Source organism: Lacerta agilis, chromosome 10 (genome assembly GCF_009819535.1).
Source record: "Lacerta agilis isolate rLacAgi1 chromosome 10, rLacAgi1.pri, whole genome shotgun sequence".
Lineage (NCBI taxonomy): Eukaryota > Metazoa > Chordata > Lepidosauria > Squamata > Lacertidae > Lacerta > Lacerta agilis.
This window is the reverse complement of record NC_046321.1, coordinates 69,096,574-69,147,649: the sequence shown is the minus strand read 5'-3', so window position 1 is coordinate 69,147,649 and position 51,076 is coordinate 69,096,574. Positions and strand designations below refer to the sequence as shown.

The window sequence follows — 51,076 nt, the reverse complement described above, 5'->3', positions numbered from 1 at the left end:
TGCTAAATTTATAGGTCGCAGGGGAGTTTACAGCATAAAAATACAAAATTACTGTAACACTAGCGGGCACCCTAGTTCTGTCTCGGGAGACAATGCAGGATGCGCCTCTTCTCGAGGGGGAAGTCCTGCCTCCCGGGCTGTCTTTTCTGCGCCAGCAGCACCCAAGTGACCTCTCTGGGGCGTAAGCCCCAGCAGTGGGTCTGGGGGTCCTGGGCTGGCCAGATGGCAAGACTTGGCCCCTCTGATGGGGTCCAAAGGAAAGCAGAGCAAGACGTCTGGCACCAGCTTGGCTGCAGGAGTTGCCAAAAGGAGGCGCACAAGGCGCCATCCAACCGCCTTAGGGAATACACTCCGGATTTGCATAGGGTTTTCTTCTCTCCAAGGCATCTAGGTATCAAGGCATCCGCCTGACCACAAACACATGCAAAAGGCCACAGATTGCTTCATCAGCCATTAATTTCATTATTTATATTATTAATATCATGTGACAGCAAATTTGCATTCAAACTTGCTTACAGTACTGATGATGGGTCTCTGAAACACAAGACATGCACTGTAACGTTCTGGAATAAGGAGCAGGCTTTATTCAAGGCCAGTGGACAAAATTACATTGCTCAGTTTACTGGCATATTCTGCTTGCGGGTTAAGAGGGATGGGGAACTGGTGACCCTTCAGATGTTGGTGAACTACAGCGCCCATCATCCCAGGCCACTGGCTATGCTGGAGCCCAACCAATTTTGGGAGGGCCACAGGCTCCCCGGCATTAGAACATTTCTAGCCTAAGGTTACCAGTTTTTTCAATGAATCCAGGGACACTTTTCAACTTCAGTTGATGGGGACGGATTTTGTCAGGGGAATGATTTGTAAATTCGGGGACTGTCCCCGGGAAATGGGGACATCTGGTAACCTTTTTCTAGCCTTCCTCTTAGCCAAAAACACAGATTTGGGACCAAATCACCTTGAACTCAGTGGGATTTCCTTTTTCCGTAACCAGAAAATGAACACAGGTAGAGCACATGCCATTCCTTCTTATGGGGGAAAGTAAACCAACACACTTGGGCAGCATTTCTCAAACAGTGGCCCTCAAGGCTACAGCTTGCCCAGTGGCCTCCTCCATTGCCTGACCTTCCCCTTAGCAATCCATGGCACAGATAGACCAATGCCAGCACCAGTAACCAGTCTTGCAGGAGACAGAGGGGTTGTTAAAGGAAATTAGAAAATGAAAGGTTAGTGGAATTATTAAAAAACAAATGAAAACTGGGAATTGAAAGGGGTAATAAGAGTGGAAAGCTGTTAGAGGAGGAAGTGAGTTTAAAGGAACTCAGTTGAGGGAGATAAGCTACAGGTTGGGCATTGAAGAAGCTACAGGAGATGGGTAAACATACTTTTGGGGGGCACAAAGGAGTGGGAACTAGAAACTGCAAAAGAAAAAGCTTCCACTTAGAGCAGGCATGTCCAAAGCCCAAAGCTCAGTAACTTCAATCGTAAAAAAAGGTCAACATCTCTGGTTGACCCTCACACGTTTGCTTCATCAAATCTGGCCCTCTTTGAACAATGTTTGGGCACTCGACTTCATAGCTGTCAACTTTCGGATTTGAAAATAAGGGATCAGCAGCCTCACCTATCCCGGGGACAGTCACATAGCAGTGATGGGCGGAGCCAGAAGCAAAAGTGGGCGGAGCAGCAATGTAAACTGTAGTTTACTCCGCACAGAGCTACCACCACCAGCATCCTGATCAAACTACAGTTCCCATGATTCTCATTCCACCTGTGTGTGAATGTGCTCTGCGTATATGCACCAATGGATACCGTCCAAGAGGCTGGTGGCTGGGTCAGGCCCTGCCAGAGATCAGAAGGCTGGAGGAAGTGGCTGCTGGCAAGGCCTAGTAGGGGATCCGTGTAAAGCAGCTTGGATCCCACTGCATGATCTCCCTGCTGGTTTTGCACCCACGGGGGTGCATAGCATATGGTTACCAGATTTTTTTCAATGAATCCAGGGACACTTAAAAAATATTCATGCTTTATTATCCATAATTACATGGTTTTCATGGGGATCCAGACTGTACACTCCTGTGCTCCTGGCAAAAAAATCAAATCTGGCCAAACTGCGGGAGGCAGTGAAAGATAGGCGTGCCTGGCATGCTCTGATCCATGGGGTCACGAAGAGTTGGACACGACTGAATGACAACAGAGCAGAAAATGTCAGTATTTGCCAGCTGATTATTGCAAACCCTGCCACTATCTGCTGCCATTTTGTGACTGGTGGGCCTCAAGTTTTGGCCATTCACAGTGCCCTGGGGGTATAAAGGTTAAGAACCTCTGGACTTTTGAGACAAATATCTGATATGACGGGCCCAAACTTCAGTGACAGGGATCCTGAAAAGGGGTGCACACTCACCCCATGTTCTTGCAATATACAAGGTTTCTCCATCTCAATGCTTATGCATATATGAACAGTTGCCCAACATGCTGCAGTTACGGCATATGAATTTATGTTTAATTTTCCTCAATGAGGTAAGTACAGTAACACTTTGGTGGCTGTGGTTAGGAAAGGGGAGCAGAATAAAGTTTCACATTTTGCAAATGTTTTCATGAAAAGCTGATGTGGCTAACAAACTAGGACCTTTGCAACCTAATTCACTAAAGCCAGCTGCAATACATGAGTGACCTTTGGATAGGCTATCTTGGAAATAAAAATCATGCAACTGTATGATGGGGGAGAGTGCTAGAGTACAGGAAAAACAATTTAAATTAAAGCCTCCACTGGGACTGAGGAAATACTTTCCAACACCATTTTGTAGCTTTTCTTTTAGCTGTTCTGTATATGGTATTTAATATAGAGTATTTTTAAAACATTGGTTACTTACCTGTCTGGACAAGAGCTGCATGCCAGTAGTGAGTGGGATAAACCACACATGCATTTTCACATAGGCACCAATCACCCTCAGACTTACCTCTCCTTCGAAATCAGTTTATTTTTCCAACCATAAGCTATAGAACTTACTGTCCATCCTCCTTCTTTATAATGGCAGGCTGTAATTTATCCAACTCGCCCATAACAACTGTATGCAGCCCTATGGCTTCCACATTCATTCTCTTGAAAAGAAATGAACCCCCTTAGATACTGCATTCCAGAATTTATAATCCAATGTATGTCTATTTCTGAATAGAAGTCCCATTGAGCTCACTGGAGCTCTCAGGTAAACGAGTATAGGATTGCACTTTTACAGGTAATTTAACCCCAAAATAGCCATTGGATATAACTGCTTTCACTTCTCACGGATTATAAATGTCCATACCATAATTCTAAATGGCATAGTAACCTACTTGCAACCTTTCACCCACAGTAAGCTTAGGCATAAAATTTAAAAAGTCATCCATTTGCACAAGAGCAATAAAAAAATTAAATATTTATTCAAATAATAAGCTTAAGTTCAGGCTGAAATGTTGGCAATGCAGATATTAAACACATCACAAAAGCGTGCACAAAATTTTTTTGAGCAGAAAACAAAAATTCTAGGCATTATACTAGACAGCTGATTTAAGAAAACAAAAAGGCTTATAATAATCACTATACAAAATATAAAATGTATTAAACACTACCATCCACAAAACAGTTTTTTAAATTGGTTATATTTAAAAATTATTTGTGTAGTTAATCATATAGAGAATTGTAAATGATTATACAATAACCTGTTTGGCTGGCAATATCTTGTTGCTCTATAGCACACCCAATCACATTGCAAAACTGAGCATCATCATTTATGCTATCAATAAAGGAAACAATTATTGATAATACAAGTAAATATTGTCTGATCTACAAAGAAGAAAATTATTTTTTCCCTTCAACTCTGAAGTGCTTCCATGCAAAGTCAGCACTTGCTTGTTTTTTGCTGAATGTATTACCAAGCAATGTCCAGGGTTTTAGATGCTCACGGATAAGACTTTTACAAATCAAAGATTGACTGTAGACATGCAACCCTCTTGGCTAATGGATAAAAGCATTGTGCATCACTTTTATCAAATTTATTGCCTTCCTGGAATTTCATTCAAGGCATCTGAAATTAGACCTAATGATAAATATACACATAGTGAAAAAGGACATAAACTGCTATTTGATACCACTACTGGTAATGTCTGTGCTATGTGAAAGCACCTTTTTAAAAAAGAGCCTATGCGGCGAGAGATAAGTGTCTAAAGATTCAAAATGAATCAACAGTATTGGATAACAATATAATTCTCAACTCAGAAGCTGCCTCAAGATTAGGTGCATCTTCAGTTAATGTAACAGGAAAAAAGGCAATGGGTTTTTTTCATTAAACGCATCCACTCAAACTGACCTAAGGCCACCAGATTTGCAGACACAATGTGTTTCTTTTTCTCTTTTTACAGTTCTTTAGGCTGTAAAATGATAAAGGAATAGATCTATTTTTTTAAAAAAAGCTATTTCATCTAGATTAAGAAGTTGCTCCAGGCGTTGGGTTCACGTTCTGAGTAGCCACTTGTGGTGCTACCTCAATGATTCGAGGTTTGTCTATAATCCTGGCAGTGCGGTTGCCCTTTTCTACAATCCCAATAATCCATGCTTGGTGACCTTCACCATATTTCGGAGACTTGATTTCAGCACAGAAACGTGCTGCCTGTTCACGTGGTAAACAAATAAGGAGTCCTCCTGAAAGAAAGAAGAGTTGACAGTTCAGATCAGAAGTCATTAAAAACCTTCTCAATTACTCCAATCTGAATCCCATCATTCCTAAAATGGAAGTTGGTAAAAGTTATTTCAGCTACAAAGGATGCAAGTCTGGGCATCCTTGTTGACTGATGATGCTGAGGTACAATTGAAAAGGCTTGTATTTTCCAAGAGATTTTGCTTCCCTCCATCTATGTCTTGTGGATCTTTAAACACTCTTCCATGTGATTCTGATTGTTTCCTTTTATTTGAGTATGCCTTCTAATAGACCTAAGCCACCAGCAATTTTTCTCTAGGAGAAGCTCAGCATTTTATCTTATTTTTATTTGGGGAGGCTCACTGTGTAAACCATTTGAGAACTCCTGCTCTTAAACAATCCTGATGTAACTGTTTTTCAACTAAGTTTTCATCAGACATAATTACATAGATCCACCAGTGACTTTATATATTTTTAAAAATTCATAAATGAACAAAGGACACACAATGGCATCAAAAGATGCTGGTCCTTACACTGTATCATTAATACCAGAACGAAAAACAGCTTCTTTGGAGTGAGTAGCATGGCAAATCAACAGACATTGCTATATCATACATGGTTAACGGTAAAGGTAAAGGGACCCCTGACCAATTAGGTCCAGTCATGTCCGACTCTGGGGTTGAGTGCTCATCTCGCGTTACTGGCCAAGGGAGCCGGCATACAGCTTCCGGGTTATATGGCCAGCATGACTAAGCCACTTCTGGTGAACCAGAGCAGCGCACAGAAACACTATTTACCTTCCCGCTGGAGCAGTACCTATTTATCTACGTGCACTTTGACGTGCTTTCAAACTGCTAGTTGGGCAGGAGCTGGGACCGAGCAACGGGAGCTCACCCCATTGCAGGGATTCAAACCGCCAACCTTCTGGTCAGCAAGCCCTAGGCTTAACCTACAGCGCCACCCGCATCCCATACACACTACATAGAGATGTACAAAACATGAGCCAAAAGAATTCCAGGTAAACGGGTAAGTTTAATATTGATGAATATGTAGACAAATAGTACCTAGTTGTACATGCTACCCTTTATTAACTTATCCTGATGTGTGAATTATGTTACATGTTACATACTTAAAATAAACTATGGTTTAATGTGGATGCCCAGTGTACCTTTGCACACTGCTGAAATTCTGGCCACTTTGTTTCTTCCCGGCTGCCAAGAAGGCAAGTCGGGCTTGTTGTGTTGTCTGAACGGTCCAGCCTTACGAGGAAAGAAACCAGGAGCCCATGCTCAGCCCACACAACAAGCCTGAGTATGGCTTCTTTCCCGGAAGTGCAACAGCAACAGGGGAACAGTGAAGCACAATTTCGGCAGTGCGCACCAGCACGCTGCTTGTTGACATTAGTGTTCAAGTGTGCTTTCTTTAAGGATGTTTAATGTGACCATGTGAACCAGGCCAACATGAGAAACCAACTCTTAGGAATGCGTACTCAGAAATGTTACCCTATTAAGATTTTTTCTCCCTTCATAATAATGCTTTCTTACCCTTCTGTGAAATTTGCAAAAACACACATCTGGTCTAGAGCCACAACGTTGTGGACATTGGGAGACTATTCCAGATTAAAACTTGCACTAAACACACACAGCAGCAGTGGCTAATTGAGCACTCTGGGAAAAGAGCACCATCTACTGACCTCTGGAAGAAGTTCTTTAAGCAATGCTTGTGCAAAATGCAGTTTGCATGCCAATAGGGTAATGCCATATTGTGCTGCCCAGTACTGCCAGGTGTGCTCTTCTCAACGGTTCTTTGCTGCAGAATTAAACCTTGGAGGACTTGTGCAAAATGCAGTTTGCATGCCAATGGGGTAATGCCATATTGTGCTGCCCAGTACTGCCAGGTGTGCTCTTCTCAACGGTTCTTTGCTGCAGAATTAAACCTTGGGGGACTGGGCATCTTGCGGTCTGAAGTCAGGACTTCCAGGCACCATGCCCAGGCCAGCCATGCGGCATGCAGGGGTGTTCTCCATAGGGAAGTTGCTCCCACACCCGATCCAGCGTGCCTCGGCTCTATTGCCCATCAGCCTATGGGCAATAGAGCCAAAGCTGCTTTCACTTGCCATTGCATGACCAGGAGTGCCCCACTGGGCCCGAGGCTCCACCTGATGTCACATATGATGGCAGGTGGGCAGAGTTTGAAGAAAACAGCCTCGCAGGCCAAGTTTCACCCACCTCTGGAACAACAGTATCACCAAACTGCAAACACGATCCTTTGGGAGGGTCTAACTCAAGTCTAGAGCAGACTGAACATCATGTCCTTGAGCAACTAAAGTACTGACAGAACCTCATTTGTCAGGAGTTTGATTCAGTTTATTGGCCTGCATCTGGCTCAGTACCAATTCTGGAAACTGGTTCTGCACTTCCACTACCTCAACCCACTGAGGTGAGACAGAGAGAGAAAGTTGAGTGTAAATCACTGTATTCATGGCAGCCACTCTAAATTCCCAGGTGACTTCTCTCAGCATTTTTGTGCAGGTGGCAAGATGCACAGGAGACAAGCTTGGATGACTGCAATGCACTGTGTGGGACTGCTCAAGGCTGACCCAGAAGCTGCAGCTGGTGCAAAATGCAGCAGCTGGACAGCTCCTGGGGCAGAATATTACCATCCTAATATGCCGCTTAAAGAATGGCACTTGCTGCTGGTTTCCTACCGAATGCTGGTATTGGTGTACATTACCAGCGATCAGTAGCAAACCGATAGCTAATGCAATTTTTAAGCAGCGGCGTATTAGGATGGTGTTTTCTTCTTGATACTGGTCATTGATCCTAAGAAAATGATTGGACTTGCTGTACAAAGCCCCAAAAAGCTTGGAATCAGAATCCTGTCTTTTCCCCTACATAAGAAGAAGAAGAGAAGAAGAGTTTGGATTTCATATCCCGCTTTTCACTACCCGAAGGAGTCTCAAAGCGGCTAACATTCTCCTTTCCCTTCCTCCCCCCACAACAAACACTCTGTGAGGTGAGTGGGGCTGAGAGACTTCAAAGAAGTGTGACTAGCCCAAGGTCACAAAGCAGCTGCATGTGGAGGAGCAGAGATACAAACCCGGTTCCCCAGATTACGAGTCTTCCACTCTTAACCACTACACAACACTGGCTGCGTAATCAAAGATGACCAAACAGATTAGACAAATTAATATACGTTTTTGTGCCACTGCAGCCCCACAAAACAGTGGATGTGTGTTTCTTTGGTGCAGGCTGTAACCATGGACATGCTATGTGAGCTGATGGTGAATTTGGGGTGACCCAATGCAAAAATCTTGAGGATCCATGTGCTTTTACCTCCCCCCTCCCAGGCAGCCTCCTTTATTGTTAGCATCTCTTATCTCCCTCCGTTCTCTTGCAATCAGTTGCTGAGCGGCTTCCTTTCAACACCCCCTTCTTTCTATTAAAAAAAAAAAAGCACGATCTGCCAGCCCCATGCGCGAACATAGCCCAGAGGCACTCTCTCTCCGCTCAGGCGGCTCTGGTGTCTTATTGCCAGCTGCACCACAGCAGCAGCAGCAGCAGTGAGGAAGGCACGTAGGGTGGAAAGGGCAAGCGGGAGCCACGCTTGCTCCTCTCCACAGCTCCCCCCCCCCGCTGCTTCTTCTGCTTCTCCACCTCAGCTGCTCAGTCTCCGTGCACAGCACCCCTCCCAACCACGGCTCCAATTCATGCCCTTGCGAGAGAGGCAGGCGGCGGTGGGATCAGCGGCCCGAAACGGGCTGCTCCTCCCTCCGCCGCCACCCGCCTTACTCGAGTATAAGCCGAGGGTGGCTTTTTTCAGCACAAAAAAAATGTGCTGAAAAACTCTGCTTATACTTGAGTATATACGGTAATTATATAAAGATAAATCTCAGCAATATGCATCCTGCTCTCCATGAAATGATTCAAATATTTTTAAAAATGCAGTGCACAAAGTTTGGAAATTTGCCCAGTCACATTAAGTAAGCATTTGCCTGGCCAAGACACTGCTGACACAAATTCATATTAAATTTCCTGCTATAGATATGGTATGTTATGGCATTCTTAGGAGAAAAACCCTTATTTTAAAAAGGGGAGATTTACCTGAAGTCTCAGGACACGTCCCATGCATAAGGCCAAACATGTTGCCACACGCCTTGCTGACTGCAGCCATTTTGGCAAGAACAGGAAGATTGTGTATAACAAAAGAAACCTCATTGCGTTGCTGCTTGGCTAAATTTTGTGCATGCCCCAGGATTCCAAAGCCTGTGATGTCTGTGGCTGCATGTGCATTGAATGTGTGCATCAGTCCTGCAGCTGGAAATGGAAAACAGGAGAAAACATTACGATGAATTCTGGAGTTTCTTTTCCACCACTATGTGAACCAGTTTAGAGTTATGTACTGTGAAGTTTCAAGACTCATCACTTTACTCTGAACTTTGACACAAGATATGTGGTTTCAGGACACACCCTATTCCTGTGACTGTAATTTATTTGAATTGTTTTCCATATTGAATTTGAAACCTCAATAAACATGGAATGCTCTGGCAGATTACAACAAGCATTAGTTCATTTATGTATTTGCAAAGAATGCAGAAATTCTACAACCAAAGTTTTATTTAAAAAACCATCTGCCCAGAGAGAAAGGGAGTACTAGGTATGAAGCCATGGCAAGGATAACAAGAGTAACCATTCTTGTCATTTCAATCAAAGGCAGAGAAAATGTGTTCTGATGTCCTCTGATCCTACTTTTAAAAAAGGAAGCCAAGACCCTTCATTTTGATTTTCAGAACACTGCACTAATATTTTTCTAGCTCTAATACAAACGGTGTACATGCTTTTCAAAAACTGTTTGCCTCTTAGTGACTTATTTAGCCATATTTAACCCCAAAAAGTTTCATCATGAAGCATGTATACCCCATTCTCATACCTGTTCTGTTGAGTCTTGCCATATTCATCATTGCTTCTTGATAGGCTAGCTCCACATCTTCTTGTGTAACGACCAACTTGATTTTATTCCATTTTTCTGGCTAGTATGTTGAAGAAGAAACAAGATCAAACAATCTGTTTTAATTACATAAATTCTGCATGTGGTGCAATTACTTTGCTTAAAGTGCAGTAGACAAAAGGTCTATATAGTCCAGCATCTTGCTTCCAATAGGCGACAAGTATTATTACTGTTGTCATTTATTTGTTGCCTTCCAAACATATCTCAAGGCAAAGTCATCTAAGATAGTGGAGATGATGGAGATGGGATTTTTTCACCCAATGTGCATCACTTTACATTTACTTTCTCTGAACTGCATTTGCAATAATGTTATCCATTCAGCCACATTAAAGAGCTGCTTTTGGAGCTCTTTACAGTTTGCTTGGCTTTCTACCATCCTTAATAATGGCCTAGTGTGTATATTAACTTAGAAGAAGTTCTGCTGTATTCAATGGGGCTTACCATCAGGTAAGTGTGTAGGGTTGCAGCCTTAATGTCAAAAATATTTAAAATGAGTTAACAAATATGAACCACAATACATAATTCACACATAATTACAGATGCAACCTGGGAATCCAGGTGCAACAATGAATCAAGAAGCATTTCAAGTCTGCCTAACAGTGTGGGGCAGAGGATAGTAAATCTGTCTGATGAATTCCCCAATCCACCTCAAAGCAAAGGGTCTCTAAACAATCTATCTTTTTCAATTAGTTGAGTACTTGAATACTGAAATGGGACTGCAAGATCTGAAAAGGAATATCCCACATTCAAATAACTATGGAATCTCCCGAATTGTTCTTTCATGTCTCCTCATCCTAAGACGGTAGGAAGTGTGCCAAGAAAACTCCTGGCCTTTGCATTTAACATACATGATAGCCCAACTTGCTTTTATTTATACTTTACCTTTTTTTTTAAAAGATGTCACACTTAAAAAAACAGTCAATATATATTGTTTACTAGCGGTTTACCAACCCTGTAACTACCATCTAAGTCCCTTCTTCATGTGGCAACTCCACAAGAGGCAGCAACGTGAGAATGGGGCTTTTCTGCAGGGGCTCCCCATTGTGGAATGGTCTCCCCAGGAAAGCTCACCTAGTGCCTTCATCACATATCTTTAAGCCTTTGATAGTCTATGGCCTTTTAAATGTGTTTGTGGGAGGGGGTTATTGGTTTCTTTTTGCTTTATTATGTATTCTGTGTTCTCATTTTGTATTTTTATGTTGTGAACTGCCCTGCGATCTTTGCATGAAGGGGTAGTATACCAATTTAAATTTAATAATAATATTAAACTGAGTATTCATCAAGCACAATGAAAAGCACATTATCAAAATAGATGCCCTATATCAATATATATAGAGATGTGGTTTTACAGTGAAAAGTTTCAATACTACCACTAATACTGCATTTCAGAGATATTCTTTTTACATTTCTAGATAATTAACTGATCTATACTTGCAGAGCAAAACCCCAGTTTCAAAGATCTCAATAGCAAATTGCTAGAAGTTTATGTAAAGATCATGTATTCTTCCAATGCTGTTTTTATGGGGACCTACAAAATGAACTTATTTCAAAGATACTTGATGAGCTCCCTGGATGATCCGAAGAATTCTATACAAAATGGCTCCTTTCAGATTCCAACCCAAATGTCACCGAGATGGTGGCAAAATTCTGTGCCAATGCTATTAAAATCCAGTCCGCACATATAGGAGGCACTCAAATTAACTCCTGATCCGAGCTAGAAAAGATTCTGCTTTTAATTTATATTGCATGGTAAATAATCTATTATATATCACCTAATTATTTAATGATGGCTAATCTTTTTAGACAATTTATTTTAGTTTATATTTTAAAATTTTATCCTGATGATGTAATGCATTTATTTGTTGTGCTGGTCATTGACCGTAATAAAGATTGATTGATTGATTGTAAATAGGTTTAAGCCTATGCCTATTCACTGGTTCAAATACTGATTAAACAGGTGTATATTTTCAAGGTTAAGATAGCTGCCTCAGATAAAGAGCTACACATATTATTTCTCTGATCCTTTACTCCGACCCCATTCAGACGCATTTACTTACAATATCTAGCCACTGGTGGACAGCTACAGCAACCTGCGTTCCCAAGGGTTTAGTTAACACAAGCACGTCTCCTGGCACTGCATTGTCTGGCCTGCAAACAAGACACCCATATATGTAAAAAGACACATATGATGTGACTATTTCCCAATCACCATTCCACAGAATATATACCACAATGCTCAACCACCAAAAAAGCTTACTCTAAAACAGAGGACTATGAGAAGTGAAATGCCAGAGGACAGTTTTATGAATTTTGCATCTCAAACTGAGTAACAGTAGCCCTCTGTCCACCTACAGCAGGCTATGGAAAGATACTACAGTGAGGGGGGGGGAAGTATTTGATCCCCTGCTAAATTTGCCTGTTTGCCCTCTGACGAAGAAATGACCAATCCATAATTTTAATGGTAGGTTTATTGTAGCTGTGTGAGACTTCTGGGTTTCTGGGGGTTTTCCTGTTGTTATTCTGTCTCTCACAGCTACAATAAACCTACCATTAAAATTATGGACTGGTCATTTCTTTGTCAGAGGGCAAACGGGCAAATTTAGCAGGGGATCAAATACTTCCCCCCCCCACTGTATAGGTAACCAATGAAAAAACATCTTCAGAACTATACTGTGAATCAGTGACGGATACTAGACCTGTGGTGTGTGTTTGTTTTTTTAAAAAAAGAATATAATCACAAAGACAAAGTAAAAGGTCAAAGATTATATTTTTAAATAACAAAAATACTTTTTGAAATCCCATGAAATGTGCTTGTTTGGGTGGCATAAATAATTCATGTGACACTGATTCATGTTTCAGATTATTGTTTTTAAAGTGCTGAATGATGAGAAATAGCCACTCATGCTACCTATAATAGTAGATCTTATTTATGTCAAGCTTCCATAGCAGGATTCTGGTCTCCGTTCTGTATTTAGAAGGAAATCTCATTCCTCTTACTTCAAGAGCTTAGGACTTGAAGTTATTGTATCAAGGAGAAACGAAGTAAGCAGACCTCAAAGCCAACAAGTGCAATCATGGAAGGATTTACAGCCGCATAGTGCTCCAAGGATGTTCATTCTACATTGTAGGGTACAATATAACAGGTAGCCAGTATGCTGAATACAGTGGCAACTATTAATATGATTTCCCTTTTAAAAAAATCAGTAATGTTCACATTCAATTAACATTCTAATCTAGAATGTGACACCAGAGTTCTTAGTTTTGAAAAACAGAAGCTTACCTTTCATTCTTGATACCCTTTTCATTTGAAGAACCACGTAACCTCATTTTAAAGGTTTCTGACACTGCCTTTCTAAACAAACTTACTAGAGAGTAAGCCTCATTGAACACAGCAATACTTATGTCCAAGAAAATATTTATGTATGATTAATATCCAAGAACCCAAAGGCCTAAATAATATAAATTTTCTTACAGATAACATTACAGAAAGGAAATAGCCAGAATTTTAACAGTAGCTACCCCTTTTAATATATTGCAACCCCTTTTGCATAGGATTAAATGCTTCAACTCACATTATAAACTCATTAGGCTGGCAGACTGTTGTGGCCACTCCTCCTAAAACAATCCAAGGGTTTAATACTGTCTGACCACCAGTCACTGATGTTCCTGCCTCTTCTGCGGCATCTTTGAAACCTTGGATAATTAGAGGCATTACTTTGTCCCTTTCCTAGAGATCAGAAACAACACAAGCAAAAAAACTCTATAATCAATGAAAAAAATTCCAGTCTGGAGGTGCAAACTAACACCTGCTGAATCCATTTTTAGCTTACAAACCATCCATAGGAGCTATTGGTCAAACTAAAACCAGAGCAGAATGTTTCACAGTTTCTTTTAAAGTCTTTGAGACACATTTAAGAACAATTTCTTGGATTCAAAACCTATGCTTTAACGGGTTGGATGTAGAGATGTGAGTGCTCTACTCGTGAAAGTGGGTACTTTCAACAGCCATAAATGGAGAGGGGAAGAGATTTCTGCAAGTTTCCTCTTTCCCCTCATTCTACCCCACCTCTAAAATGTTTGCACTTGGGAGCTGCTTGACCTTTCAGGACAGCTTGGGAGGTGGTATAGCAGAATGTGGGGAAATGACCAAAAAAAGCTCTACGTCCTCCTTTTGTTTGTGGAAGCCCCCACTAGACTGAAGCCCCTCTCTGTACCACTGAATCCAAAACTTTTAATTAAAAGCATATAGCAAGGTACGTACAGGAGAACACAAAACAATACAAATGTACATTGTGAAAAGCAGAACACTTCTCTGTATGGTACAAGTCATGCCAAGCAAATAAGCACCACTCCCACACATTGTGCCATCCAATAATGAGATGAAAATGCAAAACAAAGATTGGGTAAGTAGATATCCCATATTTGTGAGTTCCAGATTAAACAGAAGTTATATATTGCTTGATATTATGCACTTGCCAAAGTGTTGTGTGAGAAAAAGCATTCCAACTACCTTCAAGCACCTTGCTGTACCTCAATTGTGGTATGAATTGCAAAAGTCTGTTTGCATGTTTTAGTCTGACTGCAAAAATAGCCTGGTCTCACCTGGCCCTGGTAATTGCAGACTGGCCCAGTTCACACAACACTCAGCCAACCTCTGATCTCCCCTAGGCTTGCTTACTCTTTTTACAACTATTTTAAAATGGGAAGAGGAGAACCGTGTGTCCCGCCTTGAACTCCTTGGATGCTGGGGAAAAACCATTTTTGTTATCCTAGGATAACTGATAGATGTTCAACAACAAACATGCTTGATAAAAGTTGCATTGTTCTCTATGAAAGCTGGTGTTCATTTTCAGGGACACAAGGCAATATGTTAGCATGATGCATTCCTATAGCAGTATTTACAGTACTTACCCTATCTGTCATTTTATTACTTATTCCAAGCAGCATCAACATGTTGTCACACTCAGTGACTCCCATTGCATAAAGATCACTAAGAACATTGGCACAGGCTATACGTCCCTAAAAACACAAAAAAATGATTGAATTTACAAAGCATCATCAATTCATGTGCTGCTTTACAAAATAAGATGGGGGGGAAAGGTACATCCTTCTCCCAAACTTTTCAACAATGGAAAGGAAGGCAGAGATAATAAACTGAAGATTTTTATTCTTTGTTTCAAAGGGAAGATTTTTTTTTTACAGCTATATTAAAACATGTTTCTAGTGTACTGTATTGCCAATAATGTCCAGAATTCTGTAATATATGTGGCACCACCTCCAGGCAGAAATATACATTTGCAGTCAGATCTACTAAAATTAGAATTCCTTTGTTTCAATAAACATTTTAATATTGCATTGGTGAATGATTATCTATTTCTTCCTTTAAGAGACACAGCAGACAGCTCTGGAAGATATTTAACCAGTGTCAACATTTCAGAGTTAGGCTGAAGTGGTAAAATGTCAATGTATCAGAGTTAAGTGAAAGTGGCCAGTGGTGTCCCGTCCCCCCCCTTAAAAAACAATATGGCAATAGCTCACAAACCAGGACTTTTAAATTGTCCCAGGCATAACTGGACACAAATTGCTTGTTACTGATAATTTTCAAGTTACACACATCTGCAAAAAAAACCCAAAAAAAACCTAGCCCCCACAAAGCAGAACAGAACACAAGAAACCTTGTCTGCAATATAAAGAAACAACAGGGATGTGTGCCACATAACTGCACATACAGCTGGAGTTTCATTTGACATCAGCATCCAGCAGTTTCCATTATAAGCAAGATATAATGATATTCATTTAAAAAGCAACTTGTCTTTTCAGTAATAGGAACAGCTGTAGCACAAACACCATACACGCTTGTGATTGTACCTGCAGTTATATTCCATATGTATATACTGATTCTTTGGATTGCATCACCCAGTTGCAGACTTCATACTTGCTATTCTGAATGTGTTTGTATCAATACAGTAGGTTGGAGTACCTTGGGCAATAAATTTCATGGAGAGCAGGTATTTAGTTAAGTGTTCAAGAGTTGATCCTAATACAGTACAGTTCTGATTCAAAGTATCCCAAGACAACTGGAGTACAAAGCTCAGATCTAGAGATCTGCCTCTAACAGGAGAAAAACTTCACAAAACTGGCAGGTCAACTGTCCAATCACAACTGAGAAAGTCTCAAACAGCCCGAAACAATGCTAGCCAATCACAATTCAGGTAGCCAACAGGCACCTTTTCCCCGCCCCATACATATGCTTAGGCAACTCACCATCATATAAGGATCATCCACAATAGGATAAATGTAATCTGTTGTCTGGACCAGAGATAGGCCTCCATGTCTTAAAGGAATAACACAAGTGTCCATTCCAATTCCTGTAAAGACAGCAGCAGTTAATTACCAAATAATAAAAGTTACTTCCTTGAATTTCTCAAAGTATATTCTATCCTTGTCCACCCCACTCACCCAAAGACTCCTTACACACCAATGAAATTCAAAAGGAAGCAACAGCTAGTGAGGTTTGGGCAGATAGATCAGTCTGTTTCTCCTCATTAAACATCAGCCCTACAACCCTACTCTTTAAAGCATGTCTGCCTACAGAAAACGAATGACACACACACAAGCTGATTAGGACAAAATAATGATAGCAGATCTGCACATTAGCCAGCAGCCATTCATAAGGTTCAGTCTCCTCCTGTGGTGTGCAGCCTTATGAAGACTGCCTGACCATCCAATTGCTGCAGAACCTAAGAGCTTTTACCTTCTCTCTTGCAAGAATACAGTGGCCTTCTCTGATGGTTAAGAACCTGGTAGATCAAAAGCTGCCATTCATACTTTTGATTTAACACAGGAGGGAGAGGGGGAGGGAGCGCAAGCAATGTGCGCTACATGAGACTGGCCCTTTGAATTCAGACATTAAGAGCTTCCATAGAAACTTGTAGTTGAACTGTCAGGAACAAATGACATGGGTGCTCTGGTACTTCCTTGGCTTCAACCATATAATTTAGGGTGAAGCTCCCACAGAACATATTGATTCCCCCATGACCTCCAAGATAAACTTAAAGTACTCTCTTAATATGCATTTATTAGACCCTTGATTAGCAAATAGTTTTATAAGAAGACCACTTTGAAGCAAAGGAAATGTTCAGAAAAGTTTTCAATACATGTCTCTCAGCTTTAAAGACCAAATGATATCAGGACTTGGGATTTCGTTCTAACCCCTATGTTCCATTTTCCCCTTGATCTTCCTTAAAGCTTAGAGATACCTTCAACAGGACCAGTGCAGCTTCAACAATTTTAGCAAATATGTTCCATCAGGCTACTCTCTGAGTCAAAGAACCTTTGAAGAGCACACAGTGCCAGGTTCTCAGTAAGTCTCCCAAATTTAGACTTCTTTTGTATCTATATTTTATTCCACTTTTCAACCATAAAATCCCCAAGGCAGCTGACAACCCCCCAAACAAACAAACTTTAAAGCAATTATTTAAGGAAAATTTCAGATTGCCATTCCCTGGGCTCACAAACATGTTTATGGCAAGATTTGATAGACTGATCATCTGTTCTGGGATGGAGGAAAACGGTAATTTTGTTATATTTATAATTCGTTGAAAATCATAATTTCTAAAAAATTTCACAGAAACGCACAATGCCACACAAGAATCAAGTTATGCTGTACCTACACCTTCAATGAGGTACTTGGAAAAAAGTTAAACCTAGCGACACACACTCCCAGCTCAACTCTCTTTGTAGACCTCTTTGTAGAGCAGAGGCACAAAGATATGCATTACTCCTCACCCAAGTCATAGAAACAAAGAACTGTAAGAGTTGGAAGGGTCCCCAGAGTATCAAGTCTGACTCCCTGCAATGCAGGAATCTCTACTAAAGCATCCATGACAGATGGCCATTTCAGTTCATAGCTAGGAGGGAAATCTGTGAACAACTATGCCATTTTTTTCCTGACCAGTACCACTCTTGGGCTGGCCTCATCGTGCCCTGCTTGCAGCAGAGTAACAGAACAAAGTGCATCAAGCCAAGCATTCTGCTTCTGCAATAGTGAAATCAGGCATTTGAAGAAAACCCACAAGCAAGACGTGAAGGTAATAGCTCTCTCCTGCAGTTGAAACTGAGATTAAGCAACGTAATTCTTAGGAATACAGTGGTACCTTGGGTTAAGAATTTAATTTGTTCTGGAGGTCTGTTCTTAACCTGAAACTGTTCTTAACATGAGGCACACTTTCACTAATGGGGCCTCCCGCTGTCGCCACGCAACCTCCGCTCGCAAAGTTCGCAACCAGGAGAATCTAATTCTGGGTTAGCGGAGCTCATTACCCGTAGCATTCGTAAGGAGGACGCTACGTAACCCGAGGTTCCACTGTACTTGGTATTCCTTTATTCAGCACATAAACCATGACCATCCAAATAATCCACCAGCCACAAATGGATGGCTATGGATTGTCCTTCTAACATTACCTATGAACTGGAAAAAGAAATAGGATACGATACCAAAAAAAGTAAAACGACAACACACAAGCTAACAACAGTATGTCTGCATTGATTACCTGACATGTTTAGGGAGGGTTAACAGGTTCTTGTTACTCTTCTTCATGTCAAAAATGTAATGTACAAGTACAATACTTTGGAATCCAAAGTATGCAATATATGCTTGCATTTTGGAAAATCATGATTTTAAAAAATCCCCAATATATTGCTATATAACCCATGACTAAAAATCATGAGTTTATCTTATCCCCTTTCAGAGTTAACTATTCTAGTAAACATCACATCTTGCAGCATCAAATTTCATAAATTGTGCACCGTGTCAGTTTCACTGAATGGCCCCAAATTCTATTATTATGTCAGGGTTTTCAGTGAGCTGTCCACTCCAATACAAATATCTCCTTCCTGATTGGTTACTACTAGTTCCTATCCCATCAGTGTGCATGTAAATTTATGAGTTTTCGTTCCAATGCACAAGACTTTACAGTTATTTATACTGAACTGTGTTTGCCATTTTGCTGCTCCTTCACCCAATTTGTAGACACTCTTTTGATTTTGTCCATCCTTGGGTCACCTCACTGCTCATGCCCGACACGAGATCATTTATGAATACGCGAAAAAGAATCCGTTTCAATATAGATCCTTGGGGGGGGGGGAGTTATGTGCCCCCCTTGTGAAAACCATATTCATTCCTGTGATCTACTTTCTCTTTTTTAGCCAGTTACAAATTCACAAGATGCCGGCCCTCTAATCCCGTTGTGCGAAATTTACTTAAATTCCCCTCAACAAAGGCTTTTATCAATAGCTTTTTGAACATTCAAGTATACATAGTTTACTGGATCACTCTTATCCACATACTTGTTGACACTCTCAAAGAACTCTGAAACAGGAGGTGCTTTTTCAGTAAGAAGCAGGGCTTGGAATGCCTGAGTGATCCAGCCATGTAAAGAATTGAATGCCCCCAACAACTTATTTGGGAGGGGGTGAGGGAAGGGGATGGACTTATTGGTTTGCTTTGTTTTTATTATGTATTTTGTGTAAAAACACATAATCTTATATTTTATGCTGTGAACAGCCCTGAGATGTACAGATGAAGGGTGGTATAAAAATTTAATAAATAATAAAAAAACAAAAAAACAAAAATGGCCTCGAGCGTTCTGTGCAGTGGTAGCAGTAGTAAGTGCACCAGCAAAGTAGGAAAAAATGGTACAGGCTTGGTACAAAGCGGAACTATTTGTAGGCCTTCCTTCCAGCATCACTCAGATAGGGCGAGTTCTGGGGGGAAAAATCAAGAAGTGAGCAGGAACCAGTTGTGCCCCAGATGCTGCCATTTGGCCACTGCTACAACTGGATTATGGCTATAGTCCAGTGTAACCCAAACGACAATGGTGATATCTGTTGATTCAAATCATTAGCTTTCTAAATTTGCTTTTGCATGTATACTTAAATGTCAGTCAATGAAAATGTTGGTGCTCCCATTCTTAAATTGATCACTCGTCATAACATGACAGAGTTCTGAAAATTAAAAAGTGAAACACTCAGGAACCAAAGATTAAAAGAATACAAAATGTACTCTTTGGCAGAAAAAGCATACATTTTTGTTTTTGTGGTCTACCATCCTTTTTTCCCAACTTAGAAGCATTATGAGGAGCTGCAGAAGGGGATCATACTACATGGAAATGAAGGATGAAAAAGAAGTCACAGGGCCCTCTCTAGTTCTGCAAAATGGGGCTAGGACTTGTTTTGGCCATGCAGTTCCAAAGCACTCTGAGCACTTCAGAAACACTGAGCCAAGCTGATAAACCGCCAACCCCACCTCCTTTCATCCTGGAGCTGTAGTAGTAGACTTCAGGCACAACACATTTGTCCACTTTGTCGGGAAACCAGTCTTTAAAAAAATCGGGAAAGAAATGGTCGTGTGGAAGAGGTGGATGAATTTGGATACATTAATGTTAGACCAGTTGATAAACGAAGAGGATGAATTTTATACATATTCCATCTTAAGAGACAAATACAGATTCCCTACAAATGCTCAATGGCAATATCTCTAGATAAAACACTTGCTAACCACCATCTACAGACCAGCAGCTTTTACAGCCTCAGAGACCCCAGAGATATTGAAGCAGCTGAATAATTCTTGCGCAAAAAAGCCATCAACATATATAAATATTTGTTATTAGCAAACCATTTTGATATACAGGTATTGAGGGAGGATTGGAATAAAGAATTAGAGATCTCCATTTCAACCACACAGTGGGAAACTGTTTTAACTGGTATAAGAAGGGTATCTCTGGATCTTAAATTGAGGCTCATACAACAAAAAATATTTAGAATATACTGGACCCCATTATGTTTGTTTGAAAAAAGGGCTGTTGGAGATGCAATAGAGATAACGCTTCTCTAAAACATATTTTTTATTGTCCTACATTGAAAGGTTTTGTAAAATACAGTGGTACCTCAGTTTTCGAACATAATCTGTTCGGGAACATTCCAAAACATTCAATAATGGAAAACTCAAAACGGAAGCCTCAAAATGGAAAACTCAATTCTGAAGCCGCATTTCCGGTTCAACCTCTGAGACGAGTTTGAAAACCAAAGCATTTGCTTCTGGGTTTACGGCGTTAGAGTTCCTGAAACGTTGGTCAATGGAGATGTTCGAAAACCGAAGTACCACTGTATATATTTTTGGGTCCCCCCCCCCTTTGTTTTCCCTTCTACACGGGTTGTTTCTCCTTCTCTTTCTTGTTTGTGTCTCACCATGTCTGGTGCATGTATTTATGTACTTTTTGAACTTTCAGTAAAGATTTTTTAAATTAATGACACAACACCATAATTATCCTGGAGTTACAGGATAAGAATCAGTAATAGTCTTGATTTTAATTTTGTTTTTAAAATTATGCTCTGCCTTCACTCACATACCTCTAAGGGAAGTTCTATACAAAACTGAAAGAATAAGAATAAATGTAAAAATCCTTTAAACAACTTGCATTTCACAGTTTGAGCCTCTCTGTTTGAAGTTTTACTTGTGTTTCAGTTTTTTAATTAATCTGTTATGATTTTCTTTCTTCTGTACTGGATTTTAATGTTGCTGCTGTTGTTTTGCATTGGGAGCAGCCCAGAAAATTTGTCGTGGGGCAACTGTTATGGGGCAACTATACAGATGCAGTAAATAAATACACCACTGACTGATATCTGACTGGTCAGAATTGACCACACATTTTTGGTGAAATAACCAACCTTGTTGTTGGTGAAATAAACAACCTTGTACACACACACACAGTACAATATTTTTTCCTTATTCTCCAACACACGATACAACCATTAAATATCATTGAAGAACTACTGCTTACCCAATCTAGGCATAACAGCTCCCAAAAACTGTTCATCTTCCTGGAAGTGATTTTCTTGTAGCGATTCAAGCAATTTCTGTAAAATGTCCTGAGGCACTTTACAGCCAGTGCCTTTAAGTTCAGTGAATCTTGTTAGCCGAAAGCTCTTGTCAAGTTCATAACTTTCTGGGTTAAAGGACTCCCGGACAGACATGATTCTCACACAATAAGTACCAGAAGCTTTTTCTCCTTCAGGAAATTTGTTGGTATGCTTTCCTGGTAATTATCCTAGTTTGAAGAAAGAAGTATTAATACAATATAGACTTTCTCAGCTTGTTGTGCAGAATAGTTTATCATACACACACACACACACACACACACACACACACATATATATATATATATATATATATATATATTCCCTTCTATATAAAAATCTGAGCTGCAACCATACATTGCAAGAACAGATGCCTCCTTCACTAAGGCTACCAGCTCTTGACATTTTTTTTAAAAAAATAGGCAACATTCATTTTTGCATATAAAGCCCCTGCATATTAGGTCACTTTGACAAGTGGCAAGGGAACGTGGTTGAATTCAATTTGTCTCTAATGACATGCCAAACATGAGTTTGGAAGTGCTATGCCGAGCCAACTGGACTGAATTCAGGGCATAATAGTAGCATGTACAGTCATACCTCGTGTTACGAATGCTTCAGGATATGAAAGTGACGGACCTGGAAGTACCGGAACGTGTTATTTCCAGGTTCGGCAATTTGCACACGCGCAGATGCGCACATGCACAGACGCGCTTCAGGTTGCAGACCTTTCAGGTTGTGAACAGGGCTCCGGAACAGATCCCATTCGTAACCAGAGGTACCACTGTACATGATCTTGCTACAGGCTTACAGAAAACCAGGGCGTTAAAGGCCAGCTATGTTTATAGCAAATTAACCTGTGTACGCAGCCCAAGATGTCCCACTTTGCTCCACCCTTAGTTGCATACGCTCCAACATTTCCCAAGAAGAAATTGGGACACCCCCCCGCACCATCCTGCTGCTGCCGCCTGCTTGCCCTCCCCACTGCTGCCTAAGCGTCCACCTGCTGCCACACAGAGAAGGGCCACAGTGACATACTTCCGGAAGTGGCGCCATTCTTCCAGAAGCTGTGGCCCTCCTCGTATGTGCGTGGCAAGTGGTGGCCAGCGAAGGTGCGGAACCAAGAGAGTATGAAACAAAAAGACACACGTATTTTGATTCTGCACTCTTTGGGTCACCCAGGAAAAAATGGGACATTTGTGCAGTATGCAGTTGAGGAGATAAACATTGGCTGGATCTAGACACATAAAAAAAAATGATTCAGTTAAACCCGCTGTAAACTTCAAAAACGGAAATTCTGTTAATGAAAGATGGGACTCCACAGCGTCATCTGATGTCACAGTGTTATAATGCATATAAAGCACTTTTTCTTTACTAATGTAGCTGAGTTCATTATGTCTGAAGCACAGTCCAAGCAAAGTTAAGCACCTATGACACTACAAAAATGAAACAGTAACATCAACAAATCAAAACAAAATAGAAAATTCCTTCCAGTAGCACCTTAGAGACCAACTGCTACTGGAAGGAATTTTCTATTTTGTTTTGACTATGGCAGACCAGCACGGCTACCCACCTGTAACATCAACAAATCAGTGTCAGTGGAATTGTGCCCACGGTATTTAGCAGGCAGTAAAAAGTTATGGATTCCTCTACGTTTCCTGTTAAGAACTGAACTTTAACAAACAAAACAGTAGCTTTCTCTTCATTCTGTTCCCCCAAACAGGTGTCTAAATCTCCTGAAGCAGGGGTGGGGAGCCTGTGGCCCTCCAGATGTTGTTGGACAACAAACTTCCACCTTCCCAACAATGCTGGGGGAGAAGGCATAGGTAGCTCCCCACCCATCCTATAAATCAGGCATGTCCAACAGCTCCCCCCAAAGAAGCTAAAAAACTTTGGCTCCCCTAAAAAAACTCAACATCTTTGCCCTGTACCCCTAAAATGACCTGAAACACAAAAAACAGGGCTTTCCTTCCTTAAAAAAAAGCTCAACAAATTTGACCTGAACCCCCCAAAAGGGGGTAGATCACTGCCAGTTTCTATCTCTTGAGTAGATCACAGTCTCTTGGAAGTTGGCCACCCCTGCTATAAATCATTGTTTGAATGACAAATAGACACCATTTTCCCCATGGAAAACTACCTATATAAACCATGCAAAGAGTTGGGAGTACTTAATGCAGCTTCCTATAGAATTAAAAAATGCAAAATTCTGAATCTTTTCTGTTTTCTGAAATGAGGAAAGAAGACTGCAAAGCTGCCCCAAACAACTAGTGGACACTACTATAAAAATACAGGATGGACACATAGACACCACCTTATACCGTAAACCAACTGACCGACAAACATATCTACATGCTTCTAGCTACCATCCCAAACACACCAAACAATCCATAGTATATAGCCAGGCCCTACGTTACAGCCGCATCTGTTCCAACTCTACAGACAGAGACTCTCACCTAAGAGATCTACAGCAAACCTTTTTAGAACTAAAATATCCACCTGATGAAGTTAAACAACAGATCAACAGAGCCAGACTGATACCCAGAGAGAACTTGCTGCAAGACAGACCCAAAAAAGAAAATAACAGAACACCACTAGTAATCACATACAACTCCCAAATTAAAACAGTACAACGCATCATCAGAGATCTACAACCTCTCCTAGACAATAACAGTTCTCTTTCTCAAGCTCTGGGAGGAAGACCCTACATCGCCTACAGACAGCCACCCAATCTCAAACAGCTCCTCACCCACAATAATACTACAACAGGACTCAACATGGACACTGGTACCAGAGCCTGCAATAAACCTAGATGCCAACTTTGCTGCCACATAAACCCGGACAACACCATTACTGGTCCCAACAACATCAAACATACCATCTCAGGACTATTTAATTGCTCATCTTCCAACATTGTGTATGCAATCAAATGCCAACAGTGCCCTTCAGCTCTCTATATTGGACAAACAGGCCAAACCCTACGCCAAAGGATGTTGTTGTTGTTGTTGTTGTTCAGTCGTTCAGTCGTGTCCGACTCTTCGTGACCCCATGGACCAGAGTACGCCAGGCACGCCTATCCTTCACTGCCTCTCGCAGTTTGGCCAAACTCATGTTAGTAGCTTCGAGAACACTGTCCAACCATCTCATCCTCTGTCGTCCCCTTCTCCTTGGGCCCTCCATCTTTCCCAACATCAGGGTCTTTTCTAGGGATTCTTCTCTTCTCATGAGGTGGCCAAAGTACTGGAGCCTCAACTTCAGGATCTGTCCTTCTAGTGAGTACTCAGGGCTGATTTCTTTGAGAATGGATAGGTTTGATCTTCTTGCAGTCCACGGGACTCTCAAGAGTCTCCTCCAGCACCATAATTCAAAAGCATCAATTCTACGGCGATCAGCCTTCTTTATGGTCCAGCTCTCACTTCCGTACATTACTACTGGGAAAACCATAGCTTTAACTATACGGACCTTTGTCGGCAAGGTGATGTCTTTGCTTTTTAAGATGCTGTCTAGGTTTGTCATTGCTTTTCTCCCAAGAAGCAGGCGTCTTCTGATTTCGTGACTGCTGTCACCATCTGCAGTGATCATGGAACCCAAGAAAGTGAAATCTCTCACTGCCTCCATTTCTTCCCCTTCTATTTGCCAGGGGGTGATGGGACCAGTGGCCATGATCTTAGTTTTTTTGATGTTGAGCTTCAGACCATATTTTGCGCTCTCTTCTTTCACCCTCATTAAAAGGTTCTTCAATTCTTCCTCACTTTCTGCCATCAAGGTAGTATCATCAGCATATCTGAGGTTGTTGATATTTTTCCCGGCAATCTTAATTCCGGTTGGGGATTCATCCAGTCCAGCCTTTCGCATGATGTATTCTGCATATAAGTTAAATAAGCAGGGAGACAATATACAGCCTTGTCGTACTCCTTTCCCAATTTTGAACCAATCAGTTGTTCCATATCCAGTTCTAACTGTAGCTTCTTGTCCCACATACAGATTTCTCAGGAGGCAAATGAGGTGATCCGGCACTCCCATTTCTTTAAGAACTTGCCATAGTTTGCTGTGGTCGACACAGTCAAATGCTTTTGCATAATCAATGAAGCAGAAGTAGATGTTTTTCTGGAACTCTCTGGCTTTCTCCATAATCCAGCGCATGTTTGCAATTTGGTCTCTGGTTCCTCTGCCCCTTCGAAATCCAGCTTGCACTTCTGGGAGTTCTCGGTCCACATACTGCTTAAGCCTGCCTTGTAGAATTTTAAGCATAACCTTGCTAGCGTGTGAAATGAGTGCAATTGTGCGGTAGTTGGAGCATTCTTTGGCACTGCCCTTCTTTGGGATTGGGATGTAGACTGATCTTCTCCAATCCTCTGGCCACTGCTGAGTTTTCCAAACTTGCTGGCAAATTGAGTGCAGCACCTTAACAGCATCCTCTTTTAAAATTTTAAATAGTTCAGCTGGAATATCATCACTTCCACTGGCCTTGTTTTTAGCAAGGCTTTCTAAGGCCCATTTGACTTCACTCTCCAGGATGTCTGGCTCAAGGTCAGCAACCACATTTCCTGGGGTGTATGAGACCTCCATATCTTTCTGGTATAATTCCTCTGTGTATTCTTGCCACCTCTTCTTGATGTCTTCTGCTTCTGTTAGGTCCTTTCCACTTTTGTCCTTAATTGTGGTAATCTTTGTACGAAATGTTCCTTTCATATCTCCAATTTTCTTGAATAAATCTCTGGTTTTTCCCATTCTGTTATTTTCCTCTATTTCTTTGCATTGCTCGTTTAGAAAGGCCCTCTTGTCTCTCCTTGCTATTCTTTGGAAATCTGCATTCAATTTCCTGTATCTTTCACGATCTCCTTCGCATTTTGCTTGTCTTCTCTCCCCCGCTATTTGTAAGGCCTCATTGGTCAGCCACTTTGCTTTCTTGCATTTCTTTTTCATTGGGATGGTTTTCGTTGCTGTCTCCTGTATAATGTTACGAGCCTCCATCCACAGTTCTTCAGGTACTCTATCCACCAAATCTAAATCCTTGAACCTGTTCTTCACTTCAACTGTGTATTCATAAGGAATTTGATTTAGATTGAATCTTACTGGCCCAGTGGTTTTTCCTACTTTCTTCAGTTTAAGCTGGAATTTTGCTATAAGGAGCTGATGATCTGAGCCACAGTCAGCTCCAGGTCTTGTTTTTGCTGAGTGTATAGAGCTTCTCCATCTTTGGCTGCAGAGAATATAATCAATCTGATTTCGATGTTGCCCATCTGGTGATGTCCATGTGTAGAGTCGTCTCTTGTGTTGTTGGAAAAGAGTGTTTGTGATGACCAGCTTGTTCTCTTGACAGAACTCTATTAGCCTTTGCCCTGCTTCATTTTGATCTCCAAGGCCAAACTTGCCAGTTGTTCCTTTTATCTCTTGACTTCCTACTTTAGCATTCCAATCCCCTATAATGAGAAGAACATCCTTCTTTGGTGTCATTTCTATAAGGTGTTGTAAGTCTTCATAGAATTGATCAATTTCGGTTTCTTCAGCACTGGTAGTTGGTGCATAAACTTGGATTACTGTGATGTTAAAAGGACTGCCTTGGATTCGTATCGAGATCATTCTATCATTTTTGAAGTTGCATCCCAGTACAGCTTTCGCCACTCTTTTGTTGACTATGAGGGCCACTCCATTTCTTTTACGGGATTCCTGCCCACAGTAGTAGATATGATAGTCATCCGAACTGAATTCGCCCATTCCTGTCCATTTTAGTTCACTGATGCCTAGGATGTCAATGTTTATTCTTGCCATCTCATTTTTTTACCACATCCAGCTTACCAAGGTTCATGGTTCTTACATTCCAGGTTCCTATGCAATACTTTTCTTTACAGCATTGGACTTTCCTTTCGCTTCCAGGCATATCCACAACTGAGCATCCTTTCGGCTTTGGCCCAGCCGCTTCATCAGCTCTGGATCTACTTGTACTTGTCCTCCGCTCTTCCCCAGTAGCAAGTTGGACGCCTTCCGACCTGAGGGGCTCATCTTCCAGCGTCATATCTTTTATATGCCTGTTGTCTTTGTCCATGGAGTTTTCTTGGCAGGGATACTGGAGCGGCTTGCCAGTTCCTTCTCCAGGTGGATCACGTTTGGTCCAAACTCTCCGCTATGACCTGTCCATCTTGACCTGTCCATAGCTTGCCTGAGTAATTCAAGCCCCTTCGCCACGACAAGGCAGTGATCCATGAAGGGGACGCCAAAGGATAAATGGACATAAATCTGATATCAGGAATCACAAGACAGAGAAACCAGTAGGAGAACACTTCAATCTCCCAGGACATTCTATAAAAGATCTCAAAGTAGCTGTCTTAATACAAAGAAATTTCAGAAATAGACTGGAAAGAGAAGTGGCTGAATTACAACTAATCACCAAACTTAAAACCACGGAGAAACCTGGTCTGAACAAAGACATTGGATTCTTATCTCATTATACATAACAAAGCTATCGTTAGCCATCTCACCACTTGCCTTTCCCTGCAAGACTAATTACAGCCGTTAAGAGTTTTCCACACCTATCAGCTGATCACCCATTCCCACCACCCTTCTGAGCAATACCCCTCCCCACTCCCTCACTATATTTAAGGATCTGGTGACTTCTGTTTCAGTGTATCTGAAGAAGTGTGCATGCACACGAAAGCTCATACCAGGAACAAACTCAGTTGGTCTCTAAGGTGCTACTAGAAAGAATTTTCGATTTTGTCCAAACAACTAGTGTTCACAACACCATACTTTATCCACCACTTTAGAACAACTTCTTGCAATATTGTTTTGTAACTCTGAGAACACAGAGTTAGAATTAAAGTTCTGCATTAAGTCAGTCCTCAGTTGCTCCCGAAAAGAGCAAGCTCCCAGTTTCCAGTAGTTCAAAAATCAACACTGCTCAGAGAATTTAACCTTTGCTTCACCGTAGATCTGGCAAACGAGCACAGTTGGTAGAGCACGAGACTCAACGTGGGTTCAAGCCCCACGTTGAGCAAAAGACTCCTTATCAAATCCCAACTCCTTCCTGCACAGCAAGGGCTTGGGCCAGGTGCCCCCCTTCTGAGATTCTGCGCAGGGACATACATTTTAGGGCGACACGCCTATCAGGAAGGAAACCTAGCCACGTGCAGAAAGGGCTCACAACCATGCCTGGCCCGGGGAGCGGAGAGGGCGACTCTGCCTGCTGCAGCACAGGAAGCCCCGGCTCTCGCATACCTTCACGTCGCCCGCCCGTAATGCCCGCCGGGGCCTTCGCGACTGGCTGTTGTGCAGCAGCGGCGGCGGCGGCGCAGTTCCCGCCTCCCTCTCTGCCCCTTTGCCAACAGAAACAGGGAATCCTCTGGGAAGGGCCACCCCCGCCATGCGCCACACATATAGAGGGGGCAGTTAGAAGAAGTTGAAAGGGAAAGGGAAAGGGCAAGGGCAGCAGCGGCGGCGGTGGGTGCGGAGGCAGGCGTCGTGCGCGCGCGTTTAAATGCTTCAGGAAGAGGAGGTTTAACCCTTTCGCCGGGTGAATTTAAAGGCATTTTGGAGGCGGGGAAGCGAAGGCAGCCGGGCTGAGGGGCGCTTGGGGCGGCTTCTCCGAAGGGAAGGGAGGCGACTCGGGCTCCACGCGGCCGGCCGGCGGGCCAGCAGCGCTCCCTCTTTCTCCTCTCAGGGAAAAATGTCGGCGGGTGGAAAGTTTAACCCCTTCCCCGCCCTCGCGCCCAATTCCCTCCTCCCGCCTTCCCCGCAGACTCCGCTCTGGGCCACAGCGGCCCGAAGCCATCCTTCGCCGCCGCCCGCCCGCCCGGCCCTCTCTGCCTTGGCCACCGCCGCCGCGCCCCTCCAGCCGGCGGAGCGGCCTTTTCTTCCTGGCCAGCCCCTCCAGCCTGGTGGCGGCGGAGGGAAGCGGGCCGCGTTCCCCTTTAAGTCTGCCCGCCCAGGCCTCCCTCTTACCGCGTCTCCCCGGCTGCTCCTCGCTCGCCCGCGAACGGGACTCCCCTCCGCCTCCTCGCCCCCCCCAGCCCAGCCAGCCAGTCCCACAATGCACCGGGCGTCTGGCCGGCCCGGCTCGCGCTCGCTTTCTCAGCACTGAAGACTCCGCCGCGGCAGCGAGAGGGTTAAGCCACCCCCCTTTTCCCGCGTTTCCTCTCTGCCTCCTTCAACGGCCGCTGCGGCCCCGCCCGCCAGGGAACCTGGGAGGGGAGGGGCCAGCAGCGAGGGCCGCTACCTGCCTTTAAGGGGAGGGAGCCTCGCGCTCCGCCTGCGCTCGGGGAGGGGGGGGGAGAGGGGCACGTGCTGCTTTTAAGGCGCGGGGGGGGGGCGGGGAGAAGCCGGACACAGACCCCGCCCCGCCCCCACCCCAGAGATCCCTCGGTGTGTGTGTCTCTCTCCTGCCCCCCCCCCCATCTTGGCTGAGGGAAACTTGAGGGGCTGCTCCCCAGATGTGCAGGTGGCGCCCAAACTGAGTGCGAAGCTGAATTTCCCCCCGAGTTAACCCCAAAGTGCGATTGGGAGGGAAGATGCGCCTCCTTTGGTGCCAAGGTGCGAGAAGAGGGCGAGGGGCTGCCCCCCCCCCCGTGAGGGGCTCTGGGGAGGAAGGGCTTCGTATGGAGGGGGCGTATTTTAATATTTTCCCCTGAGGCAGATTTGCCTGTCTTTCCCCCACCCTTTCCCAAGGATGCCTCTCTCCAGTCTCATGGGAAGCACAAAAGGACGCTTTATGGACAGACGTTAAAGTCTTGTATACAGTGTTCTCCAAAGACACCCAGAGAGCAAGGGCTTGTACATCTGTGAGGTGTATCTGGAGAGGTAGGGATGCCATTTGTTCTCCTTTTAATGTAGCACTGCATACTATATGTGTCTTAGAATCGTGGGCAAAGCTTTTAAATTGCCTCTGAACATGGGCAAAGTGTATAATATACAATATATACTATAATGTCTTAAAAACATGCATGTATAATTTTTATGCATTCTGAACATAGGTTCATTGTCTTACTAGAAGATATTGAAATAATGTTTCATCAGACTAAATCAGACTAAATGGGGTGTGTGCATGTAAAATGTATTTTGCATGAGGACCTGCAAAGTATGGACGCCACTTATGATGAGTTGCTGCTAGTGGGACTGATTTTTGCCCCTTTCAGTTGTGGATTTATTGAGCAATAACTTGGAGTGATTACTGCTTTACTTTCCTCCCAAACTGCTTCAAAATTCCTTTTACAATGTTTCATCCCAGTTGCGGAACAAAGAAATTTAATTTAAGATACTTTACACATAAGAGAAACCAGTTTATATAAAATAAAATTATGGAAATGTTGGAAAAGGTCTAAAGACATATTTTGCTTTCTCTCTCTCCGTAGGGTGTTGGTTTTTTAATTTAATGAAAGTCCAAATTTGCCCTTTAACTTTTATATAAGGGAAACTTTAGTCTTGTGAACACAAACTGAAGTATTACTCTGTAAGAACTGTTGGCAGGTGGCTGGTCTAGACAAGGAGGTGGAGTTCAATCTGTTGTGGATGAGATTGCACTGGCCTTGAGGGATCAAGGTGCTTTTAGATCCACCTTTGGCCCTCGAGGTGCAAGTGGCTAGAGCGCCTTCCCTTGGCTAAGGCTTATGTGCCGGCTGCCTAGGTGCAGCTATCTATGCTCTGGTAACATCCAGGTTAGACTACTGTATGTGTATTTTCCTTTGAATACTGCTCAGATGCTTCAGCTGCAAGGCTGTTGATTGGAATCAATAGGTAGGAACACATCTCACTGAATCTTAAGTAGTGGCATTAGTTGCTATTCTTTTTTTGAACATGTTCTTAGCTTGGGATCAAAATGCCTGAAGGAATGCCTGCCTCCAAAGCAGCCTGTGCTTGCTTAGTTCATCATCAGAGACCCATCTCCAAGTTACCCCACTATTGGAAGTGAAGTGAGTGGTGATTGAACAGAGGGTCTTTTAAATTGTAGCACCACATTTTTGGAATTTTCTCCTCAAGAGAGCTTGCCTGGTGCCTCCTTGGCTATCTTTTCAATACCAGGGGATACCTTTTTTTAAAAAAATTCCTAGTTTATAATTGTTAAACTGTGATTATTGTATCACTACAGTTTTAAAAGATTTTAATAATATATTTATTGTATTGCTGAAATAAATGTTTTACTACATATTGCTTATGCCATTGTGATAATATTTATATTGTTGAGTGACACAGAAGCAGAGGAGCGCTGCTTCTGATGGTGGGGGTGTCTGTTGCAACAGAGATCTGAGCAGGTGGTAAGCAGACCTCTCTTGTAGTCAACAGATAGTCCTGAAGTAGTGTGTTGCAGGGTTCGGGCCACGGCACCAGTCAAAACTCTGCATATCACCCAACTGCCCCAATCTTTGGGCCCTCCACCTTCTGCCCTCCCCTTGCCCTTTTAGGATTGCTCTACCTATCAACATTTCCCCTATGCAATCTAGTGGTGCTAGCACATTTACAAAGTTAAGCAGGGTCCTGTATGCTTTGAATCCTGAACATTGCTGGCAACCAAATGAACAACCTAACCTGTGAGCCAGACACTTGTGTGTACGTCAGTTTTACTGCAGCAACCATGGAAATATTTTTGGGGTGCTTCTCCTGGCTTTTATTTTCCAACTAATCATATACCAGTGTTGGTCACTGTGATTCAAAGCAATACCCTTTACTGGACCCAAGTTCTTGAGTTGCGAATAAGGAGAAATCTAGCAAGGATTCCACTATTCCACTATTGCCATTTATTTTATTAAGAGGTTCCCTCCCCAGCTGTTGATATTTTACACCAGTGTATACAAACTTTTGGTTGCCAGCTGAAAGACTTAAGTTGTATTGGTTGCTTATTATACCCAAGTATGAGAAGGCTCTGTTTTTTAGCAGCTTGTTCACTAGTTCCTGAATCAGATTGCTCACTGAAGAGTTCACTATTTGACTTTTCTTTCACCCAGTCTGTGCTCTGTATAGAGTTCTGTACCAGAATATTTTCTTTCTCTGAAACTGGTGAGCAAGAGTTCCTGCTCCCACCTTTGTTTGGAAGGGAGGAGCTTTAGTTGTACCACCAGGTCTGCTGATACCTGATCTGTGGCCTAGCTTTCTTGAGGATTCAAGTCCAGCATTAGCTTCCTGAATTACCATATCAAGTAGCAAGGAAGGGACAGAACTAAAGCAGGTGTCATATTGCAGTCACTGGCAGCCATTAAAACATCTGCCTTGCTCTTGTTTTGTACTTTTATATAATCACACACAGTTCCCTGCAAACTGCTTCAGAATCTATCTAGTGTTCCTGTAAGCTTAAACCACCTGCTTCAAATGACATTTTAACAAGTTTTAGCCATTATTTTCTCAGACTTTCTTCACTGCCAAAAAGAAAAACAACTCCCCCCTAAACTAACCTGAACAGAAACCTAGGACTTTTTAAACTAAAAGCAAATAGTCCCCTCCTCTCTTAAAGGATTTGAGAATGTTGAATCCATTTTCCAAATATGCTAAGATGCTTAACATTTATTGAGGATGGGGTAAGGGAGATGGTTTGGAAATATTACTGCATGATATGTTCTGCAACATAATATGTAACAAATTCTCATTTAGGCATTTTTTGACATGATTTCTTTTTAGGTCTAGCTATTGTTATGACTACTGACCAATAGTTCTTTTGTTAGGCAGATTGCTGGCTAACGATCAAAGATGGCTGATGATGTTTCATCAATGGGTGCTAATAGTTAGGAGATGGCTTTCTGATATTTGAAGCAACCTCTCTGGTTGGTTGGTTGGTTTTTTTAATAACATACCCCCAACAGATCTTGCAGAAGGTGTCACGCCCCTCCAAGGGCCAAGGGTGTGGGGGGGGGTGAGAGAGAGAGAGAGAGAGAGAGAGAGAGAGAACAAGCAGTATCTGCCTTGTAGGACTGCTCTTTCACATTCATTTATGCTCTGCTTTTAGCTTTGCACATCAAGCAAATGTTACAAAGGTACTGTAAGTATTCAATGCTCTATTATCCAAAAGCAATTAAAACCAATATTGTTGCCCCTGGAACTTTTTACAGCTCAGAAAATTGTGAGACATGCAGGTACCCCTGACCGTTAGGTCCAGTCGCAGACAACTCTGGGGTTGTGGCGCTCATCTCGCTTTATTGGCCGAGGGAGCCAGCGTACAGCTTCCAGGTCATGTGGCCAGCATGACTAAGCTGCATCTGGTGAACCAGAGCAGCACACGGAAACGCCGTTTACCTTCCCGCCGGAGTGGTACCTATTTATCTACTTGCACTTGACGTGCTTTTGAACTGCTAGGTGGGCAGGAGTTAGGACCGAACAACAGGAGGTCACCCCCGTCGCGGGGATTCGAACTGCCGACCTTCTGATCGGCAAGCCCTAGGCTCTGTGGCTTAGACCACAGTGCCACCCGCATCCCGAAACATGCAATAGTTTTATGCTATTACCTTTGTTGTAAGAATATACAAACCCACATGCTCATATGAACCTACACAGGGACAGAGAGGGGAATCATAGAATCATAGAGTTGGAAGAGACCACAAGGGCCATCCAGTTCAACCCCCTGCCAAGCAGGAAACACCACCAAAGCATTCCTGACAGATGGCTGTCAAGCCTATGCTTAAAGACCTCCAAAGAAGGAGACTCCACCACACTCCTTGCAGGCAGCAAATTCCACTTTTGAACAACTCTTACTGTCAGGAAGTTCTTCCTAATGTTTAGGTGGAATATTCTTTCTTGTAGTTTGAATCCATTGCTCTGTGTCCGCTTCTCTGGAGCAGCAGAAAACAACCTTTCTCCCTCCTCTATATGACATATATGTATATTTCTCTGAAATAGATTGTATCCCTCTATTACTACATTCCAATCAAAACAAAATAAAAAATAAAAAAATCCTTCCAGTAGCACCTTAGAGACCAACTAAGTTTGTTCTTGGTATGAGCTTTCATGTGCATGCACACTTCCAATCATGAGACTCATCCCACCAGGTTTCAGTGATGCCTATTATGTCGTATTTAGTTTGCTGTACCAAGAGCTCAAGTTCATCTTATTTCCCATGTTCTGTGCATTAGTATACAGACATTGAAGACCATAGATCATTCTCCCTAGTCTCTTATTTAAGGATTTTTTCTTCCATATGTGTCATAACAGTGTCATAACAGAAGCCATATTGCCATAAGAGAAGCCATTACCAGAGAGGGGAGTTGGAAAACATCCCTTCTGAGGAAATTGAAAAAACACTTAACTCACCCCTCGCTGATTTTACACCTTCCCCATTACCCAAATAATGTGCCTAAGGTCCTGAGGATGTGTGTTGTAATTGTGTTGTTACTAAAGAATGCAGCTCTCCCCGCTTCCTGTATCCTCTCTTTGAATGGAAATGTATACATCTAATGTATCCTTTCTTGGAATGTATCCTTGCTACAAGAATGCAGCTCTTCCCCCTCCCTGCTCTTTGCATCTCTCCTCAACAGTTGTATTCTTTTGCTGTTAGTCTCAGAAGAATGTATTGCTATAAATGTATAAACTACTCATGCTTATAACAAAATGTACCGGTATTTTAATGTATCCTTTGCTTGTGTGTAGCTTTCATTTATGCATCTTTTTGAGAAGTATTTTTCCTTGTATTAGAAAATATAGTTTGTTTCCACGCTGTGAGACCTCCCCTCACGAAATATCAGAACTGTCAAATACTTTGTGGCGCCATAGCGCCACCTCCTGGATCTGCAAATAATATCGATAATACAGTACACAAAACTGCAATGTAAAACAAGCTTTATTGTGAAAGTGTATGCAAAAGCAACACCCCCTGCAGACTTGACAATCTCGAACACTTTTCAGCCTTGCAATCTGCATCCGCATTACCTTAAGATTCCGGAACCCTTTCCTGGAAATTAAAAATAAATACAGGAATGATTAACAGATCCGATGTAAAGGAAAAACCACTCAACGCCTTGTATTCTTAAGTGTACATCTCCATTAACACCACCCGAGGTCTTACAAATAACAACACCCTGCTGATACCCTACTTACTTATGTTAATCCTCCCTTCTCACCATTTCTGTAAATTTTCTGTATCATTGATCTGAATGTAAAGGAAAAAGTATAAAGGAAAAGGCAGCACCATTGATTGGGGTTCTCACTCCATCCCTTGCACGTGAGGGGAACCCTGCTATAGCAGCCTTCTGTTCTTCAATAAAGATCAGACTTTGCTTTCATAAGATCCTGGTGTTGGTCTCTGTCATTTTTCCCCGAAGAAGCAGAGCCTATATAACGGTGCTCTTCCCGAGGGTCCACTCCTCCCTACTAGGCTGAGACTCCTTTGCAGGGATTAAAAAAATACTCAGAAAGCATATACCTGTACTTAAAACTGGGATTCATTACCTTGCAGTTGTGTTCCTTACAACTTGTGTTTAAGGTTTAGTACTGTTAACCTGAAGTTATGTGAAATACAAAAGAGATTAAAAGTCTAGAATCAGAAATGGAGCAGGAAAAAGGTGTGGCCTTGACAGGGGCAGGGAGAAAGCTTAGGAAAGATTGGGGATGTTCCTATGCCATCAAATGGAAGGGCCTGTGTTTAGGAAGGGTTAGGAAAAAGTGGAGATGTCTGTAACAGTGGGTGGAAGCAAGCTACTGCCCGAGGGCTTCCCAGCAGGCTCTACTTCAGTGTTTTTCAACCTTTTTTGGGCAAAGGCACACTTGTTTCATGAAAAAAATCACGAGGCACACCACCATTAGATAACAATAATAGCAGTAGTAGTAGTAATAAAAATGATAATTCTTCTCATGTCTGAATTGAGCATGTGAAGATGGCGCACCTTGCCCCGCCCCCACCAGGCTAATAATAATAAATAACAACTATAGTACTAGTCAGGACTCTCCCCCCAGCCACAGGAACTCAGTTCTGGCACCTCTCAGGTGGGCGCCTTCGCCATTATAAGAGAACGAGGGAAGGCGTCCGTGATGAGTTCCAGGCTCCAGCACCTCTTTTTCTAGAAAAATAGCATTGGTAGTACAGTAGTAGTAGCAGTAGTAATAATAATGATGACAACAAATCGCTGAAGCGAGCGTGTCTGAAGCGAGCGTGTGAGGAGAGCGCGCCTTTTCTCCCGCTCCCCCGGCGGCGGGACCCTCGGCTCTGCCAGCCCTGCAGGCGGCGGTGGCGGCGCTTCGTCCCTGTCCTGCTCACCTGGCAGGCCGTCACCTCCCTGTCGTCGTGCAAGGCGACCGGCGGAGCCTGCCCGAGGCAGCAGAGATAGAAGGTGGTGTCGTAGCGGCGGCTGCCTCGCCCCGCACGGCCCACGGGGGTCAGCCAGTTGCTCCACTCGCGCAGTGCCCAGATGTTGGGCACCCGCAGCCGCCACTCAGCCAGTTCCGAGGACGGCGGGAGGCGCTCGGCTGGCAGCAGGCGGGCGGGCCCGCGGTGGTAGCGGCGGCGGCATCAGCCACCGGGCCGGGCAGTACCAAGAGGACTCCGGCTTCTTTGAAGGCCTCGCGGATGGCGCAGAGGCGGAAGGCCACGTCTCCCGGCAGTGGCGAGCCCAGCTCCGGGCGCTCGGCGGTGAAGAGCGCCGCCCTCGGGCACTCGCCCCGCCCCGCACCGAGCCCAGTCCGCAGCGCGGCCCGCCTGGCAGCAGCTGCAGCCAGTCGGACAAGAAGTCGGCCGCGTCCGCCACGCCGCCCGCGAAGACGTGAGCACTGGGCAGGAAGGCGCCCGCAGCCGCCGTGGGCCGAGGGGGAGACGCGCCCAGCCCACCTGCCGCTAGCAGCAGCGTCGCCACCTCCCGCCAGTGCCGCAACCGCCAGCCCATGTTTTCATCACGGCACACCAGGCAACATCTCGCGGCACACTAGTGTGCCGCGGAACAGTGGTTGAAAAACACTGCTCTACTTGATGATGTGAATCCTATACTGTACTCTCTTACCTGGGATTAGTTGTTTCGTTTGCCAGAGGCCGGTGTTTCTGTGTTATTAACACAGATCCTCCTATATGAGTAGAGATGTTTCCATAATATGATGTATTACTTCAGAAGCATTTTTATTTGGATGCAGCACACTTTAAAAACACACACAGGTGTCCTGACTAGAGGCAGTGTGACTCTAAAAGTTAAGGAACATAAGCAAAAGCTACCAGTACTTTGCACCCCAACACACACTAAAATTTTAAGCTGTTTGTAACAACTTAAATAAACTTCCTTGATTGGATTTATGCTAATGGATCTCCTGTAGGCATTTCTAATTCATTTACATTTAATTTTAAGGTTGCCTCTGTGTGTGTTTCAAATTCAAACTAATACCATTAACAGATAAAATGAAAGTGTATAACAGGTCAGAAGCCACAAGATGGCAATAGTTGAAGAGCAATTTGCTTCAAGAAGGAGTTGGATTGTGGATACTACAATGAGATTATTCCTACTATGTTATTTATATAGCACCCATCTGTAGCTAGAAAGGTACTTTCTGTAATTAAATGTAAGTTATTTTCTGAACTGGTGGGAAAAGGAGGAAATGGAGCTGAAGGGATCTATCAATGGTATGTGGCAGAGCAATGCATAGCACACACATCTCCTTGCAGAGAAGAATGGTGGACTGAGAAACCAAAATTTTAGGTGCCTTCATGTCTCTATTTTGAACACAAAGTTACTCCTGTGTCAGTTCCAAGAAGTACAAAACAGGAAATGTGTATCTAATGGATGTTTGTAGTTTAAAAAGTCTTTAATGGGCCAACAAATGGATGTTTAGATACTATCTCCAATCCAAGAGCCAGACTTAAAGTATGGAATGGAATGCACAACAGTTACTGAAATGCACTTTACCTTGGGGTGCCTTTGAAAAGTGTTTCAAAATTACAGCAAGATCAGAATGAAATGGACAAAGTGTTAATAAAATGTGTCTTATAGAATGAATAACACTCAGAAGCAACTGCTTTGAAGATTGTTGTTGTTTTACAATCAAGCAGTATATAAATTTTATGAAATAAATACAAATAATAATCTAGTTTTCCATTCTCCTTTCACACTTTTCCTCCACCCACCCTGGGTGCTGGTTTCTTTTATTCCTCCTCCTTGTCCCTTGACATTATCTCCTTCCTCCTATAACATCTTTCTTTTTCTTTCCCCCTTTTGAGTAGCTGCTATGACTTGAATAGCAGCTAGGACTTCCTACTCTGGGGGAGGGGGGTTCCCTCCTTAGTTAAGTGAGAATTATGTGGAAGTTTCTATTATATACTAGGCATGGGCAATGCAAAAAATATGCACACATGGATGCATTGAACTGCTGTGCATTCACACACTTAAGAGCAACCTCTCTCTGGAAGCAGCTGCCCTTCACCCCAACCAAATTTGCATCTGATAATGTCCATGCCAGAAGGGACATTAAAAATATGTATATTTTGTTTTATTTTTCTAAACAACAAAACAGATAATACACACATAAAGAAAAACACATATTAACAACAAAATAATATACAACTCATTGAGCTTTTGATGATAAAGTAAAAAAGAAATATCTAAAATCAGGGGTAAATTAACTGGGTACAATTATGAAATTGTAAAATTATAAATGGGATATAAGAAAACAACTTATACAATTAAGATATATAATGTGGTGGAGTTGTGCTGAAGTCCATATATTTTGGAAACTATTGATTACAGAAAGCAGTACACTTATAAGTATAAATGTGATTGTGGACCCTAAACTATGTATTTTGTCATACTCTTTTTAATAAATGTAATGCAGTTCTTCTATGGAAAGTTAATTATATATATTCTGGTAGCTGCACAATTAGTAATCACTCAGGGCTGGAAAGGCGCTTCATGTTATGTCCTTGATAACTGGTTTATGGAAGTTATGTTCATTGCTATCTCAAAGAATTGACATGTAATCTTTGTGTGCCATTGGGTGATACTGATCCTTCTGATCTCACCTCTGTTTGGAGGTTATATTTAATAACACAGTCACGTGGGTGGCAAATCCCTTCAAAATATTATTTTATTTGGCAGTGTCTGTAAACAGGAAAGACACTCCCCCCCTTATTTCCTTCACTGTATAATGTGTTTGTATTCTTATGCCCCATTTATAATTTTACAATTTCAGAATTTCTATACAGTTCTTCCCTTAGATGGTTTTCCTAAAATACTTACTATTGAAAGAGAGTGGGGAACAAGATGAAGTGAAGAAAACAGAGACAGAATGTGCACATATTCAGCCACGTGCCTTCAGCTCATAGAGACTTGCATCTCCGGAAGAACCCAGATTTTACAGAGTTCCAAAATGTGTGGGGAGCCTTGATGGATACAAAACACAGGTGATAAGGCAACAGAAATGGCAACAGGAGACCAAACATCCAAAAAGGGCATTAGTTTCAGCTGTGGGTAGGGACTAACGTAATATGATGTGTCACACAGCTGGTTCCTGGCCTAAGCGGCAGCAAAAAGCCTCCGAACCAGATAGCTCTGGGTGCTGAGCTAGAGGAAAATAAGTCAAAAGCAGAAAATAACAGCCAAGATGGGCCATGGATGAGTCATGGGTTTGAGGGGAAGGATGAGGAGTTTGTGAGGAATGTGGGAGTGGACAGGAAGCCAGATTTAATGGATTCAAGGACGGGTGCCCCAAGGTCTAAGTTACAATATTGGTGAATAATCTTGGTGGCAGAGGTCTGGACAGGGATGAGGGCTTTTTGTGAGAGGTAAGGATATCATACAGAGCTCTCAACATCTCTGTAGAACTGCAGTTCACAAAGTTCTGTGCAGGAATTGTGCATAAACCAGTTCTGGTTTGTGAAGATGTACCGCTAGAGTTGGCATTGCCTAATTAAAGCCCATTTACTGCCAGAAAGGCAAGATGGAGCAAAGGCACCTACCATCACTGATTACCTAAGGATAGTAATTTATGCAGAAGAGTGTTGCTGATTATCTTAATTGATACTGAGTTAATAGCTATATAAGAGAACTACACCTTGGGCAATTGCTAGCTGTAATGGTTTGAAGATGTGCTTACCATCAACACAAGTGCAGTGACTATGCGCTCAGGCAAACTTTCAGTTTTGTTAAGCTCTCACGTGTCTTACTGCCATGGCTTCTGTTACAATTATTTATACCACACCATTAATGTACATGGTGGTTTGCAAAGTAACATAAGTAAAGACACATGTCCTTGCTCCAAGGAACATGCAAACTACAAACGTTCGCTGTGTGTGAGAAAAGGATGAGGCACCATGGGCACGAAGGGTGCATAGGGAACAGGCTCAGTTTTCTAAACCTAGTTCAGGTATTTTCATTAAACACTAAGAACAGCTTTCAGGGAGGAACGTATCACTACTAAAGTGAATGCACCCTAGGACACAGAATCTCTGAGGGAAAGCTACACAGGATGCAACAAGATTGTTGAAGATCTCTCTCCTCCCTCTCTTCTCACCCCCCCCCCCCCGCTGTTGCCCCTTTTCATGTTCAGGACAAAACCAGGCTGTCAAGCTGAGCCAGTATACATACTGAAGCCAAAACAAACAACAGAGTGCAAGAGGTCCACCGGATCATGCCAGTGGCCCATCTAGTCCAGCATCCTAATCTCACGGTGGCCCACCAGATCTCTATGGGAAGTCTGCAAGTGGGACCTACCTGAGTGCAGCAGCACTCTCCTAATTTGTGATTTCAGCAGCTGGTATTCAGAGGCATGTGGCCCCTAACAGCAGAAGTAGAACTGAGCCATAACCTCCATGAGTTTGTGTCTATTCCTCTTTTAAATCTATCCCAGTTGGTAGCTGTTTCTACATCTTGTGGGAGCAAATGCCATAGTTTAACTGTGTGTTGTGCATATAAGTCCCTTGTTTTGTCTGTCCTGGATTTTCCAATGTTCAGTTACATTGTATCACCTCAGGTTCTAGTACTATGAGAAGGAGAAAAACCTCTCCGTCTGCTTTCTCCACAACATACAAGTCTTACATAGCTTTATCATGTCCTCCCCCCCCCCCACGATTGCCCCTTTCCAGAACCCTTTCCAGCTCTACGGTAGCCTTTTTGGTAGCAGCAATATCAAAGGAGACTGGTAAATACTTCCTGATATATTTATTCCTGTTTCTGTAAGCTGAAGCAGCTTTTGTATTTCCATCCAACATTTATCATTATTTGTAGTAGTAGGCTACTGCCCTTCATCCACAGATTTCAGGATGGTTCCCAACATAAAAATATAAAATAAAAGTACAAAATACATAATAAGAACAAGGGGGGGGGAACAAACAACCCCCCCTCTCACAATCACATTTAAATGGCCACATAATCTTTAATGAGCCAAAGGCCTGATTAAAGAGGAACTGTTTTTGCCTGCCGCCTAAAGGTATATAATGAAGGCGCCAGGTGATCCTCCCTGGGGATCATTCAATAAGCAGGGGGCCACTGCAGACAAAAGTGTGTTCTCGTGTTGTCACCCTGCAGACCTCTCGTGGAGAGGGCACATGAAGAAGGGCCTCAGATTATGATTGCAGGTTCTGGGTCGGTTCCTATGGGGAGAGGCGGTCCTTGAGCCATTTAGGGCTTTATAGATCATAACCAGCACTTTTATTTGGGCCCAGAAACTGATTGGCAGCAACTGCAGTCAGACCAGGATTGGTGTAGTATGCCCAAACCATCTTGCCCCTGTGAGCAAGCTGGCTGCTGAATTCTGCACCCGTTGAAGTTTCTGAAGGCAGCTCCATTGCAGTCTAGCTCCAACCTAGAGGTTACCAGAGCATAGATGACAAAAGTTTGGCTATCCCTGTCCAGATAGGGAACAGCTGGGCCACAAGCCAAAGCTGATGGAAGACACTCCACGCCACTGAGGCCACCTGAGCCTCAAGCAATAGCAATGGATCCAGAAGTGGTCCCAAGCTACATACCTGCTCCTTCATTGGGAGTGTAACCCCAATGAAGAGCAGTCAACCTTCCAGCCATCCAGTCTAGGGCACCACCTACTTGTTTTGTGTAGAAATTGTGCTTTTTTCACTATATTGAGTGTCTTGGAGACAGTTGTAATGAAGCAGTATAGCGATTTTTGATTTAAAAAAAACAAACACAAAATGGTCACTAGAATGCATTGGTTCTCTCCAATTGGCCACAGCAGTGTATTAATTCAAAACTGAGTGGTTGCCTTCACTGTGGTCTTGAGGGCTCATCTGCAAATGGGCAGACAGAAAAGTGTGTGACCATTTTTGTCTGTTAGGAAAAAGATGGTGGGTCAATACACACACTTTTAATTATTACATATTAAACGTATTAGTCACTTGTCACCCAAATGACGAAGGTGGGGGGATAGATAATACTTTAATATTCCATACCCTTAACAGTGATAGAAAACATTAGCAGCACACTAACAATAAATAACACCCCCATTCACTGACTAGCATACAGAAACTCAGCAGTGACACCCCTTCCCTAATCCCAAAATAATTCACTTCAACTCATAAATATATTTTAATCACCCCACCCAGAAGTGGCAAAGGTGCAAAATGATAGTGAGAAGACACTGTAGGAGAGGATGGCACCCTGGCTGGCCACAATCCATCAAGTACAAGTGTGTAAGCATTGCAGGAGGACAGGAACTAATTTGCCAAGTAACAGGCATGGAGCAATGCCAGGAACTTGTTACCTGCCATGGCCAAAGCAATTATCTCTCTTATCCCCATAGGCTTCTTTACTGAGTGCTATATTTTACTAAACAGCTCAAGTGTTCTTTATGGAGAAAAGCCCTGCTCCTTTGCCCTCCATTTTGCCTGAACGAGCCAGTCATGCCCTTCTGCCAAGGCCCCCCCCCCCAAAAAAATACACAAAGCACAGGTTACCTAAGTTTGGTCTGGCAGCCACATGAAGAGATGACCACTTCCCCAGATTCCCAGGAGGCACCTAACATCTCCCACAGCTTCCCTAAAGGTCTTTACAGACTACAGTACCTGGCAAATGTGACCTGTGCTCTGATTGGCTGGAAAAGTGTCAGCTGCACTCAATCCAAAGTAGGTAGAAAAGCCTTAAAAATGAGCTACAGACATGTTATTGGCATCTGTCTGTCTCGAGAGACAATGGAGTGTGCTTCCAGGGGTGAAGTCGAACCGCTGCACTAGCAGCACTGAAGTGACCTCCCTGGGGTAAAAGCATGGTCAGGGTGTCTGGAAACCCTGGGCTGCCCACAAGAACCATCGTCCCCCCCGGCCTTGCTGATGTGGTCCAAAAGGAAAGCAGAGCAATATGTCTGGCACAAGCTTGTCTGCAGGAGTTGCCAGGAGGCGGCAGACAAGGTGCCATCTTAGACTCTGCTCCAGATTTGTGTAGGGTTTACTCCTCAGCCTTTTCTCCTAAATATATCCTGCAAGGCAGCAGAGTTTTCCTGACCCATTTGCCCCTCACTTCAATCTATAACATGTGCAGAAACCGCCTTCTTGACTGTTGGGCCCATTCTTGGTCTCGCCCACTCCATCTGCCAGAGCCTATGTTCGCATGCAGGAGAAGCCCCTAACTCACTGGCAGTTGAGACTCATTGGCTATCCTCACCTGGTTTAGCTGCCAGTTGAAACCGTTCCTGGGGTGTGGCTGCTGTCACATGCTGACAGCTTCTAGGAGCCACAGGTAAGAGCTGAGTGCTGGGTGGGGTCCAAAGGTGGACAAACTACCCCAGAAACAGCATGTGTCCCCCACTAGAGGTACTACCCATCCTCTAATACCCCAAATGACCATGCAGACCCTTTAAAATGGTCAGTATTAAATATTCAGGAAAAGTCAGAAGCCCAATGTAACTTCGTTTATTCAACAGCTCACTCCCATATATAACAAGAACACACTCAGAAGCCCAACAAGAACTGCCAGTTAGCAGTTGACAGTTGACAGAGCTTGCCATTAGAACTTTCGTCCACCTACGCTCTGCTATTGGTTAGAATCATAACGTGTTAAACCCAATACATAACACTCCTCCCCCCAACTTCCTAACAAAAGGAACATAGTCATCAAAGTGTGCTGGCCTTTTCCGCTCCCGCTGGGACCGTCGTGGTTCCTGTGCCCGAATGGGTGACCCAGGAGGTTCCTCCGGTACCTGCGGTCTAAGTGGGGAGGCCAGCTCTGAAGGGGTCATGGCCAATGGCACCATTGAGGACTCCGGCCTGAAGTCACCTTGCTGGGGTAACTCGGTCACCGGCAACCCATCTGGTTCCCACCCTGGCCTGGGCACAGATTCTCCCAAAGTACCCATTTCTCTGTACTCTGATTCCGCTTGAAGTTCCCTGTTCGGAGGTGTCCTGGTTCTGATCTGGTCAAGGTGTCTCTTCCAAACCAGACCCCCCTCCAACCCTACCTCATAGGAGACCGGACCTGTACAGCGGGCAATGGTACCTGGGACCCAACCCTGTCCGGGCCCATAGTTCCGGACGTACACAGTGTCCCCCGGGAAGAACCCTCTAGGAGCCCCCCGCACCACAGTCGATGGCCGTTGCTCAAGAGCCCGGTCGGACTGCATACGATCAAGGAGGGTAGTGAGCCTCCTTCCCATAAGCAACTCCACTGGGCTCCGGCCGGTCACTGCGCTTGGAGTGGTGTCTTGGGCCAATAAGAACTCCGCTAACCGGAGAGTCCAGTCACCATGCACTATGCGCCTAAGTGCGTCTTTGGTGGCCTCATCAACGGGCAGCTGCTGATAAGCTTACGCTAAATCAAACTTCCCGAAAATCTTGTCCCCAGCCAGGGTCGCTAACACGTGGTTCACTACTGGAACCGGATATGCGTGGTCCTGTAAGGCCCGGTTCAGGGTGCATTTGTAATCACCACAAATACGGACTGAGCCGTCTGGCTTAACCGGTGTGACAATTGGGGTTTCCCAGGTTCCTGAATCTACTGGCTCTAAGACCCCTTGTGCGGCTAAGCGATCAAGCTCCTCATCGATCCTGGATTTCAGCGCAAATGGGACTCTACGGGCCTTGACCCGGATGGGTTGCACTGTGGGGTTCAGCCGTAGGGAAATCGGGGGTCCGTTGTACAGTCCCAGGGTTCCATCAAAGACTGATGGAAACTCCTGGCAGATTGATTCGAATTCTGCCCCTGGGGAAATCTGATTAAGCCCTGAAATGCTTAAGCCTAATGGCCCGAACCATGCTAGGCCTAGAAGGCTAGTGAATGGGCCTTTAGTTATGATGAGGTTCAAATTCTTGGTGTACTTCTTAAACTGGACCTTGAAGGTGCCCATACCCTTTAGCTGTATTCTTTTCCTCTGGAAGTCCCGCCGAACTATGGGGGCCCGGCGGAGAGGAGGACTGCCGTCAGGACAAAGCTCTTTCAGAGTCTTAGCAGATATTATGGAGTAGGATGAGCCGGTATCCAACTCCATAGTACACGGGGATCCCTCTATCTTGAGTCGCACCCTAAGCTTATTGGGCCCCGGGGACGGAAGTTGCAGTACCCTGGCTGAAGAGGTGGACTGTAACTCCTCCTCTATGTAGGCCTCATGGACACGTTGCTTGGGTCGTGCTCCGAAGGTCTTGGAGCGGCAGACTCAACCAATGTGCCCAGTTTTTCCACAGCGGCGACATGTGGCATTCCGAAACCTGCATGTCCGCCACTCGTGGTTTTCTCCACAGCTGGCGCAGGTCTCTTGAGGTGCGTCAGATGATCGCTGGTTCGACAATGTGCTTGTAGCTTGGGAGCTGTGGTGTCGGTCGGATCTGTCCGAAGCTCGGTGGACATCCCCATTGTGGGAATCTACTGAAGATGACCGGTCTCGCTGTATGCAGTGAGTTCTCACTTCGGCATGTAGGCTGTAGGCCGCCTCATGGGCGTTATCCTTCTCAAAGGCTGTGGCCATATTTATTGCTTCCATCATTGTGATGTCATCTTTTGCCAGCAGCTTGTGGCGGAGACGGCTGTCTCGCACGCCAGTGATGAATCTTTCGAGAAGTCGTTCCTCGATGTCAGTGAATTGGCAATACATCGCAATTGCCCGGAGCGCGGTGATGTATTCACTCGCTGACTCTTGCGCTTGTTGCACTCTGTGCGCCAAGTCGTAGTGGCAGTGGTTCTTAGTTGGCTGAGGCGCGAGGTGTCTTGTCATAGCCTGTGTCAGCTCATCAAAAGTGCAGGCCTCTATGTCCCTGGGTGCCATCAGACCCTCCAGTAGAGTGATGGTGGAACTTCCCAGCACAGTGAGAAGTACATCTACTTTATCAATTTCCCTAGTAAACCCTTGAAGCCGAACATAGCTCTTTATTCGGCGGAGCCATTGTGGCCATTGCTCGGGGTGGCTCAAGTCAAAGTCTGGTGGTGGCCTAGTCTGCCCAGCGGCCATTTTCGTACCTTGAGCTGTCGCTTGTGTTGTGCTAGTTGATTGCGAAGGCGCTGCTGGCCCTTCTTCACTAGCGGAGTTCTCCGCAGAGTCCAGCGTGACTGGATGTCGCACTCACTACGAGTGGCAGGGCGGTGCTGCAGTGCCAACTCAGGCCTCAAATCCAGGCCTCCAACTCAAGCTCACTGTGTGTGGCAGGCCCCAAAACCGGGAGGGCCAGCATCCCACCCTCGTCGCCAGTATTAAATATTCAGGAAAAGTCAGAAGCCCAATATAACTTCGTTTATTCAACAGCTCACTCCCATATATAACAAGAACACACTCAGAAGCCCAACAAGAACTGCCAGTTGGCAGTTGACAGTTGACAGAGCTTGCCATTAGAACTTTCGTCCACCTACGCTCTGCTATTAGTTAGAATCATAACGTGTTAAACCCAATACATAACAGTCAGTAATCCTTAAAATGGACCATCTATGCCACAAAGCTCACGAGACTGGAAAGCTGTTTGAAGCAGAAAAAATAAAGTTTGATAGATTTGAACCAACATGCTCCCTTCTATTTTCCATATCCTGCTTTGTCCATTTGCCCTCTTCTCTTAATAAAACTTCATATACTTTGTGCTGTTAGGGTCTAAATGTTAGGATTCTTGTCAAGTACTTGAATGAAAAAGCGGAGTTTCACAGTGGAAAGAGGAGGCTGTGCTGAACCTCAGGGTGGGGAAGGCAGCTGGATGCCAGCTCTGTTCCTGATAAATTGAGAGGGATTTAGTGAAGTGCAAAGCACACCGTCTTGGGAGTCTCCTTGGAAGCAATTTCTTTGGCTCCCAGAATTCACCCTACTTGGAGTTATAGAAGTTAAAAATGGGGTGGTGGTGGCAGAACGAGTATTGGATGGTTTGGGTCGCAACTGGTCTACCCTGCAAGACAGTTGTGCAAGGAAGGGCACCAACAGGTCTCTCTTTCTCCCACTGTTTAACACGGACAGCAGAGCCAGACCAGTCAGGTGATGCAGTCCTCCTGAAATTCCGCCAGAGGGCTGGAGCCTCTCTCTGATTGGCTACAGAGTCCGTTAGACACAGCAGCACATTGGGAGAGAGCAGTTTCTGAGGGCCAAGGTTCAAGCTGGATCCACTGCAACAGGATTTTGCAGTAGTCCTTTCTGTAGTCCTTTCTGGCAACAGCCATACAAGAAATGCATTTACAGTATGTATAACCAAAGTCTGAAGAAGTGTGCATGCACACGAAAGCTCATACCAAGAACAAACTTAGTTGGTCTCTAAGGTGCTACGGGAAGGAATTTTATTATTTTTTATTTTGTTTTGACTGTGGCAGACCAACACAGCTACGGTAACTACCTGTAACAAAGTCCAAGCAGTTTCAGGAGGGAGATTTGGAGTGCTTTGTACACTTAACCCTTCATCAGCTCCTTCTCTACTCAGTCCCGCCCACTGCTCTCATTGGGCTCCAACACTATGTGATTTATTTGCTGTTGGGTTACTGTATAAGCATTTTGGGCTTTGTTCCACATAGCCTTACACAGCCCAGGGCCCAAATATATGGACTCCTCCCCCACACCCTTACTTGCCACCCCATGCATTAAGGTTTGTGGGAGCAGAGCAGTTCATAGTTCCCTCCAACTCCAGTTTGTGGGGCAGTAGCACATCCTTTGATATGACACCCCAGATGTAGAATTTCCTCACCACAGAAATTTGGTGGTTCCCAGTTCTTTACTTTTAGGCGTTGACTCAAGACACATTTGTTTTATCGGGCTGGTTGAGAGCTGGATTGTCTGAAAGTTTGGTTCTCTGCTGTCTCTGTGTTTTGTGTAGTGTATTAGGTACTACCCGGGGAACTTCAGGGTTGAAAGGTGAAATAGAAATTCAAATATTATTATCGTTTCCCATATTCAATCTGAAATGATATAGCCTGGCAACAGACATTCTACAGGGAGTTATTGCTTATTTATTTTAATTCAAAAATAAACCCTGTCAAGCAGGAGCAAGATTCTATGCCTCAGCCACTAATGCAGTATCCCTTTCTCAAAGCCTGTTCCTTTGATCCCCTCACACATTCTAGCTTTGGTTTTGTGCGGTGTTGCCAGTATCCCAACCATAGTGACACCTGCTTAATACACCCACTATTTTTATTTCTTCTAGCTGTGGTGTAATTGAACAGTGGACAAAATGGATATCCACTTCCTTTTTTGTTAAAAATTATCTGTTTCCTATTCTCAGCTGCAGACAGATGTTTTCCCCCTACAGATAACTTCCGATAGCTGTTGTAATGTGTTTTTGAGAACGTTCTTCATACCTGGCAGGGGGGTTGGACAACAGAAACAATCTTTATTTTTTAGGATATAGTGTTAATCCCAGGAGACGGAGCATCATAACAGAGACAGTCATCATGGCGGAACACAAACAGATGCGGATTCCCAGACACCATTAACTCCTGAACAGCCAAGGAGGTTCTGCTACACTTTACTACAATGCCAAGCCATCAGTTTACCGTAACATGTGAAAAAGCATAGGCAAATGAAATACGAATCCCATGTATCTTTATAAAAAAAGTGTCCAAGTTATATAAGACGGGCATTATAACATTTGGTTTAATATATAGATCACATATATATACAGGGGTTTTCATCAGCTGTACGCCACAATCATCACAATTATGACAAATAAAGGCTTGACATCTCTCGCTTTGCATGTCATGAGTCTATCTCATATGTTAGTTTCACCTTTTAAGTTGAATTCCTGAAATAAATGAACTTTTCCACGATATTCTAATTTTTTGAGTATCACCTGTAGAGAGAACCAGTGTGGTGTAGTGGTTAAGAGCAGTAGACTCGTAATCTGGGGAACCAGGTTCGCGTCTCCACTCCTCCGCATGCAGCTGCTGGGTGACCTTGGGCTAGTCACACTACTTGGATGTCTCTCAGCCCCACTCACCTCACAGTGTGTTTGTTGTGGGGGGAGGAAGGGAAAGGAGAATGATAGCCGCTTTGAGACTCCTTCGGGTAGTGATAAAGTGGGATATCAAATCCAAATCCAAACTCTTCATTATTATCTTATACACACAAAGGAATCCATTGCCATCTCTATAAGCATATGACAAAATGTAGTACTTTTACACACAATCCTATCCATGTTTACTCACAAAAAGACCTGCTGATTTCAACAGGCCTTGCTTACAAGCAAGTAAAGACAGGATTGAGGCCCCATTCAGTGCGATAGAGGTAATGCAGAGGCTGACGTACTGAAATATAGTTGCTTTTCTACAATGACAATGAAGGCCATTGCAAAGTTTTGTCCAAGAACAGAAATTGCAGTGTGGTTACCAACAGTGATGTAAATATTCAGAAATATCTTGTCACCCTGCCCTTCTTCTTAGAATCTCACCTATTTATTATTCCCCGCTATCCAAAGGTAGTCCCAATTATTATATTTTTTTTATAAAGTATGGTGTATGCTGCTACTATACAGCACACAAAAATATTCTGAAACTTTTCGAACGTTTGTTAACGCTGCTCCTGTACAGTTGATGGTAGGTTGAGGAACAAGAGGACCAAAGCAACCAGAGTCTGTAGCAAGCAAGAGCTGTCTTCCTAATTGCTCTGCCCAACAAGTCTGACTCAGATTTTTTTAAAACAGAAGTCAGGGTATCACTTGATGCATTCTGAAGGACTCTTGGCACAAAAGGCTTTCTTGGCTTGCCTCCCTACAGTTTTCTCCTACCAGAGATGGGTAGTGGCACATAGTTTGAATCGCTGGCTGACACCCCTGGTCATCCACTTGCAGCCTCTAGTCCTTGTGCTTCTGGAGATACTCTTGCAATCTCCTCTGTTCCTACTGACTAGTTACAATGGGCTGGGCCACTACTTTCTCCACTGGTTACCACTGGAAGGAAAGAGAACTGTCATGGTTTGGTGGCTGCTAGAGTATTGCTCAAATGTGGTTCAGGCTTTTTTGGACAAATTATTTTGTACTGCAATCTTATCTGAACTATGTCTGAAAAGCACACACACCAGAGGCACATTGAATTAGAGTAATTTATTGTGTTTTTTTCTGAACTTGACAGATTCCCAGAGATGGATAACACAACACAATCTTATGCACCAATTCACAACTAGTCCCTTGTTGGTTTTATTAAGAACATAGTAATTTAAAAAATAGCTAAATATGTACATATTAATAAAACTTATATACATAAGATTGAGATACCGGTATTTTTTTTTTACCT

The 51,076-nt window shown here is 43.5% G+C and overlaps 1 protein-coding gene across 1 annotated transcript; it reads right to left on the bottom strand.

The window, feature by feature from the left end:
* Positions 1-3,385: 3,385 nt before the first annotated feature.
* On the bottom strand, positions 3,386-29,650 carry SEPHS1 (selenophosphate synthetase 1). Its single transcript, XM_033161861.1, has 9 exons — positions 29,523-29,650; positions 21,515-21,781; positions 15,939-16,042; positions 14,586-14,693; positions 13,247-13,401; positions 11,732-11,822; positions 9,597-9,696; positions 8,771-8,983; positions 3,386-4,672 (listed from the first exon to the last, which is right to left on the bottom strand). Exons 2-9 carry the CDS (start codon positions 21,705-21,707, stop codon positions 4,458-4,460), a joined length of 1,179 nt encoding a protein of 392 aa, XP_033017752.1. The 5' UTR covers positions 21,708-21,781; positions 29,523-29,650; the 3' UTR covers positions 3,386-4,457.
* Positions 29,651-51,076: the final 21,426 nt, after the last annotated feature.

Coding starts and splice junctions, on each gene's coding strand:
- SEPHS1 (XM_033161861.1), bottom strand. CDS start 21,707: ATGTCTGTCCGGGAGTCCTTTAACCCAGAAAGTTATGAACTTGACAAG. Junction 11,823..13,246: donor CAGCCTAATGAGTTTATAAT/GTGAGTTGAAGC, acceptor TCTTGTTTGCAG/GCCAGACAATGCAGTGCCAG. Junction 8,984..9,596: donor GGCAAGACTCAACAGAACAG/GTATGAGAATGG, acceptor TTCCATTTCCAG/CTGCAGGACTGATGCACACA.